The sequence below is a fragment of the Agelaius tricolor genome, unplaced genomic scaffold, assembly GCF_023055355.1.
Source record: "Agelaius tricolor isolate 1412-34295 unplaced genomic scaffold, bAgeTri1.0.p SCAF_48, whole genome shotgun sequence".
In the NCBI taxonomy this organism is placed as follows: Eukaryota; Metazoa; Chordata; class Aves; order Passeriformes; family Icteridae; genus Agelaius; species Agelaius tricolor.
The window spans coordinates 1,826,948-1,898,016 of record NW_027269308.1 but is presented as its reverse complement, the minus strand read 5'-3'; the positions used below and the strand labels follow the sequence as shown (position 1 = coordinate 1,898,016).

Genomic DNA, 71,069 nt, shown 5'->3' with positions numbered 1-71,069 from the left:
CCTGCTGCTCACACCAGCCCTTTCCAAGCAGGAGGAATTTCAGCAGCAGCCTGACAGCTTAGTGGCAGGAGAATAAAATCCTCAGCTGAGCGTTATCAACTCTCTGTCAGAAGCCACATCCTCAGCCCCTCATCTCCTCCAGTTGTCTCAGACGTGGAGGAAGCAGCAGGAAATCTCTGATCCTGGAAGGGAAAGCAGAAGGAGGAGAGGCAGTGGCTGGTCCCTGGGGCCTTGGGAGCAGTGAGAGCCATCCAAAACAGGATCTCTGCTGGGCTGTGGAGATAAGAGTGACCAACCAGCAATGCTCTGTGCGAGACTGGAGCCAGATTACCAGAAGCAGTTACACTGATTATTGACCTCCACAATTAGAAATGCACAACAACCACTTAGGTGACTTCATCTGGCCATGATCTTTAGCTGCAATGCCAAAATCTCATCAAATATGTTGCTATCCTTTAAACAAGGAAGGAGAGCACAAATACCAACAGTTCTCATCAGCCTTCTGGCTTGGAAAGACCATTTAATTTATGCTCCCTTAGCTGTCAGCCTAAACTCTGCTGTGCAAACCTTTGGTCTATGTTGGACCTCATAAACTTCTTGAACATCAACTTAGGTGCAAACCTGCTACAAAACCCTTCAGGCACCACACTGATTTAGAGTGGCAGGACTTCACTGTTCCAGCAGAGAATTTTATTCACTTGCTCCTGCAAGTCATTTCCAGAGTGGAACTGAAAACAGTGCCTTGCTATCTGGATGTGATAGGATTTTCCTCCTGTCCCAACAGACAACGGGAAAAGATTGGTTTCTATTATACCATTACATCTAAATCTTTGGAGAGCAAAAGGAAAATGTTCCTTTAAGAAGTAAGTTCTGCCTGGGCTTTTTGGCATGAGGACAAACTGGGGTGTGCTGGCAGGAGCAGCACTGTCCCTGTGGGTGCAAAACCCCTGAAGGATGAACAGGCTGCTGTCACAGGGGCCACACCTGCAGCATGAAAAGCAACCGTGCCATTAACTCGATGCAAACTAAACACAAGTGACACAGCTCTGCATCCTCAGCAAGGACTTGCCTCTGCAGAGATGTTACTGACAGACTCAGCTCTTGTTTGCAAGTGCTGTTAAATTGTCACACAAATCAACCACCCCTCCCTCTCTTGTCCTTCTTGGCGTCCGGCTGCTGAGCTGCTGCTGAGAAAGAAGAGGCAGAGTCCTTCAGGGCAAACGGGGACTTTGCAATGGGCAGAAACTTCCTCCTTTCTTTTGTTTTCGGTGACAACAGAGGGGTTTGTCTTCAGTCCCTGTGTCAGCAGGGAAATTGTGCCTGCCCGTCACACCTAGGATCTGAACAACCTGGATTTTTATTGGTGGAAAACCCACAGTGACCCGACCTTCTTCAGGAATATGGAGAGAAGAGTCAAAAGGGATTCCTGGAATGTTGCAATAAGCAGATAGTGGTCTTGAACATATATAGATAAAAAGGCATAAAAGCTCATAAAAGCGTATGGAACTGATGTAAACCTTATAAAAAGAAGGATTTTATTGTAATAAAGAGTGAGGGTTGCAGACCACAGTGTGAGAAATAGCTACTCACTTTTCATAGTTTAGGAAGGTTTATTAAACCTTATCAAAAATACAACAGAAGACTGAATAAAGAAAAAAGGTTACAGCACCAGCAGCAAAAGATTTTCCTCGCCATGTGCTCAGCCCCCTCACGCTGGAGGCTTTCCCTTTTGAACCCTTTAAGCCCTCCCAAAGTTCTGTCCATCAACCCCTTCTTCGCTGTCCAGTGGTGGAGATCTCTTCCTCAAATTCTGACTGGGGCTCAGGTGTCGCCATAGTGACAAGCCAGCCCTCCCAGATGTCCCAACCCCAGTTTTCCCTGGATAACCAGGGCATGGGGTGCAGCATAACTATAAATCTATAAAACTTTCCTTAAGTTATATACATGATATTTGTCTATTAATTGTGAGAGTCAATCATCACATTACTCATCTGTCACAACAGGAAAGGAAGTTTCTGGTGGGAGGAACACTGGTTTTCAAGGTAGGACCAGCTGTTGAGGTTTGATTTGTTCCCTCTTTAGATTACAAGGAAGTCATGGTGTTCCAGAGTAGAAGCTGGTGCCAAAAGTTTGAGAACAGGGTGTGATAAGATCACCAGAGTATTTTATCTGTATCTAGGAAGAAGCCCTGCAGAGCTTCTCTTTGGCTTGGACTGAAAGTAGAAGTCCTGTTTTTACCAAGAATTTTGATCTCTTGGTGTTTTGGAGAAAGAAAAGGAAAACCCCAAACCACCTGAAGTCTGCATTGAGGTGAGGTGTATCACAGAGGGCTGAGGGCTCAGCAAGGCAAGAGACCCTCCTGTAATTTAAACTGTTCTTTCAATAATAACAAGAATTTCTCAGGACATGTTGATTTCAGCAGGCACCAGATTCCCTCTTCTTGTTCTGGCCTTTCACATATCACTAAGGAAAGGTGAGGCTGTGTCATTCCCATTTGGATTTTTAATTCTTCAGAAGTCAAAACTGAATTCAAATCAGGTTCATTAACACTGCAATTTACATAGTTCTAAAATCTTGTAGCCTTTTATATTTGCCTGGAGATTTCAGCTTGTTCCTTGACAAGAAGAAAAGACTACATATGGTACTAATCCTTCTTTGATAGGAAACAGTTTTCAACAGAAAACAGGGAAAAATGGCATTGAACACATCATGACTTGGAAGAAAGGTGGCTGCTGCAGCAAATACTTACCAGGACAAAAAGGCTGAGCTGTCATTCTTTATGTTATTGTGTGTGCATGAAATACTGTTACTAAGCCTTTGTTTTCAAGAGTATAAAACACACAGTGCAATGAGAATCTCTATTTAATCTCCTCACCAGTACAATTTGTGCTGGATACTGAGAGCCCTGTTTAATTACTTTAATGCTTTGATCATTCCTGTCAATGTTCAAAAGCCATTAACCATAGCATTCAGTCTCTGGCAGATATTTGGTCTTGAAGGAAAACTTTTTACTAATTCTTTTCCTCTCTCTTTTAAAACTCACTGGGCTCAGTTAATATCAAGAGCTAGAAAGCCAAAGCCTGTGGGAAAGCACTATTTATTGTAGCAAACATCTATGTTGTCAGAAAATGTCCTTTAGATCAAATCAGAATTTCCAAGGGCTTGATCCTCTCCCTCTCTCCCTTTCTCTTTCCTTTTCCTCTTTTTTGACCTTTCCCTTCCCCTTTCTCATTCCCTCTTCACTCCTATTGTCTCTTCTTTTCACAGAGAGAGGTTTTTATGACCCGTCCCCTTCAGAGGGATTTACCAGCCCTTCATTAACTCTGCCAGATGCTGTTTGAAGGTGTTCTCTCCGTTCTCTGAGAGGCATCTCTGCACCATCCTGCCCCTGCAGATGCTCTTGCTTGGTGGCAGAGGCTGCCACAGCAGTGCCAACAGCAACTGTGCAGCCAGAGCTGCAGAATTTGCCACTGCTGGCCTGAAAGTGCCAGCCCTGGATGGAAATATCAGTAGGAGCTCACGCTCTGCCTCCCCGTGCTGACAAATCCCTGGGATCCCTCCTGCTGGGCTCTGTGGCAGCACTGCCAGGGGAGGCAGAGGATGTGACAAATCCTCAGGGACCCCTCGGGCTGGCTCTGGGCAGCAGCACCTTCCCTTGGCCCATGGTCAGTTCTGCAGGCAGGTGCGGCCCCGCTCCTCAAAACACTCCTTGCTTTTTGGGGGAAATCCCTTCAGCTTCAGTCATTCAAGGCTCTGAAAGGGCCCAAAGACTCAACCCTCTTTTTCTGAAAAAGCAGATGATGGGCAGTTCTTCAGCCCATGGAATTAAAAAGAAATTCTTTTGACCCAAGTAGCCTCCAAGCACATATTTTGTGAGGGAATTACTTTGCCACACATGGTGCACTTTCCCTCTTTCACTGCTAACAAGATACCAGTGTTTGATGCAAACAGCCCCAGAGTATTTTCATGAATAGCTCACAAAATTGCTCACAATCAACCTCTGGAGAAAAGCAAAGTGTGTTTTCTAATGTAACCAATTAGTTTGAGTTTTGAATGTTTTGCATTTGCAGCTGAGGCCCTGTAAGCAATTCTAATTGTTGTCAGTGGGTGAGGTACTTCTCAACAAAGAAATAAGGTTTACATGGCATTTCCTAATGGATAATGGTCATAAAAAAGAATGGATGTTTGGAGAGTCTGTTAGTATAATGTGGTATGTTCAAGGTGTCACACACACACACACACTACAACATCTCTTCTTTATACTTCTGTTTTATAAATACATAGGCCTAAGAATTTATAACTTTTTTTTGGCTTAAAAGGTCAAAGACTCAGTAGTAAACACCTGTCTTGCCTCCTGGACCTCCGTTCTGGCCATCCAGGGCCATAGGGTGCCACTTCAAAAGGTATTTTCCAGTCAACAATAGCAGACATAGGCCCCAAGGCACCAACCTGCCCTCTTTGTGTATCATCAGCAATAGAAATTAGTGCCTTCCAGTTCCCAAATGTCAAAATGTATGTATTTTTGCATGGAAACTATGATGACTTTTGCTGATGTTTGTAACATTTCACAGGGCCAAAGATGATTAAGATTTCTGAAGTTTTACAAAAGAGAGATGCAAATGTCACAGCAAGCATAGCAAGGATGAAGGTTTAATCAGCCTGAAAAAACCCTCTCTTGCTGAAGTCTCCATAGAATCACAGCTTGATGCAGAGTGCACGGGTACCACCTCACCCTGTCCATGGGCCATCCTGGAAATGCAGAGATGCCAGCCCCAAGTCTGGTCCTGTGCCCGTTCTTATGCACAATTGTCTCCAAAATCTGCAGCAGCATGTTAGGAAAATTAATCCACAAACACCAGAGGTTTATGTCCAAAAGGGAGACAGAGGAGTCCTTTTACTTGATTTGAATAAAGGGAGAGGCCATGGGGCATTCCCCTGGGATCTCTCGAATTTTTGGAGGACAAAGCCTCCTTTTTATCCCAATTTCCCGGCCCCATTTCCCTTCTCTCTTTCCCCATTGGCTGAGGTACTTGAGAGGGACAGACTCCCCAATATGCCTGATACTGAAGATTTCCCTCTGATGTATAACCCACCCTTTTCATTTTTAATTCTTATGGAATGGAGGGGTTTTTCTTCCCCATTGTTTCTTTCATCTTTCAATGTCCAGTTTCAATTATCAGCAAACCTAAAGTTTATTTGTAAAAGCAAATCTCTTTTTCCATTCACCAATCAGTGGAACCCTTCCCATTGTTAGTTTTATCTCCCAGCAGACCCACAGCTTGTCTGTAAAGACAAATGCACTATTCCTCTCACTAGCTATCCCATAACTTGCCTTTCTGTGCAAACACAGAGGTTTCAGTTGCCCACCTTTCAGAGACTGGAGCCTGCCAGACCAGGATGAGCATTCAGCAATGTCTACTTGAATTATCTGAAGTTTTCAATCCAGAAGCCCAAGCTTATGAAGTGTGATTCCTCATTTAATTTCCTATATTCAAAACTGATTTTCCAGATCTACTCATGAGATTGTTCTCAAGGTCTGCTGAGGATATGGAATGGTTTGGAAAGCAAACTAAGGAACAAGGCACCAAAAAAATGTTACAGAGCCAGGAAGAAAATGCTAAGGGGGGAAAAGGGCAATTGTGTTTTTATTGCACTGTTATTGGCTTGCAATTATATATATATATATATGAATATATAACTTGCAATTGCTGTGGGGTACTCAACAGTTTATTCAGGTTGAGAACCTGAGTCAAAAGTTTATTACTTCATTCCTGAAGCTGCACACTTGAAATTCTTCAAGTTTGTACATCCCCGGTGAATCCTGTATGCAAAATACTTGAAAACACATTCTTTATCTGAAAGGAAAAATAGATTTAGGCATCATTGCAGGCAATTTGAAAATTCATAGATTCTCAAAGTACTAGGTTAATTCCTGAGACTATTTTTATCTTTTGCTCTTGTGCTTTTTGTTGTCTTATTTCTGTTTATATTCTGTTACTACCTGTAACCTACATTAATCCTATCTCACTTCAGTGCAGTAATAAAGCAAATAATTACCCAAGGGATGAAGAATCTATTCCTCACTTTCTTGCATAAGGATGAAAATGGAACATTTCAGGGACATCAACAACTCATTTCTCTTAATAGTACCCAAAAAAACCCGCCCCCCCAAAAAAGCAGCAAGCTTTAAACACTCCACAAATTCTGGCTGAAGTAAGAAGCTCACAAAGGGCACTAAGCCAGGGAGACGTGCACACCATCACCTCATCTGACAAAAATGAACCTGTTTCTCACCACCAGCCAGTTCATAGACCCAAACTCCATCCCCAGCCCCATGTGGAAGCAGTGCCAAGGCACAGGAACCGGGAAGTGTCCCAGGATGCAGAGATAATGCTGCCAGCAGCACTGGCTCAAGCACATTGAAGTTAAGCTGTTGCTGTACAGCAGTTTCTTCAGACTGCTCGGTTCCATGGTCCTGGCTGCATTGTTCACAACAGCCACTTCAGTACAGGACCTGGTGTAGTGAAAAGTTCTGGAGTTCTCTTTCCTGTCTCGTAAATTCCTATTTCTCTTCTTCTTTAAGACACCCATAACTTGAGACACCTCAGGAGGCAACACTTAATTGCAACCAGTTCCCAAAGTGAGCTTGTAAATTATGCTCTATGTTTACATTATCTATTATGGGGATTTCAAAACTCTAAGCTGGTATTTTTTCAGTTAAAAATGCCTGCCAATAAAAAGCTGAAACTTGCCAGTTTTAACTCCAGAGGAGAATACTCTCTGTCCCAGACCACCATCCAAACACACCCTTGCTTGGGTACATACAGCTCTGGTACCTTTTGGGTATCTTGAGTGCAGAATTAAAAGATCCAAGAACAGGGGTACAAATACAAGCACTTGTGTAAACAACTAGAAGCAACTAGGAAATTGTTGGGTTGTTTAAATTTTATAGGAAGAATTAACACAGCAGTAGTAGAAATCACCTTTCTACAGAAGCAGCTCTCACAACTAGCACGCTTAAGACTGCACCACAAGTAGTTACTAGGGGTGAAATCCAGTTGTTACATGCCACCAATAGCATGTGGAACTGCTGTAGGAAAATACCACAGACACATTTTCTTCTCTTTTTCTTTCAGTTCCAAAGAGAGTCATAAAACCTGTCTGGCTCCCTGGGTAGCTGTGTTAACAGTAAAAATACTGACCAGCAGAAATGATTGCAATCACACTCTATTAAATGATCAATCGAAATCCAAATTATCAAAAATGAGAAAACATTTATTTATCTTTTTCTGTGACCAAAATACAGTCCTCAAAACCACCACAGCCAAAGAGACAGCGTCGAGCCCGGGGTGGGCGCTGGGTGAACCTGGATCCCACCTCTATCGCATCGGACCCTGCCCGTTCATTGCTCATGAGAGCCACTTCTTGCAGGGATGCTTTGTACAGTTTATTATGCCCGAGGCAAAGGAGTCCCAGTTTCTTTTGTAACTCTGCATATTCATAGTTGGTTCTTTCCCTGTGCAGAGCTGGACCATCGCCATTTCCTTGTTGATAGCCAGCGCTGATGGATCGGGGAAGTCGGGTATTCACATGGACCTTTCTGGCGACTTTGGCCATCTTGATCGATGTTATCAACAGGGCAATGATCGCTCTGAGGTGTCTTCCCATGACTGGGATAATGGTGATCATTGTGCTGGGTGCTCTATTCATAAGCTAAGTGCTGATTGTTCTCCTGCTGCCTTCAGGAATTTCGGAATCAGAATAGACGTCTGCCTCTGGGCTGCTTGTGGTAAGAGACTTGTTTGGATTTCACAATCTTGATGAAATACATGCTTTTAGAGCATGAATTATTTCCCAGCATATATTACAACACCACCACAATCTTTCACAGAAGAAGGCAATCATACAGATCAGTGTATGGTCAAATTGCCCCCTAATTCTCATAAAGTCCATCTACTCTGGATATCCTTACTTTGTATTTTTGTTTCTCGGTCATCACAGAACTGAGAGCTGCAAGAAAAAGAGAAAGAAATATGAACACTCCTTGGGTAAGGGAAATACTGGACTGTCAAGAAACTAAAAATAGTTGACAGCATCTGTACCAGGCAATTTCTTTTACTCTCTACCAGTGTCCATTTCAGGCATCCTGTTAGCATGACTAAGAATTTTGCAGCTAAATGCAATGGGCTGCAATTTGAGAGGCCTACAAGAAAAAAACCTTATCAGACTTTTTTTCCCCTCAAGTGACAGGTCCAAATGACAAAATGAAAGGGCCTACAGAAATTTTAAACTTTCTAATTTTAGAAAAATATAGTATTAGCATCAGATTCCAAGGGGATAGAGATAGAGGAGCAGCAAGGAAATGCTCCCAGAAATGGTTCCTAGCCTGAAGAGACAAGCTAGCCACGGGAACAGGAGAGAGCCACTTCTTTTAAAATGTGTGAATTACTGAATGCAAGAGCCATTGGCCCTTTCAGCTTCTATTTTTAACAAAAAGTAAGCTAATAACTTGTGTTTATGAAGACTTTATTTGGACTTTAATGTTTTTGAGACAGCTTCTGAGCAAAATACAAAGAAATTACATAACATATTAGTAAGTGCAGCATTTAGAATAGCAACTAAATAGTCCTATCTCATAGTTCAATGTTCAGTTCTTCATAAATTGTGATCAAGTCCATGAAATGCAGTACCTAATCCAGTTAAATGCCACCTACACCTCAGATTTGCTTGTGTAACTAATATTTTCCACTCCACTCCCTATCCCTTCTCTCCCCACAGTCCTCAAGCCCTCAGCCAGGCACAAGCCAACTTCTCACCTCAACTGCTGTTAGCAATTACCAAGCACCTGTTGGTAATTACCTGAGCACCTGCCCCACCCACAGCAGCTGTAGGTCCCTGGCTGCTGGGAGAACAGGTCTGAAGTGCAGACCCGAACACCACCAACCCCCCACCAAAAAAAAAAAAAAAAAAAATTACAACTTTTCTAAATAATTTGAGACTAGTAAAAGATCAGGACATGGAGGGACTTGTTTATCCCCTTTAGGCCAGTCAAGAAAAAGTTTATATCTTTCTCTGGAAAGGGAAGACGGGGGTTTTTCTTGAAGCAGAAGCATGTTCTATCAGCCCCCTTCCTCATTTGTCCCTGCTCCCCAGGAGGCCATTCACTAGGCATATATAGAAATATCTATGTCTGAAAACACATCTACATGAGTGCATGACTTGCCCTGGTGCAATTTAAAGCATAGATTTTATTGCACCAAGATGCAGAAATCTGTTCCAGAAGAGGCACATCTTGTGGAGCTGTAAGGACCCTGCCAGCACATCTGCTACCAAAGCAACAATTCCTGCTCTGCAGTGGCTTAAGCGGGCTGAGATGGAAGTGTTTCTTCATCAATGCACAAACCACAACAAAGTGGTGGTGACAAGCCTTTTTTCCAAGTCTGACTGAAGGTTTGGGAAGCAGGTTTGCCTGCAGAGGGCACACAGAAGCATGACACGTTTGCCTACTGTGCACCTCCAATTTCCACACCATCATATCACTCACTGCTCGGTCACTGAGCAAGCTGACAGTGTATGACAGGTTACCCATCCTGCACCGAAAGTCACAGAAAGAAGAAGAGAGGAAGAAAACACGGAAGATGACAATGCAAAAGAAGTTGAAGAAGTGTGGCAAGGATTGAGCATTAAGGGACAGAAATAAGAAGAGACCATACCCTTGAACTGTAAAATCCTGACAGGAAACTGCAAGTGCTTGCATCTATGAGTTCACCACCCGGACTTGCATGCTTCTCCACATTACCATTCTTTCAAAAATTTTGCTTCCTGGACAAGCTGCCAGGTCTCCAGTACCAGTCCTACCTCCCTTCCAGCAGTCTGCATCTGAGCAGAGAGTTGAAAATAGATCAGGGATTACCTGTTACGCTGTAAGCATTCAAGACAGCCAAAGAACTTTGAGGAAAAAGGCCATACTGAGTGCCCAGGACAAAGAGATCTTAAGAAATTGGAAGAAGGAAGTATTGGTTGAGGGTCACAGTTATGTTGAGGCTTAGCCTTTCAAAGGTTTGTTGCTTTTCTACTGAAAACTGCAGGTGAGAAAGCCTAGGCAGAGAAGGGAAGGAGAAGCTGTGTAAACAAACCCATAGCTGTGTACAAGGACAGAAGCAGATTTCTTCTTCACCAGGCTGAAGAGAGTGGTTTTATTATTTGAAAAACAAAAGCCAAACTCCCCCAAGTCAAATATATATTCTCCCACTACATTTAGACATTACAACAACAAAAAAGCACTATAAAACTACTGCAGTAAATTAGTCAGTTAGGAACAATAAACAGGGCACAGTTTAATAGTATCCATATCTGTCTTTGGAAAGATGAGCAATTACAATCTGCATCCCAGCTCGTGCTCAGTATTTACTACAATCTCAAATAACAATAAAGTCAAACACAACAGATGACTGATGTTCCTACCTTCTGCTTTCCAAACAGAGTTTTAAAAGATAGTTTATTGCAAAATCAGTCTCAAGTATGTTCAAGGCCTTGGGAGCTCTCTAAGCTTATTTAACAACAGAAATAAAAACTATATCTTTATAACAAAGTTATAAAGATCACAATTTTAACATCACACATATAGAATCCATTTTAATATTTGTGTAAAACCAAGATTATAATATTATAATTTGTATATAACAATCGATTAGTAATATTGCTGAAAGAAGGCACACTTTTCTAAATACCTACTGGCTTTGGTAACTGCTCAAGGTAATGTAGATTGGGCTGTACTACTGTTTACTCATCTTTCTGTGGCACAGAAATCTTGGATACTTTAGTGTGTACATCTGTAATTCTGACATTTTCTGAAATGAAAGCGAGAGGAGAAATGGGCTAAATTCAGATACCTGAAGTTACGTATCAACATTTGCAGACGTAAATCAAATACCCAAGGAAAGCTTTTCTATGGGAAGAATGCCAGAGCAAGTTAAAATATGTATTGATAAGAATAATCAACACAGTAGAAATGAAGAGCATCTGCACCATAGGAGAGAGGGTATAAAATCACACTCTGCATCAAGAGAACATCATTCGTATTTCTTCACAGCCTTCTCCCTTTGCATGCCCCTCTGCAAAGTGCAAGGGGCCCCAAGGACTGAAGGAGACACAGGGAGTCAAATGGAGACACTTGCACCGATCTCACTGGGGGCTCCTGGGGAAGCACTTTCCTTGGGAATCAAGCCCCTCTCTTCCAAGGGCACCTCCCCAAATGTGTACATTTCCTGGGGAACACCATCACACCCTTAAGTGCATGGTGCAGAGGTTCATGGACATCACAACATAACCAATATGATCCAGTGAAGCTAAAGTTATTATTCCTAAAAAGACTTTTTATAATAAATCTCTACTGTCCATGTGTCTCTAGCTAATACATGATTGGTTTATCCTAGCTGTTCACACGTCTAAAACAGAATGCTGATTGGATCATCTAATTTTTCACGCATCTTGCTTTGGTTGTCTGGCCCGCCCATGGCTCACTTTCCCAAGCTCGCTGACAAACTTGCTGAGTCCTGATGACTCTTCTTCTTGTATCTTTTTCAAGAATATACCGACCCCATTTCTGAGTATGTCCATAATTCATTCTTTGTGAACGTGTCCATTGTCCATTATTACAAGCAGGCTGGATTGTGCATCGGCTGAATATGGCCCTTGTCTTGCAAAAACTCCTCCATTCTGTCTCTGAGCCAGCATTCGAGCTGGTTAAACAAAATCCTCCATCTCACGCTGTAAAGAATGTGGAATTAGAGTTGGAATGTGACCCTGAAATAGAAGCAGCTCAGAAACTAAGGTAGAAAAAAGTTATTCCAGAAACTATTGTAGAAGGGACTTTTCTCTCAAATGATGGAGAGGCTTTTCCTGTAGTAACTAATGCTGCAAGTAGAGTTTGAGAACCTTTCACTTGGAAGATTTTAGAAAAGTTGAGAGCTGCAATTTCACAATTTGGTTGAAAATCCCAACTTGCACAGTCACTTCTGCAGTATATTTTTACATCTAACACATTAATTCCAGCTGATGTGTATACCCTAATAAGACTTATAATGCCACTCCATCAGCAGGTGATGTTCCATAAAAGCTGGGAGGAAAAGTGTGCTCAGGAAGCACCTAGAGTGCAGGGTGATCCTCTGTATGGTTTAACAGCACAGCAGTTACTTGGCAAGGGGCCCTGGGCTACTGGACTGCCCAGGCTAGGAGCATTGATCAAGTCCTGCAGATGAGCCAACAACTAACATATAATGCTATCCTTGCACTTCCAGATGGGTTACACACCATGTCTTTTACACAAATTCACCAAAGAAGAATGAAGACTTTGATAAATTTTTAGACAAATTGCATGAAGCTATCTCTAATAATTCTGATTTAAATTCAGACACAAAGATACAATTGTATGGACTTTGGAATTATTACTCCATTCCAAATAGCTTTCCCTTCAGTCACAAGAGCCTTCCATCTCTTCCAAAAATTGCCTGCTGAAACTCTTCTGCTCCCTTCCAAATCAGTTCACTGCTCCAGCATAACCCTTGAAGCATGGACAGATGACTCTTCAACTAATTATAGTAGAAAAGAAGGGTATTTATTGCAGTGCTGGATACATGTGAACATGTTTCCAAAGACACGTGCAAGGAGTTGCAGAATCCTGCTCTCTATTTCTACAGAAAAGGTTTTACATTAGGTTTCTAAGGACCCATAATACATAATTATTACCTGCCTGCTTTGTATTTTTATCAGCTGAATATCTATTACAGCTGCGCAATTGTACTCCCTTAACTGGGTTGGTGGGATTTTGAAATGAGGGAGTGGTTGTATGGGAGGAAGAAACCTGTCTTCCTCATGGTGAACTCTTCTCCCATGGCCAGTTGGCAAGACCTTTTGACCTGCTGGTCATGGTCCAAGCCTCTCCTAACTGTTCAATTATTCTCAAGGCAAGGTATTTCTATGGTCTCTGCTCCTTCACAATTGCTTCCTCTATCCCTGTCACTCCTAGCTTTATGTTCCTAATATATTTGGTACTCTTTAACTAAGGGGCGTGATTTCTGCTAGCTGTATTACTAACTTAGCTTCTTACCTCATTTTAAAATCTTAACTAAAATATGCAATTTTCTACTATCCCAATTCTATTCCCAGCTGGCCCCTTGACTCATCTGCACTTTTCAATTACCCTAATTACATTTTCAGCTAAGCCCTTGACTCACCTCAGGCACATCCCTGACTGCCTCTCTCCCAGCAGCTCAGAGCTGCATTGCACAGCGCTTGCTGTGCACCAGAGAGCACAAAGCAGGCTGGCCTGGGGGGCCTGAATATTTCTGCCAAACACTGTGCATCTCAGCCCTTTGCTCTGGCTCAGTGCAGAACTGCAGGATTGCAGGCGCTTCCTGCCAGAGCTGCGTGAGGCGCTGGCTCCTGCAGATGTGCCCTGCCAAGCTGTCCCTGCCTCACGCTGGCCTCGCTTCCCCTGGCACAAGTGCCGGGCCTGAAGGAGGCTGCCCTGTGCTCCAGCCTGCCGAGCAGCCCGGCTCCCTGCCCCGGTGCCCAGAGTGCTGCACACACTGCTGACCTTTGCCAGGAGTTGCAGGGCAGCCGGCAGGAGAGGAGGAATCCTCAGCCAGCCCAGCGGCCCTCGGCTGCCCTTGGCCTTTCCCTGCTCCTGGGCACACTCCGGACGGCCAATGCCTCCAGGCTGGGCTGTGCCCAGCACGGCTGCGCTTCCCCTCGGGAGCAGCCAGCTGCCACCTGGGCTCTGAGAGCGGAGGATTCGCCCGCTCCCAGGAACAGGCACCCAGGGCCCGGCTCTGCCTCTTGCAGCTCCAAGGGCCTCCTTCCAGCCGGCCTCTGCCGGGGCTCAGGCTGCTCCGGCCTCTGCCGGGGCTCTGCTGGGGCTCCACCCCGGGCAAGGCCGGGCCCGCTCTCACCTCACAGGCGCTGACAGCTCCGCACCACAGGAGACCTTCCCGAGCACCCTCTCTGATCTTTCTGCTTTCTCACTTGAGCAAGGCTCTCCTCCCGCCAAAGACATTGCACCTAGGGATACAAATCCAAGTGGCAGTGTTATAAAATTGACTCAAAACGAGTAATTTCCAATCAAAGAATTTATTAATTATTGAAGCAGCTATACTACGTAAGCAAAGGCTCAGCGCTGGGCGACAGGGGAGTCTCCGCTCCACCTACTGCCGCACCAACTAGTTTCTGATTCAGTCCTTTTATCCTCTCCATCCTTCAGGAGTCCATGTTATCTCGGAGTACTCTGCGCCTGTGCTGGTTGTTGCTAGAGGGTCATCCTTCTGTCTCCTGGTGGTCGGTGATAAAAGGCTGCGGAGTCCTCCTCAGCTGCGTCTTCTTCACCCTATGTCTTTATTTGGTGACTTTTCCGTGGAAAATTACCAAAATCTTATGATTAATGCAATATGTGCCCTATCAAGCAAGCAAATGTCCTGCCTTGCAAACTGTTTATCTGCCCCTGCCCCTTCCCCAGCTTTTCCCTGGTCGTTATCTCTGTGAGTTATCTGCTTGTACCATTTGTCAGCGGGAAAGGTTTCCCTGCTGGGTGTTAATCTGCCCCTACCCTTTCCCCAGCCTTTCCCTGGTCGTTATTTCTGTGAGTTATCTGTTTGTACCATTTGCTGGGTGGGACTATGTGTGGGCTCCTGCAACCCCTTCCCTGGTATCCTTGTAGCTCATATCTCATGAAGTAGTACAGAAATAGTCAGCAGACAACTCTTGTAACACATTGGTCTCTTTTTCGTGACGAACAAAATGTAATCCCTCATCTCAGGCAGGAACCCCAATGCTCTCCAGTCACAGCTGAAGGCCTGCATCTGCACAAGATGTTTGGGCTGCCTCATTCTTCCTTTGGTTTTGTCTTCAAATGCCATTGTCCTTTCTGCCTCAACTAGAAGGGTCACACATGAACCAAAATGGGCCAGTGTGCTGGCCAAGGGCAGTGTGCTCTGGAGATGATGAATGAAGAGTCTTCCCAACTTTCAAAGCACACTGCAAAAAACACCAAACACTTGTTTTAAAATTTTAAAAGTTTAATGGCAATAAAATGGTTATTAAGATAGTAATAAAAGTTAGAGTAATAAGAATTCGGACAATCAGAGTTAGAACAGTAAAGGACAATAAAAATAAAGACATACAGACAGTCCTGGTGCCTCCTGGGCAATTATGCCCGGAAAGCACGCAGGCTAACAAAGGATTAGCTCTTAAAAGCAATAGCCTGTTGCATATTCATCTATCTCATCCATGATGCATAAATTCTTTTCAAACAAAGGGTGTTCTCTGGTTATTGTCAAGTTCTCTCCCTTAATCCAGTTGGCTCCTCAAAGTCGGGAAGGAGGTGGAAGAAAGTTGGTCTTTTCCAATAAGGACGCAAGAATTCTTCTCTTGGGGCTTTAGGTGTCCTGTTGCTGTTATCTCTGGGCAAAGAATTTCTTGATTATTCCATCCCTTTCTTGAGCTAGTTAAAAAAGTATCTTACATCGCATAGCTTCTATTTTACATAATGTTATAACCTAAAACTATATTTACCACTGAAATAATTACCAATATTTTTTTATTTGGAGGTACTTAGGAATAAAAAGAGGATGTATCAGCATTGGAAGGAGGGTCAGGTCTCTAAGGAAGTATTCAAGAAGGCTGCTGGAGCATGCAGAAAAGAAAATAGGGAGGCCAAAGCTCATTTTGAACTTAAAATGGCAACTTCTGTAAAGGATAATAAAAACTGTTTTTACAAATACCTTAATGCTAGAAGGAAGGGTAAGACCAGCCTTTGTTCTTTATTGGACAAGGGAGGGAACTTAGCATCTGCAGATGAGGAGAAGGCAGAAGTGCTTAATGCCTACTTTGCCTCAGTTTTTAGTGGGAAGATGACTTGCCCTCAAGACACCGGCCCGCCTGGAATGGTTGATGGTGTCAGGGAGCAGAATGGTCCCCCCATTATCCAAGAAGAGGCAGTCAAAGAACCACTGAAATGCTTGGATGTTCATAAATCTATGGGACCAGACGGGATCCAGCCCAGGGTAATGAGAGAGCTGGCAAATGAGCTTGCCAAGCCAGTCTCCATCATTTACCAACAGTCCTGGCTCACTGGTGAGGTTCTGGATGACTGGAAGCTGCCCAGTGTGACACCCATTCACAACAAGGGTGCAAAGGAGGATCCTGGTAATTATAGACCAGTCAGCCTGACCTCAGTACCTGGCAAGATAATGGAACAGTTTCTATTAAGTGCCATCACACAGAATTTACAGCATGGCCAGGGTATCAGACCCAGTCAGCATGGCTTTAGGAGGGGTAGGTGATGTTTGACCAACCTGGTCACCTTTTATGACCAGGTAACCCGCCTAGTGGATGCAGGGAAGGCAGTGGATGTTGTTTATTTGGATTTCAGCAAGGCCTTTGGCACTGTCTCCCACAGCACACTCCTAGACAAGCTGGCAGCCCGTGGCTTGGACAGGAGCACTCTTTGCTGGGTTAGGAACTGGCTGGATGGCTGAGCCCAGAGAGTGGTGGTGAATGGTGCTGCATCCAGCTGGCAGCCAGTCACCAGTGGTGTCCCTCAGGGCTCTGTGCTGGGGCCAGTTCTGTTTAATATTTTTATTGATGACATGGATGAGGGCTTAGAGTCATTCATTAGCAAATTTGCAGATGACCCTAAGCTGGGAGCATGTGTCGATCTGTCAGAGGGACGGAGGGCTTTGCAGAGGGACTTGGAATGGTTGGATGGATGGGCAGAATCCAATGGGATGAAGTTAATTAGTCCAAGTGCCGAGTCCTGCACTTTGGCCACAATAACCCCCTGCAACGTTATAGGCTGGGGATGGTGTGGCTGGACAGTGCTCAGGAGGAAAGGGACCTGGGCGTGCTGGTTGACAGTCGGCTGAACATGAGCCAGCAGTGTGCCCAGGTGGCCAAGAAGGCCAATGGCATCCTGGCTAGTATCAGGAATAGTGTGGCCAGCAGGAGCAGGGAGGTCATTCTTCCCCTGTACTCAGCACTGGTGAGGCCACACCTTGAGTATTGCGTCCAGTTCTGGGCCCCTCAGTTTAGGAGGGACGTTGAGATGCTTGAGCGTGTCCAAAGAAGAGCAACGAGGCTGCTGAGGGGCTTGGAACACAAGCCGTGTGAAGAACGACTGAGGCAGCTGGGGTTGTTCAGCCTGGAGAAAAGGAGACTCAGAGGTGACCTTATCACTCTCTTCAGCATCCTGAAGGGTGACTGTGGTGAGCTGGGGCTCGGTCTCTTTCTCTGGGCAACAACAGACAGAACAAGAGGACACAGTCTCAAGCTGCGCCAAGGGAGATACAGGCTAGAATTAAGGAGGAAGTTTTTCACAGAAAGAGTGATCAAATACTGGAATCATCTACCCAGGGAGGTGGTGGAGTCACCATCCCTCAATGTGTTTAAAAAAAGACTGGATGTGGACTTGGTGCCATGATCTAGTTGAGGTGTTAGAACATGGGTTGGACTCAATGATTTTGAAGGTCTCTTCCAACCTAGAAATTCTGTGATTCTGTGATTCTGTGAATATAGCTGGACGGGACGTACATGAGCTTGTCTGGCCTTTGCTGCTTGACCAAATAGCAGCAACTGTGGAATTTTACCCCAGAGACACTTTTGGCTGGCTGGATGCTGCAGCTGGGCGCTTGGAGGCAAGTCCAGGCATGCAGGAGTTCAGGTTTACCTTTGGTGGAGAAGCTTTAAGGCGAGGTGAAGGAAAGGAGTTGGTTCTGATGGAGGGTTTCGATCCAGAGCTTTATTCCTGGCCCACAGGCCTCTGAATCCATCAACGGCTCCAGGAGAACTCCCAACCGCATGGTTTGCTTGCCCTTTTAGCCGGGGGAGAGGGCGAGGGAAGGAACACGGGGGACCACCAGCCAGGTACGGGGCGGGGAAGTCTCAAGGGACTGAGGACACCTGGATGGCCCAATGTCCTTCCAGGAGGGGAGGGCATCTTTTGAATTCTGCCAATCACTCGCCGCCCTTCTGGAATGCCAGGATTGACAGACAGCGCTCAGCAGGGGTCAGGGTGTGGAAAGGAGGGATGATTGACACACCTGGCAGGGAATTATCAGGGAGGAACCTGGGGTATCTGAGGCAAACCATGACATCACACCGCAACATACCACACTACTGAAAAAAATACAGTACTACTAACTAAGACAACATAACACATATAGTATATTAATTTATATATATATATATATGTTCATTTTAATATCTGTGAAGAGCCTATCATGTAATATGTACTTTTCATAACACCAAAGAAGCCATTTGCACCTTTAATAGACAGCTGAACACTCAGAAGGAAATGCTCAGCTTGTTCACAGGGTGAGAAAGAAAGGATTCTTCCAGATGAGTTAAAGTTTCAGAAACTTTATTTCTTTACAATCCTACTCTATAATCCTGTGGGGTGGTATTTGCAGAAAAATGGACAGGCACTAAATGAACCAGCCTAACCTCTGGAGCTAACTAAACTAACTAACCTTCTAGAACTAGGTCAGGTTTTTAATAAAGCTGCATTCAACTTTGTGGATAAAAAGGTGAAGCAGAAGAGTTGCTGACAGACAAAGGGGTAGCAACCCAAATAAAATGACCCTTACAGCATCTACCAATTAGATTAAGAAAAAGATGCGTGCTTGCCTCAGGACAAAATAGAGCTACCAGTCAAGAGATGCTGGACAAAGTGCAGCAACCAACCAAACAATGCATGTCTTTAGAAACCTATAGGATAGGAACTAATTATAAACTATGTTTAGAAGCACAATAAACGGCTTGTCCTTGATTCACGTTGAATTGTGCAGAGTCTTTTGTCTTTTCTCCATATACTCCTACTCTAAATCCTACTCTACAGTCCTACTCTAAATCCTACTCTAAGATGGCTATGGAGAAAATGGTCCTGATATGATTATAGCACTGTTTGCTTCTCCATCCTCCTCTTCATTGAGATGATGAGTGGTCTCAGGGTGGATGCAGCCTCAGCTGATGTTACAAATGGATGCTGTTCACAAAAAAACCCCAAAAACCAAAAACAAATACAAAAACAAAAACAAAAAAAAGAAAACAAACAAATTAAAAAACAAAACAAACCAAAACAAACAAACAAACAAAAAAAAACCAACAAAAAGACAAAGAACAGTGAAGAGTGAACCATTACTTTCCAAGCTCAGTGCTTCACAGGCTCAATTGGGATTGCTCTGGGTCCTAAAAAGACCCAGAAAGAGGAGCAATGGCACCATCTGCTACCCAGCAGTCATGTGCAGGACCCTGCCATCACAGGCAAACCTGGCCCAGAATCCCACTCATCCATTTATTCAGGTTTCTTTATCTTGTTGGGATCTTTGCCCTGCCAGTGCTCTAGAAATGGTGCTTTCTGTCCCTGGGTTATCTTCCTTTCAGGAAACTCCAATGACTCACATAGGTCCCTGTCTTTGAAAGACAGGCACTGTGCTAATTCCCACAGGGACAGAAAGCAATGTCTGCCTTTCCATGCCCTGCCCCTCGTGTGCTGGATGGCACCTTCCTTCCCAGCAGGGCCAGCCCAGTGGCACTGGGTCCTGCAGTTCCCTCTCTGCCACACAACCTGGCAGTAACCCTGGCGCAGTTCCCGTCTGCTTGAGCGTGCCAGGCAGCAGATGGGGCTGGGACAAGTCCCTCCCAGCTGTCCCTGTTTGCGTGCCAGAAACCTCCAAGGCTGGGCTGGGGGGCACAAACCAGGGCCCCTCAGAGGCTCACAGTGAGCCCCCACAGCCCCTCCTGCCACAGCCAAATCTCTGACTGCTCAGCTGGGACTGGCTTCCTTGGGTTCCTCCACCACCATTTCATGTCTCTGTACCCTGCATTGCTCTGCTTCAATTCTTTTGCCATTGGATAAAACTGAACACTCCACCAAATTAGAAAAGAGGGCAACAGAAACAGTCAGAGGACAGAGCACCTCTCTGCTCAGGAAATGCGGAGAAGAGGTGGAGTTATTCAGTTTTGTGAAGAATAGGCCCCAGGGAGACTTTATTGCCACTTTCCAAGACTTCAGAGTAGCTTTGAAGAAAGTGGGGGACATTTTTAACAGGGTCGGTTACAATAGGATATGGACAAATATTTTTAAACACAAAGGGCATCTAATCAGAGTAGGTCTAAGGAAGAACTTGTTTACTCGGAGCATGGTGCCACCCTGGCACAGCTTGCCCCAAGAGCTTGTAGGTGCCCCATCCCTGCAACCATTCCAGCTCCGGTGGCAAAGGGCTCTGAGCAACCTGATCTCTTTAAAGATGTCCCTGCTCATTGCAGGACACTTGCACCACAGGACCTTTACAGGGCCCTGCCAGCCCAGCCCAGTCTAGGATTCCTCACTGTTTTCATTTGAAGAGCACCAAGAGTGGAGGTGAGGAGGAAGGGGGCTCATCTGATGCCTTGGACTTGAGTGGAGGAGGAGCCCATCCCTCAGACCCTGTTTCACCTGCAGCCCCTTCACATTTTACCTGCAGGAGCTCCTTGGCAGACCAGCGCCGCGCCTCGTCTCTCTGCAGGCAGCAGCTCAGGAAGTCACGCAGGCAAGATGAGAATAGGTTGGGCTGCTGCAGCTTTTGTCTTCCTCCTGTGGCTATCAGGAGTTGAGGCTGGGGAAAAAGGAGACACCAGGCTATACCTGCTTCTTTCCTATCTGTAACTGCTCTCCTGGGTCCCATTGATTAAGCTCCACTCTGCAGTGGCAGTTTCTGCCCTGGCAGAGACCCAGAGATGACTTTCCTTTACCAACCAAAAACCCAAACTCCGATGCAGCCACAGCTTTTCCAACATCCCACAGATCTTGCCTTGGCAGCTGATTTCATTGACTGACCTAGTTAGTGGGAACTACATCACCACAAGCACATTTCCTTCCCTGAAGATTCATACCAGCTTGAGAGGCTTTTTGGAAGAAGGACTTTGCTATACTAACTCTACTATATCCAAGGGTTAGTACATGGAAAAGTATCTCTGCAGTGCTTCTTGGTCCCTTAAGAGCAGCTGCCATAAAACAAAACTAATCAAGCTTTTTGCTTTGTTCTTGAAAACAATGGGAATTGGAAGGAAAGAAAGGAAATCCACCAGGTGCTCCTCAGGTAAGGAAACAAACATTTGGAATCTCATCTTCAACACAGACACATTAAGATGCATGCACAAATGTACTGGGATGAAAACGCCTGCTTGGACACACAGGAGCCACCTGCAGCTCTGTCTCTCAGCAGCCTGAAAATTTCTGCTTTCCTTACATGGAAAAGAAAAACTTTTCATGGTCAAATCAGAAGGAGAGGTTCCATCCCTACGGTCACCCTCTACTCATTTGGCTACTCAAGTCAATGCATTAATGGTAGGCCCATCCCAGAAAGTGCCAGGAAACAAATGGGAGGTTTTGGCAGGCTCTCCACATCACCAGGCTCTGGCTTGGTGACGTGCAGAATATGGCTTGGGCTAGGAGAGAAACACGATCACTGAGTGTTTCAGCAGCACTGCACAAGAAGCAGAAGAGACTCTGTGGCCTTTACACCCTCATGCCCCAGTTTGAAGCATGTTTCCCAGTGAGAAGAAACTGCACAGTGGGGTAAGTTCCTCTCTAAAAACCGGTGCCTTAGCAACTTTCTTGTGTTTGGGCTTCTTTTCTTCATTTCTGGAAATGTAACACCAGTTCTGAGAGGCTTGCCTTGTGGTTTTAGGGGCATCTTCACAGACAGACAAGTGGGAACAACTTGAAACCCAAAGCAAATGTTGCCTGAGAAGAGCTGGGGAGTGTTTGCCTGTGGTGAGGTTTGAGCTGTCTGGCAATCCCTTTCCATGATGTGCAGAAACATCCAGCTGCTCCCCAGAGCTCAGTCCCTCTGGGCACGCCGGCCTCTGGAAACACCTGACGATCCCAGCCTTTCTCCTGCTCAAGAGCATCTAACCTAAGCTGAGCTCCAGTTTCTTCATCAAGGCCAAGGATGCTCACTTCCATGCAGCTGACAGTGTCCATGGAGCTCAGCAGGTCTTTCTGATACTCCTCAGGCCAAGGAATTACAGTGTAGATTGGCAAGACATTGGCTGATCGTTATCCAGTGTGGTTTGTGTGGAACCAAGCTCTAACATGCTGACAAGTCAGAGGGACAGAGCTCATTCTGCTTTTGCAAGATGGTATTTAGAAACATAGGACACCAACTTGGAACTATCAAGTTCCAAGTTCCAAGTTCCAAACCTCAACTTGCAGAATCCATCTCAAATAGACAAAAATATGAATGGCAAGAGGCCTTGGAGTCTCCATAAAAATGCCCACCACTGTAACGATAACTCTGTGCTTGTGGCACTGAAATAGATGGTGACCAAAGAGACTTTGCTATTATCCTCTTTAACCCAAAGGAGAATTTCAAATCCAGAAATGGCAATGCACTCCCCTTGTGTACAAATAATTTTTGCGGCTTTCTTTCCTTTTCCCACATCACCAGAGGTGACAAAGAGGGTTTTATCCTGACTCTCAGCTGAGCTCAGCCACTGGCCATGGTGGGGAGCTGGAGTCCTCCCTGTCATTAGAACTGTGCAGGCCAGGGATGGCCCTGCTCCTGTGGTAAAGAAACACAGCACCGGTGTCAACTGCCCACGTTGGATCCCAGCCCAGGCACCTGCCTGCAAGCTCATCAACTTGTTAAAGTACCAAGAAACAGCCAAGGGTTTGGCAAACAATTCTAACTGCAGTCGGAGAAAAACACATCCTAAACTTATCCAGGCCACCCACACACATGACTGAACCATGTACAGATGTCTTGAAAGCCTGAAAGTTTCGAAGACCCACAGCATTTGGAAAAGATGCTACAGAATGGAAGAGAAGAGCTGTGTTTCAAAAATGAGAAAGCAAGCAGAACTGCTTGGGCATTGCTTTGGTAGTAGGTTTTTTCTCTTTTTCTTTTTTGTTTACTTTTCTTTTTCCTTTTTTTCTTATGTTTTCTATAAAATTGAAACTGGGAAGGTCTAACCTCCATTTCTCAGGATATTTATCACATGTCTACCCTCTCCACTGAAAAATTCTTGTCCTTCAGAAACAGAGTTCCAACATTGTTCAAAAAACAAGTGAGAAATGTCAGGCATGGCTGGAGGCCAAAATGGCAGGTTTCTGAACTGGTTAGGTTTCTGAACTGCCACTTCCCTTTCTGATACAACCAAAGCTACAGCAGATGCTGATGTGTTGCAGGGGCATTTTTAGAAGGAGACCTTGGTGGAAGTGGTTCCAGCAGATGGCAATGGGATTTTGTCCAATGGCACACAGAACATGGGACAGGTGAGAAAGACAGTGGGATCAGTGAGTATTTGCACCTTACCAAGACAGGAGTTGCATTCCAGTGAGGAACTTCTCGTTCCACCATTTCGATGCCCACGATTCCCAAAGACCATATGTCCACTTTGGGGCCATATGGTTGACCTGTCACCACTTCAGGCGCCAGCCACCCAGGAGTGCCGGCCACGCAGCTCCGTCTGCCCTGCTCAGGGGTGAGCTGAGCAAAGAGGCCAAAGTCAGCTGTGGAGAAAACAACAAACCATGAAAGCCAGCTCCAATTAGGAAACCAAGCAAAAGAATTCCCCACTCTCAGGCTAAGAATGTGCTGTTGAATCTCCTGGAGAACTGTGCACGCTCGATTTCCTTGGGGCTTTAGCCAAGGGAGTATGAAATTGGCCGTTTCCAAAAAAACCCAGGTTTCTTAACGCTGCTCACAGCAGTGGACTTTATGCCCCTGAAGCTTTAGATTGTAGCTCCCTCTGTCTGGAAGGGACACACACAGAGCAACGCCACTCTTGACTGCTTGTGGTTCCTTATACCTCTGTGCACGTTGCAACTGTGCCTTCAGCTCGCAGCAGGGGTCCCTGCACTGCCACCAGCACCATTTCTGGGGAGCTGGCAGTCACTCCAAGCAGCCCCACACCCACATCCCTGGAACGCTGCACCTGACCAAGAATATACTGACCCAGCTTGACAGAGCCGTCGGTTTTGAGAAGGATGTTGCAGCTCTTCACATCTTGGTGGATGACGCGGTTTGAGTGCAGAAAATGCAGTCCTTGCAGGCACTGAGCGAGAAAACAGAAACAGGAGGGCAAAAATGAGTGATGTGATTTCATCACACAAGAAAGGAAACAAAGAATCTAAAAGATTCCCTCTCCAGGGGAATGGGGAGTAATGGCAGAACAGTAATGGCCACTGAGAGGAAGAGCTTGCTGCTCCAACACTTGCAGAGCAGGACCTTTCTAAGGAAAGGCACGTCAGCTTTTGAAAGAGCAACAGCACCTGCTGTTGTAGGCTGTGCCCTGCAAACCAGCCAGGATGACTCCTGCTGCAGTGGACGTGCTTTTTCCATGCAGAGGACAAAGGAGGGGTTTTGAAAGGAAAAGTCCCTCCCCTTTGGTGTGAAGCGGATCACTTTTGGGTGGGAGGCTGCATGACAAAGATTTTCTTGCTGGCCTCAGCACAGGCTTGGAAGTATCCCACCAGTCACTTTCCAGAAGCAAAGAGCATTTTGGCTGCACTACTATCCTTTTCAGCGGAGGACTGTGAGACATGAGTCTTTTTTCTTTGCTGATCATTTCAAATCCTGCCACCAGCACCTTTGCTTTTACAGGCAAGGAATGCAGTGAAGACAGACTCCAGGCAAACATTTAGAGAGGCAAGGTGGAGAACAGCAAATACAAATACAAGAGACAGAGCGAGAATACAACAGCAGGAGATAAGAGTACTGGCACTGAGTACAGGGAGTGCAGGGGCACTGGCAGGCCTTTCACTTGAGATGCTTTTACTTGCCCATAGAATAGCAGCAACACAGAAACAAAGCTTGGCACAGGAAATCACTCCAGCTCTGAGCCCCTGTTTCCCAGACAATCCTGCCCAAGCCCTTGGAAACACGGATGGGATTGCTGACCTCCCGACTGATGGCTGCCATCTCATCTTCAGACAGGTAGGTCTTGCTGATGACATTGCTCAGAGTGCCTCCATCCATGTACTCCATAACCAGCCAGAGCTCCTCACCCACAAGGTAGCTGAAAGAAGGAAACAAGGGCGTGGAGATGAATGTACATGGCTAGGTTGCTGTGTGGAAAAGACGGGTTGATTCTTCTTTTCAGGTCCCTTTGAGACAAAGACAAAATAAAGGAATAGACATTCCCTCTTGGCTGAGCATTGTTTGCCATCTGTGCAGTCTCAAGGAGAAAGGCACAGCTGTGAAAAAGGAGATGTCTTAGATGGGCAGCAAGCAAAATGTGCAGTTTAGTAACAGCCCAGATAAAAAACCTGTCGCGCATGGTGTTTCTGGAAAAAAGCACCTAGTCTTCCTGGCATGCATAGCAATGGAAAACAGTGGCAACAATCCAAGGGAAATCCTTGTTAGTTTACCTGGACGTAAGAAGACACTTGAAAAAAATCAAGCTCCAAAACAAAGTGGTGGCTGTGAATATAGAGATCATTGATTTAGTAAGACACGACTCATCCGGGTTTTTGAACAATTTTCAAATACCATGTGCCAGCGAAGAGTCATGCAGACAAAATGCAATCTCTTCCCATCCACTGGAGATGAAAAGAGCAGTTATAATTAGCCAATAATTACAGCTCTATTTTCTGCCAGTGACCAAAGTGGGATTTTACCTTGCATGTTTGCAATATGTGAACAAACATTCATGGGACAAAAGCACAACTCACCTGTCTAAACAATTGACCAGGTTGGGATTCCTATTCACCTTCATGACCATGAGTTCATTGACTTTTAGTTCCTTCTTCCTCAGTCCTTGAAGATGTATTTTCTTTATGGCCACCTAAAATGACATTGAAAATCAGTAACTTGAGAGGTTGGTGGCACGAGACCACAAGGCACATGGAGCGAGTGATTTTGCAATGACACAGCTGAGCTGTGCCAAACTGCCTTGTGATTAGGCACTGCAGTAATTAGGAACTGACGTTCCAACAGCCCATTTCTCTGCTCCCTTGGGAGCCACTTACAGGACACGTGGGGCCACTGACATTTTGCCTTGACCACTTGGTAACAGCAGTGTCTCAGTTATCACCCACAAAGCTCTGACCACACTCTCTGCTGCTTTGTTTGCGACTCAGAAGAAGCAATCCATGCCTTAAAACTCTGTGGATACATCTTGGGCTATGGGCAGGGCTTAGGGCTTTCAGGGACGCCTTGCAGATCTCTCCCTGTGTGCAGTTCCCAAGTGCAGCAGGTGGCTAAGGAACCACCAGTAACTTTCAGATGTATTTGCTGGCAGCCAGAAATGAGAATTCAGGACTCTGAAGCTGTAGCCCCAAAGAGCAGTGAGGTGCTCGAAGGCACCACCTTTGTTTCAGCAATGGAGAGCGAGTGAGCGCGTCCTTCTCTGAAAGGAACCGCTGCCCTCCGTGCCTTCCTTCCGGCAGCTGAGGAGGACAAAGTCCCAAATGCATTTTGCGGGCTGGCACCAGTCTGTGCTTCTTGTGCCTTTTCAGCACAGCTCTGCCCAAAGCTCCAGCCACAGCTCACACCAGAAGGGAAAGCCCTTGAGTGCAGCAGAGTCTGCAGGTGCTGTTGACATTTACCTCTCCTCCTGTGGCAGTGTCGAGTGCTTTACAAACATCTCCAAAAGTCCTAGAAACAAAAGAGAAGCAGAGAAAGGAGAAGCCATTTAGATCTTGCAGTGAAAGCCAGCCCACGCAGGAGATCTGTGCTGTAAATGCCTAAGACCTGCAGGACACTGGAAGCATGGAGATGTCTTTGACAATGCCTTCTGAGCACACTTAGAAATTCTGATCAGCACTGACAATCTAAGCCCAGTGCCTGAACACATTTGCAGCTTGTCTGACTTCACACTTGATACCTATTCCACCAGCAAAACACCTGATGCATAGTTTGGTAAAATTAACATTGCTTGGACTCACCCACTGCCAATATTTTCCAGTTCAATGTATTTTATAATAGGATTTTCCATCTTCGCCATTCTCCCTGAGGGAAACAAAATGCAAGATGTTCACTTTAAAGCAGAGATCCCAGCTTCTAGGAGATACAAAAGGCAGCCCCAGTGTCTGGGGCTCTGAGCCCTCCCTTTGTGGACAGCTGGCTAACAACAACAGGAACAGGAACTGGAACAACAAGAAAAGAACAGCAGGTCCACAGCACAAGTGGCTGGCACAGAGACTGATTTCTAGCATCCTTTGAAGTGAGAGACCTCTTGACAGCAGACACACAGGGAAGCACAGGGAGATACATTCAGAGACTGAGACCAGAAGAGAACACCTACCAAGGCAAGTAAGTTTGTCATCTAGAAACATTAAGGAGAGCTGGAACTAACAGTGCCTTTGTTTTCTTGGGAATAAACACTGTGAGATTTAGAAAAGGTTTCCTACTTGCTAAGATTAAATGCACCTGGACATCTAGAATCAATTCCTCTGAACAGATGTCAAGTTCAGAACAGGAGGAATTATTGCCAAGTGTTCCCATCTTTTCCAGCTTGCAGCAGTTTGCCAGAAGAATGCCTCTGCGTTTGTAAACCAGAGCAGCTCATGCTAGAAGCAATCCCGACGGGGCTTTCAGCATCAGGGCCCTCACGCTTTATGAGCAGGCTGAGCTCAAAGACGCCCTTGCCCGTGCCCTGCGTGAAGAACCACGCCGCTTCTCTCCACCCCGACAGCGCGGATCAGTCGCTCCCATTGCACTCGCCCTCTCGGCACCGCACACGTCCCCATCTTCCCAACTCGGCACGGCGGGCATGGGCACAGAGGACAGCAGTGCTCCTCAGGCGCCCTGTGACACAGAGAGCTGCCCAGAGGAGATGCTGACCCTCTTGTGAGTCCGGGCCGTGCGACGCAGCAGCCGGCCCAGAGAAGGGGCTGCTGCCTCAGGCAGCTCCGCGCTGCAGCAGCCGGGCAGCAGCGGGACCCTCCCAGCTAAGGAAGGCTCCAGCCTCTGCACTCCCACCAGCCCTCAGGGGCAGGGCAGCGACCACAACAAGGCTGGCAAAGCCCAAGCATGAGCACTGACAGGCACTGACTGGAAGAAGCCAGAGGGAGCCTGAGCCCTGTACAAGCTGTTGCCCCCATTCAGGACACAACACGATGGGCTTTGAGATCAGCCACACCGAGGCGCAGATCAGTGCCCTTTTTGTCCCAACAGGTGATGGTAGACACAGAATCCACTGGGCTCTCTTCTCAACCCTACCAGATCTTCTCTGAGAGCACAGCACTGGCAGCTGTTAAGGGCAAGAAGCAGATTCATTGGGTTGTGCTGCAGAATCACAAAGGGCTTGATGTGTTCTCCTAGAGACTGATCTCAGCAGAGCTTCTGCCAGTGGCTAGGACTCAAGCAGTCACAGCCTTCTGCTGATCCAGGAACAATCCCTGCTTCTGCTTTTGGCAGAGAGGGAAGCCCAGGCAAACTCCAGCCAGTCTAAGCTGCCCTCAGAGGCAGCAGGAACACCCAGAGCTCTCTCTTGCTGCCTCGGAGCAACGCCAGCACTTCTGTGACACTAAACCGAGGAGAACCCTTTGGTACAGCTATGCTGACACGTGCACACAATACACTGTCCCTCAGATAAGAAAGATACCAGACGCACTCAGTTGCTCCAGGGAGTCACCCGCCATCTCCTGTTGCTGAGCAGCAGCTGGGTCAGCATGGGAGGTGAACCAAGTGCTCAGGCTCCACTTCTTCAGCTGGAGAGCAAAGGCTCCTTGGGACAGCACTGCTGCTTCTGCAGCAGCTTCAGTGTCAGAGTCGGTGTAGGTCTGAGACAAGAAATGAGTTTATGTCAGGAAGGTGTGGCAGAGATTGCCCTGAAATGCAAGAGAGATTGCCATTTGAAATGCAAGCCCTTAGGAAGCTGCTGTCAGCCACATGCAGAGCTCTTCAACTGGATTGCTTTGGATGTCCACTTGTGAAACCAAATGGTCAAAACCAAAGGCTGGTTTTACTCGAGGTCATAGCCAGTTTCTTGTTCTAAAGGATGACTGCAGCAACGACCCCTCCACTTCCTCCCAAAGACTCCTTTCCCCCTCCTAGGTCTGCAGATACATTTGCAGCTCCTCATTCTAATGTTCTACCTCCTGCCATGAAATTCTCTTTTTCTGCACCTTCCTCGGGACGTGCTCATCCTGCAGCATCTCTGGAGGGTTCAGTTCCTGGGCCTCATGCCAGCCTCGGGGCTCTTGGTTGCCCATCATTTGCTGGAACTCTCTGCAGGCTGCCAGGTAGGATGGCAACACTTCCACCTCAAGTCAAACAGAACAAAGCAGTCAGAGACTACAGCTTGTCCCCGTCAGCCAGGAGTCATCGACTGGGAAGAAAGTAAAGAAAAGGACAGGAGCAGATTCACAAGGGATACAGACAGCTTGTAGCTCGTATTCCAGATCTACGTGAGTGACCATGTTCACCTGCAAAAACACCTCAAGAAACAAGGTCACCTGGAAGAAGCCAGCAGGAGCTCATTCGGATGAGTGCTGGCTAAATGGCCAAGGGAGTAATGCCACTGTCTAGAGCATCAGCTGAGATTCAGCAGACCAGGAAGTGCCCTTCAGAGCAGCTCTGACAGAGGCCTCATCAGGATGGCCTCAGAGGCATCACCCACCCCCTGCTGCTCTGCACTGGAAAGGCAAGGAGGGCAGAAACCACCCCTTGGGTGACTGCAGTGGCTATTGCTGTTTCACTCACTTGCTTTTCTAGAGCCTTTTGTTCCTGAAGGAGGCGATTAATTTTCTCTTTGATGATTTTAATTTTTTCGTCTAGCCTCTTCTTCCTTGCCTTGATCCTAGCCTCAGTTTCCTGCAGCTGTGCCTGCACCTGTTCATCAATTTTCTGTAAACAACAACGGAAAGGACTCTCTTTCATGCGTGGAGTGGCTGCCATTCCTTCATTCACCTGTTTTTGTTGATTGCCCCTCTGCATAGGGAGATTCTTCTCCTCTTGGATGTCTTCATTCCTCCTCTTTGCTGCCATGATGTCACTCTGAGCTTCAGGCAGCTCTGCTTGTGGCTCTGCCTTGATGTTCTGTACACACAAAAGCAGAGCAAGTGACTGAGAGCTGCCATCAAGATCAGCTTTTCCCTCTTTTAGCCTCAAAATCACATTTATTCAGCCCCTTCTTTCTGCTTCCCTCCCCAGCTCTGCTTCCACTGTAACCATCCTGTCCCGGTGCTGGTCTCTGCAGATTCCAAGGCTCTGTCCTTTCAGTGCCTGTGGGACTTCCTGGCCTCCTCAGTCCCAGGAGCTCTGGTTTATGCCCCTCTTCCTGCCCTTCCCTCTGTCCCCTGGCCAGTCAGGCTTACCTGGCCATTCTCCTGTGGCTCTTCCACCTGCTGCCTGAGCTGCTCTTCCTGCTCTCGGGCAGGGAACAGCTCTCCCTGAATCTGGCATGGCATCTCAGATAAGGCAGTCTGCTCCTGCTCTTTCTCTAGAAGCACCTGCACAGAAAGCAAGACAAGATGGGTTTCACCTTCCCGTACGACCTTTGTGGGCCAAGACTCAAAGACTGCTGGGCTCACACGCTCCCAAAGCACTGTGCTGCTGCTCTGCTGGGTCCTTCTCTGCCCGTGGGGAGGCACAGATTCCAAAGTGACCCTGGCCCTACAATCAGGGGCCATCTGGGGCTGAAGCTCCAACAGCCTCTCAGGCAGCTGACAGGGAAGGTGTGGCATTTCTCAAGGGTCTGGTGAGGGCCTCCCTCTGCTTCTGCCATGTCCTCTTTGTCTTTCAGTGGTGACTGACACCCCGCCCTGTCCCACAGCTCCATCCTGGCCCTGCAGGTGGCTTCCTGGGTGAGCTCACTCCTTGTGAGAGACACTTCTGGAGTTCACATTCCCTTCAGGCCTGCACCAGCATTCCTCCTTCCTGACATCTACACTCTTGTTAGAAAATGGGGTCATTCAGGAGATAAGCATGCATGCAAAGATCTCTGATGGAAGTCAGAGAACCTCTATGGCCATCTGAGTAAATGGAGGAGGACCAAGGTGTTTCTTCTCCCTCTTTTGTCAACTGAGAATTCTGACCAGCAGTAACAGAGTTTCTCATAAGGCCCCATTAACAAATGCACTTACACAGCCCTGGGGATGCCAGCAAAGGAAACCATGTGTCATGTAATGCATGTATGGGCAAAGTCACCAGACCCCAACTACAGCATGGGATAGTTCCACTCCCTTAGGACATGCAAAAATTTAAAGGATAAAAAGAAGGCTTCAGGTCAGAAAAGGCTGGAGTAGGAAAACATGAGGGGAAAAAACAACCATCTCTGGAGGGGGAAACATCTCTGCCTGCTCAGGATCAGTCAATGGAACTTGTCTCTACTCCTCTCCTGAAGGGATGCCTTTAGGTGAGCTTTGCATCTTCCACTGCTTTGGAGCAGAGCCAGGAAGATTCAAATAGATAGATAGACAGACAGATCTCACTTTTATAATCTCTCTTTACTGTACTGTGGTATTTACATTCTTTGAACACAGAGAGATATAATTCTCTCTCCTAGGTTTTTTTTAAGGGGAGGTAGTGAGAAACTTAGAGAAGAAGAGAAAACAATTATTATCTCTACTTGCTGTTCTTGTTGTTTAGTACATGTAGAATGTGTTCTAGTGATTGTTTACTGAAAGTGATTTGTTAATTGGATTTTAGTGATAGCTGTTTAGCTTGATTAGCCAATTAGATAAAAGCTGTGTCATGACTGTCTGGAGACAGTCACAAGTTTTTCTTTAGTAGCTTTTTAGTATAGTATCTCTTTAGTATAGTTTTAATATAGTACTAGTGTGATATAACGTAGCTTAAGAAAGCATTTGTTTAACCTTCTAAATCATAGAGTCAAAGCACATTATTCACCACGTGGGGGTCACCCTGAATCAATACTGTCCTTTCTGTCGCTACACACATCAACACTCGGTAGCAGTGCCCCGATCTGCAGCCATCCTGAACTTGCTCTCCTGTTGCTTCAGTAACCCACACTCTTGGGGAATCTGGAGCGTGTGGGTCCTTATGGAATGCAATCAGACCCAGAGCGTTGCACTGGGAACTGCACTCTTTGTGCATCTGTGCTCGGGCAAGTTCTTCTCTTGGACTCGAGCACACTGATGGTGCTAAAGTGGCTGGAATCAGAAATGCAGCCCAGCCCCTCCCAGCTCCTCTAATCTCTGAGCACCAGCTGGAATGCAAGGGCATTGATTTCCTGCTCAATTCCCAAATACAACACACACTGATTCCCTGGGCTGCCAAAAGACACGGGAGCCGTTAACCTGAAAGTGATGTGTTTCTGACAGTGCTGGAAAAGGGCAGGAAAGATTGAGCAAAAGCTCCCTTGCTCCCTGGAGAAGGAGAAATTACACAAGGCTTCTCCTTCTAGCAAACAAACAAACAAATAAACAAACAAAATATGAAAGTGTTACCTACTCCAGTGTCTAAAGCACTTGGATGCAGTGAAGGGATGTTTGGCAGGGAAACAGCCCTTGTGCTGAGCATTGGATCTATGGATCTAAGGCAGGGATCTATGGAAGTCTGCCTGAAGGTCCCTCATGAGCCCCCATTGTCCAGGCTAAAGCCCTCTCAGCACCGCCTCGCTGGCCTTGTGCTGCACCCCCTTGCCCAGCTCCCCTGTCCTTCTGTGCACGCGCTGCAGCCCCTCAAGGACTTTCTGCTTCCCAGGGCCCACAGCTGCACCCAGCACTGCAGCGGTGGCCGCAGCGCTGCCCAGCACAGGCCACGCTCGCTGCCCTGCTCCTGCTGCCCCCCTGCTGCTGACACGGCCACCGTGCCCTGGCCCTTCTTGGCCCCCTGGCCACACGCTGCCTCATCTTCAGCGGCTCAAGGCCGCCAGCCCTGCGTCCTTTTGGCCCACGCAGCTCCCCAGCCACAAAGGTGCCCATTTCACTTCAGATACAGCAGGCATCATTGCAAGGTGTACATCCTGGTTTTAGCATTACAAGACAGCAGTCAAGGACTTGCAGCTTTGCTCCCACTCTAGGCTCCAATGCAGTTTTCAAAGCAAACTACACAATAGACGGTATCAACAGACACATGCAGCGTCTGGGTTTTGCCTCAGAAGAAGGGTTCAGAACTACTCACTTTGTTTCTTTTGCCACACTAGACAAGAATGCCCCCCCCAGCTTCATGGACAACACAGTCATCTCCTTGCAGCTTATCAAAGACCAAGAAACAGGCAGACTCAGAGCACCTATCTGCTCTGCTACTGGCTGCTCTGCCTGAAGAGGCAGAAGAGCAACCTGACAACAAAGGCACCAAAATCCCTGACTTCAAGCAGCAGCTCTACATCCCCAGCGTGTCTCTGAAATAGTCCCAAGTAAGCACACCCAAGAAGTTTGTGGGGACAAAGCACCACAAAGAGCTTGTGTGGTCAGATCAGCATTTTTTTGTGCCTGCAGCTACTTGGCCAGTCTGTGCAGGGGGACAGGTCCCTCCACGCCACAGTGTCCCCTGTGTATCTGACAAGGCTGAGCACAGTGTCTTTGACATGCTCCCTGCTCTGGGATCAGGCAGCATTCATGCTCCAGGCTGGCCCCTGTCCAAATGCCAGGAAGCTGCTGCCTAAGCATGACAGATCAAAGCCCATTGTCCAGCTGTCACAGGCTGGGGGCAATCACCAGGTCCTGGCAGGACTCCAGCACTCAGCATCCTCAGCCAGCCACAGCAAGTGCCGGCTGGTCAGAAACTTGCAGCTCTGCCTTGCACCAAAGACAGCAGCACACACAACTGGCACTTACTGGCTCAGAATGGTCAGGCTGTGGTGTGACCACAGCTGGAGGCTGGCGCTCATCCACCTCATTTGCCTCCTCTTTGGCCTCCTTTCCATGAGCAGAGGGAGCCAGAGGAGAGACTGCTGTTGGTTCTGTGATCTGTGGACAAACAGCAGTGTGAAGGACAGAAAGTTACCTATAATTTATAACCTTATTTCTATTCAGCACTTTATTCTATTCAGCTCTATTTCTACAACCAGCTGTACTAAGGACAAATCAGAAACTTTGAGAACAATGGGATTCTAAGTCACTGTGACTGAATTTAAATGGGCTAATTCAACAGAATTGCTAATAGTTCTGAATTAGACATTATGCCCTGGCTACTATCAAGAAGCAACATTCTCTCTGCAAAATGAGCTTTTCATTCCTTGAAAGTTCTGAAATGGAAAATCAGGAAAAAGCCAGCAATGCCTTTGTTATTGCTGCTGCAGACATGGAAATGGATTTTCTTTCAGCCTACCCAGCTGGCCCTCTACACTCTGCGGCCACAGGCCAAGCTCACAGCTTGCTCTACAATTCTTAAGCACCAGGAACATGAAATGTTCCTTTCTCACTCACCTCAGGATCAGCACCTCTGAATACACGGATCATGTGATCTGGAGTGGGCAAGGGAAAATGAACAAGGGCTGTGAGAAAACTGCCTGGGCTGCTGAATCCCACAGAAGAGAAGAAGTCAACCCAAACAGAGAGTATTTTTCTTTATCAACATCCCTCCACGTGACATACTTCTTTCACACAGCCAGCAAGAGATCAGGACAATAATCTTGGTTGTGCCTACACTTCGGCCTGTTTAGCCAGTAAATGAATACAAACGTGATCAAGAAAACGCAAATTGTTCTTCAACACTCCATGCTTCTGTTCTGTTCAACAGATAAAGCAGCTCTTGTTCTCTTGTCTTTCAGGTACTTTTTTAAAAAACAGAAGTTGCATGCACTAATTCCCATTAAGTTGCTGAAAACAGTCACCCAGAAAAGCTTCCCCAAAATCCCCCTGAGCTGTGGCAGTTCTACTGTGAAACAGCACAGCAGCAGCTCCAGGGCTCAGGAGCAGACACTCATGGCTTTAGAGTTTGCACTTCACTGCAAAGGGAATCACTATTTTAGCACTCAGTCAAGGGTCAAAATAGACAGTCAAATCCTTTCATTACAAAATTTAGAATAAAAGAAGCTTTCCCTCAGTTCTGGGGAGAACTACAAAGTCTTTAGAAGGCCTTCTGAGAAGGCCTCCCAGTCTGCATTTTGGAAGTTGTCCTGCTTGATCCAGCAAACTGAGGAAATGACAGACTCTGCTGCCACAGACTCTCCCTGGAGGGAACGGAAGCCCTGCAGGTTCCCTTGCAAATGCTGCCCCTGTGGCTACAGGCACCCCCTTTTTAGCTGAACGCCCTGACAGGAGCTTTACCAAACCACTGGCATCCTAATGCTCTTTCTCTTTCAAAATCAACCCAGTCACTAAGAAAGAGCAGGAAGACATGCAAAAGCCAGGTTAGCTTACACCCTAACCTAAATAGAGTTGAAACCTCTACTTACTTGCCAGGCTAGTCATGAAATAGGTGGAATAAACAGTGCCATACATGGTGCAAACTGCAGCAGCGAGTTGCTCAATCATTGTAGCACTGTTGTTCAAGTTTACCCCAACACTACAAAAGCCAAGACTCCTGTCAGTGTGCAGCTACACACTGACAAAGGCCACAATCAGGAGGATGCTCCTGATCTCAGCAAGCCCTAGGGCTGCTCTGGCACTGAGGCCTTCCGTGCAACAAGGCAACCTTCTGATGTCACCACGACGATGTGGCAACCATGCCCTGATATCACAAAGCAAAGTATGACAAAGCAAAGCATCACAAAGCATGTTAGTCTGTGAATTTATGCAAAGCAGTAACCAACCTCCCCTACAGCAAACACAAAATGGCCTCGGAAGTTCTCCTCTGACACAAAGCAGCACAAACTCCCCCCATGGGCCAAACCCTGTTGTTGAAGGGATCCAAGAGGAACTCCAAGAGTGCCCCAAGCACCTACAGCCTGTACCCCAAGTGAGCATTCAGATGGGACCCAAGCAAAGGAAACCAGACCAAGAAAATGGCCCAAAGCATTGTACAGAACCAGGAGAGAAAGCACTATTGGCGTAGCAGCTGAAGTAATTCCTAACCAATCACCCCATATATCTGCATGTTTATTGGATGTTCCCAGGGCTGCTGTGTATGTACATCTCTTCCCCTGCTCTGCCTTTCTTCCCCTTTGGCAGCAGTGGAACTGGCAGCATCTGCCCGCCAGCAGCAGCTGCTCCAAGCTGGGAACGCGGCTGGCGGTGCTGATTTCCAGAGGCTCCTGTGTCCCAGGGAAGCCAAGGCAGGAGCAGCTGAACGGCGCTGGCGCTGCTGCTGCTCTGTGCCAGAGAGCCCCGGCTGGGCAGGGCACGGTGCCCACTGCGCTGCGGGCTCCTTCTCCTGCCAGAGCTGGGCACACCTGGGAGCAAGGCATGGCAACCTTTGGGCAAACCAAGGGGTTTCTGGGGCTGCACTGCTCTGCACACACCCAGCTCACCTGCAGCACAGAACCTTGGTCCCCCAAAAGGTAAACAAGATGGAAACAGCTGGAAAAGATCTCATTTCAACCATTCTTTATGCTTCAATAGAAATGACCAAAATGAAAGTTACCGAGCAGGGCCTGATCCACACTGCCAGCTCAGTGTGAGAAAAGAGGCATTACTTTATTTCAGTGCTGGGTGCGTGGGGAATCACTTCCCTGAAACATGCACACCCACGTGTGTGTATCCATGGAACTAAGACATTCCTTTCATTACTTTTATTCATTACTTTGCTCAAACTCACAGGCTAAACATTCTCACAAAGTATTTGACATGTTTAAAACACTTCCCCAAAATTACTGACATTTAGAGTAGGGGTCTCTTGAGGGTCTCTGCTGGTCATGTGGTGAACATCCCATTCCTCAAATTCTCCTTCCATGGTTAAGAGCCTTCTTCTCCTTGAATGCATTGCAGCTACCTCCTCAGTAGGCCCACTGTCTTTATTCTCAAGGCTAAGATATCCACTTGCACACATTAACCACTGGTGTGAGGGAAGGTATGACTCAGCACCGCCTGTTAAAGCTTAACAAATTCACCATTTGTTGCAGGTAAACACTTCCCCAACGTCTCTCCTTCCTTCTCTGGGAATCAAACACAAGCATTTTGTGAGCACTGAGCCCAAGGCCGCCTCCAACCCTCCTGTCACCCACCAGCCCTTCTCTCTTCACAAACAGCAGGTCCAGCAGTGCCTTCCCTCACTGGCTCAGTCACCAGCTGTGTCACAAGTTCTCTGTCACACACACTCCAGGAACATCCTGGGCTGTTTGCTCTCTGCTGCACTCTGTTGCCAGCAGACATCCCCACCCTGTTCCATAGCCCTTGCAGAACCCTGCACCTGCTATCCCCGGGCACCTGGGAAGGGGAGGCAGTCACGGAAGAGATGCACCAGCTGCACCGGGCAGGAACCAAAACCCTCTCGCGGCACAGCTGCTGGCCTGTGTCTGGCACAGCTCCGGCTGCCCCACTCCTCATGGGCTTTTGGCTGGAAATGCAATTGCACTTTCTGCCTCATGTAGAAATACCAGGGCTGCACAAACAACGGCCAGCAGGCCACATCCCAAAGGCACTGCAGCATGGAGTTGAGAAGGAAGAAGACCCTTCCCCAATTCCTAACCATACCAAAAAATACCACCATAATTGGGACTTTTAATCTTCTGAATGCAGAGTTGATTCACAGGGTGACAAGGGAATCTTCCAATGGAGTTGAAGTTTGGTAGAGTTTTTATTCTGAGTCCTACTCAGACTGTTGATTTGAAAATTTATTTTAAAATATGCTTTAAAAGGCTGTGCAGTCATATGGTTTTGTTCTAATACCAAAATGGCTAGATGAAATGTACTGGCATTTTAATTACATCCAAACTGATTAGTCTGTAAAAGCTTTCCTGCAGAATAGCCACTAAACAAGAAATGAAAATCTGTGGACTGTTGACTTTGCAAAATTCTACTAAATTTATCACACAATGAGGCATTTTTAGTTAGATCATAGAGCAAATTAATTCCTATGGATAACTTGATTTGGATAAACCTGTTGATTTCAAATTAAAATTGCCAGCATGTACTAAGTGGAAATCTGAATACTCACTTCTATGAGGTCTGAATTATTAGATAGTCATTGTTCACCATAATAACAAAAATTAACATTCTGGCTATTTTTTTTTACTTATCGTCAGCTCTTCAACACTCTTTGTAACATCAGAAAGAGAGTTTGTAGCAAGGTGAACCATGGGTTGGTGGAGCATTGCAGAAGGCTCCTGTGTCAGCACTAAATGTTCACATTTACCATGGCATCACTTCTTGCCTTTAATTCCAAGCTACAGCTCAGTTCCTGCAGTATAGATTCACACTTGTAGTCTGTACTTGCAGCTGGTTCTTACTTCCCTGTCCAGAAAAAAATCATGCTTGGATCTCAAATCAAAATGAAACAAGGAGAGAGTCAGGTTCTGGATAGGTATAGCAAGAACTAAGAGATTCTTTTTGCAAATATGTTGAAAAGTTGTTTGTAGATACTGCAAAAATGGCAGATTAAAGACTTGCACTCTAACTTGCAAGCTGAGGTTTGCCTGTTATTTCTGGACTGATTTCTTGAGGCCAGACACTGAACCTAATCAGTAAGAAAATCAAAACCACAGGAGTAGTTTGGAGAATATTGTAAATTATTCTGTCATGATGCTTTTTGCCTAAAAGTTCTGGCCATCATCCGATTGGAGTAATTAGAGGAGATCGAAGCCATCATTCTGTGCCTGTGCACACAGTTCCTTCCCAGGAGCAATCCATGAAGCAACGCTGACGAATCCACACCAGCAGCTGTTGCCACACAGTCATGAAGCAGAGAATATGTATTTCTGCTACACTTGGACAGCTGAAGATGCCTCTGCTGAGCTAATTTTAGTGACTGCTCACCGCAGATGAGACCTTGTGGTCAGTCTCCAACAAGTCAGGGCAGTTAATATTCTGCCTAAATGAAGTAAGTCTAGCAATACATAGGCCATGGAGCCTGAGGAAAGCCAGCAGCTGTTTGAGATTTAATTTGTTTTATCTTTCTTTTTACTAATTTATTGCAGTCAATTATTTAAAGAATGGAAACTTTTGGCATACCATTGGCTGGAAGGTTGGTCAATCTTCCATTCATGACTCCTCTGAAAGCATCACCCCAGTGTTTTTATCAGTAACTCTTCCATTATTATGGCTCACACAGCATTTCCTGCAGCTCTTCCTGGAGTCAGGGAAAGGCACCAGGAGAAGGGGGAGAAAGCTGTGTGCAGAGACTGTGTCAGATAAAGAGACATTTGTTTCCTCTTATTGGACTGAATGGCTGCAGGAACCTCGCTAGCACTGCTAGCACTGCTGGCAAGGTGGCCTTTTGCAGGGCTGGGCAGAGTTTGGGGCCCAGGGTCCCTCCTCTCCGTGGGACACCAGGGTAAGCAGCCCCTGTGCCAGCCAGGAGCAGAGGTTCTGTGACTCTGCCCTGGGCACAGGGACCTGCCACTGTCCTGAGCTCCTGCCGCGGGTCCTCTGGGGCAGGTCCTGCTCTGCAGGGATGATGGGCGCAGCTGGGGGGTGGCTGCAATGGGGGGTGGCTTCCAGTGTGCTCTGTTGGTCTGCCACACTGCAGCCAACAGAGCTTCTGGAAGGAGCCTCCTCTTGTGAGCTGCTGGAGCTGGAGCTGGCGCTGGCCACAGAGCCGCTGCTCTCATCCCTGACAGGACCAGAGCACAGCAGCCTCTGGGCCTCCTTGCTGCACAATGACAGTGAGGAGGCCATGGACCAGAGGGTCAGTATGAATGACTCAGTTTCCTGATAAACTGTGCTAAGAAAACCCTGCATCCCTCCTGCCAGATCTAAGACACTCCAAGAAATCTGTTGGCACATTGTTTGCATTTTGAACAATTGTCTTATGAGTGCTTTTGATTGTTTTTGTCATTTTGTGTTGATTCAGTTGATCCTTCAGAGAAGCTTTCCTAATAATATAAAACACGGGGAATTGTGGAGACCCTGGGGGGCCATTCCCTGGTCTAGGGAGACACGAGAAGCTTCCCTCAAAAAGCTGTTAGAGCCCATTGGCTCCTTCCCCTGTTCCTGTGTCTGCTCCTGTGTTCCTGAGCCACACCTTCCCTATTCCCTGAGTGCCCCCCTTATCTTTGTACTGCCCCGAGATCAGGGTCAGCCCCCAGGCCCCTGTGGAGACAAAGTGAGACCCTCTGTGCGTGGGTGCTGGGACCTGAACATCTCCCTGCACAGCTGAATAAAACATCTGTGGAGATGATGCAAAGGTCCTTTTTGCTTCTTTACCCTGGACTATGCTAGCAGCAATTCAGATTGCTACAGAGGACAAGCTGCAGTACTGGCACCAAGATTTTGGCAACTTGACCATAGGCACAGAGGGCATGCAGGATGCTGCTCTATGAATTCTTTAACCAGCCATCTCTGGTGCTGGCATATTCCCTCCAGCTTCTGGTGCAGCCAGGGCCACCTTTGGTCCAGTAGATGACATTGTTATTTGAAAAATTCGGCCCACACCTTGGGCAGGAGGCCATCCACAGGCTCTGGTCCTGCAGGCCCCTGCTCAGCTGGGGACAGTGTTCCCCGTGGGGAAGATGGAGCAGCCATCTCAGGGTCTTGGGGGCTGTTTTCAGCAAGGTGGCCAGGCTCTCTCCCTGCTGGACTCTAGCAATTGTTTGGGGGAGCTGATGGCAAATTGTATGTAGTCCTGTTCATCCTACTCAGAAAACCTGACAGCTTCTATCATTCTTCTGCAGAGTGGGCACGCTGGATTTCTCTTTGCCCACTGCAGGATGCAGCCCAGGCAGAACTGGTGGTGACAGGGCAGAGAAAAATTCACAGTCTTCTTAGTGACCTGGCAGATGGGGCAGCTCCATTCTGTCCCCATGGCCATGTCTGTCTGTCACAGCAGGAGGGAGGAGCTGAGGACCATGAGCTGCTCTCATTTGCAATCTTGCTTGGCGAGAGCCCAAGCTCAGCCAGAGGGCTCCAGGCTCTGTCAGTGCCCAAACATAAGCAGAAAGGGATGTTGTATCACAATCCATTCCTTGGTGAAGGAGGTCCATAGCAGCCTCAAGAGGCACCTCAGACACTCAACAGTCAAGGCAGTGACATATGGACAGGACACAGATGGCAGTTCATGGCTGGGAGAGCATTCGTAGACATATCCAAGGACAAATTTCCCAGGAACGCTCCACAGCTCTGGGATCTGCCCATCGGCTCTGTCAGAGGCTTCAGCAGAACAACCAAAGTCCTAAAAAGCAGCTTCCAGACACTTTTCCTACCATCCTGCCTGAGTAGCCGGGTTGCTTGCTGCAAAACACTCTTTTTCTCCTCTTCCCCAATGCCTGTAGACACTTGCAGCCAAAATAAAAAGCTCCTGGCCCTCTGTGTGATGTGATAATACAGTTTTTATATTTCCATGCTGGGATGAAAGAAAGCTGTGCTGTGGGTCAGGAGAGGCCAGGACCCACTTGGCCTTCCTGCAGGCTGAGGCGGTCCCAGCAGACATCCTGCTGCTTTTTTGGGGAATGTGTGAGGTGGAGTGGAGGGGGTGACAGAGAGGCTGAGATTGTGGAGTGGAAACTCAGCTCCAGAGTGGCAGTGCAGACTCTCCCTGCTGAATGCCTGCTGGGGCTGACAAAGAAGGAAAATGCCCCAATAACAGCCCGGTGGCACTGTGTCTCAGGGACAGGTACAGGGAGGTGACAAGAAACAGCAGCATGGCCCGGTCTCACAGCTTCTAGGAAGCAGTGACAGAGGGGCCTCATGGGCCAGAGATTTCAGAAAGGCTGTCTTCTTAAATGGCCACTCTGAAACCCCTCTCTTTGCCTCTTGGGTTTGTGAATGCTTTTGACAGCCACAGCATCCTGGGGCAACGCGTTCCACGATTTCATTAAATACTCCTTGAAAAGCTCCTCTCATTGTTCAACTGAGCTGCCAGCCTGGTCATTTCAGAGGCTGCTGCCTTGGTGGAGAGAAAAATCAATCTTCTGCCTTTCAGGGAGCTGAAGGAGAAGGGACTCTTCAGCATCCAACACCTGGCTGGGTCCCATTCAGAGGTCCTGCTTTGTAGACTTCGTGAGGTTTGCTTGGCACTTACCAGCGAGGTGAGAACATTGCTCTGAATTGTCCCCCATACTTCATACACAGTGTGTAGAGTAGGGATATGCTTGTTCATCTCCATGTGTGCTCAGGGTCTGCCTTCATTTCTGGTTTTAGACCTGAGATTTCCAATGTCTCTCAGCTATCTGCAGGATCTGTGGGCACATGCAGCTGTATTTACTGGCAGGTCGGGTATCTGACACTCATCTTTGAGTGTGGTGCCTTTATAATGCAATGTGCAAATGCAGAAACTGAGACACTAATGCTGTTATTTGCCAGAGTCCCAATCTCTGCCCAAGTTGTAATTCAACACTGCGAATGAGTCTGTAGAGCTGAGCCTGTGTTTTCTGTTTCCTGGCTGAGTGCTTCAACTGCTGGTGTTGCTTTTTTGAACAGGAGCACCTGACTCTTTTATCTTTATCACTTGTGCCTTTATGATTTGAAAGCAGCTCTTGCTTTGATTTTCTAGTAAAAGGGCCTAAAATCAAAGCTGTGGACATTTTAGAAGGGTCAAGTAGAACACTTAATGAAATTTTTATTTTAGGCCTGCAGTGAGCAGGTCTGAGGCCAGAAATTGGTGCCAGAGTAAGTGCCTTTCTGTGCTTGTGCTCTCCTGCTCTCCCTGTACTTGTATGTTCCTCTGGACACAGTGGGATGTGTTGTCATTTCCTGGGACTTCTGTTGAAGGCAACTGGTTTTCTTTCCAAGGTGATTCTTCTGTTTCCCCTCATGATTTCCCCAGGTGACCAACCTCCGTTCCAAGGTGTCCTACTCTGCCATTGTCACTCTGGGAGAGCTCTTTGTGACCTTGAAGAAGGACATGGACTCTGAGGTGGATGAGGTTGCTCGGGTCCTTCTCCAGATGGTGTCCAACTCCCCAGAATTTGTTCGGAAAGCAGCCAGTCAGACCCTGGGGATCATGGTGGAGAATGTGACTCCTGCACGAGCAATGACTGCTCTCATGGACATGGGAGTCAAGTAGGTTCTCCTTCTTTTAGTGATGTTCTTCACCTTCGTATGCGTGGGAGGGAGAAGGGATGAGACAGAGAATGGGAATGGTGGGAGGGAAGGGTCCTGTATCCTGCATCTTCTGTGGACTCAGTGACTTGATTCTCTGACCAACCTCACTTCTTTCCTCTTGTCACCTATTTCTGCCCTCCTGCAGCCTATCAGTTCTCAGAATCACAGAACTGTAGAATATGGGGAGTTGGAAGAGGCCCATCAGGACCATCGAGTCCAGCTCCTGGCCTTGCCCAGAACAGCCCAAGGGTCACACCAAGTGCCTGAGATTGTTGTCCAAATGCTTCTTCACCCCTGTCAGGCTTGGTGCTGTGACCACTGCCCTGGGGAGCCTGTTCCAGTGCCCAACCATCCTCTGGGTGAAAAACCCTTTTTCCTGATACCCAAAGTAAAGCTCCTCTGACCCAGCTTCCTGCTGCTTCCTGGAGTTCTCCCAGCCTGTCAGATTTTCCTAGATGTGGTGATCAGTGGGGAAGTGAAAGTGCCTGCAAAGGCCAAGGATAGAGCCTTGGGCTTTTGTGGGAAGAGGGACAATTGCAATTGCAGCTGTGAGCAGTGTTTGGTATTTCACAGCACTAACCACAGAGGCCCTGGGAAAACTATGGCTCCTCATGATGCCATTAACTTGAGAAATGAGGAGGGTCCTTGCTGGGGCGTGGAGCACATGGGGGACAATCTGCTGGGTGTGGCCCAGCCTGCACAGCAGGTGCAGCTCCTGCCAAAGAAGCCTTGTATGACTGTCCTGGCCTTAGAGCTCTACTTTCTATTCAAACTGATGTTTCATGTTAGCCTTGAGATGATGAATCACTTTACAGGCACCTTCACAGGCTGACTGCCATGGGACAGTTGAAGCAAATGCTGCCTTAAATGTTGGTGCTGGGCCTGATAGCTCCCAAGAGAAACTCCCTAGAACAGGACAACCTGGCTAAACTGCCTGCCACCCTTTCCTCAGCTTTGGAATAGGGTAAAACATTCAGATGGATCCGTTGCCAAGCCCCACAGAAGAAACAGGCTGCATTGCTGGATATTCTGCAACTTCACGGCCCACAATGTGTTTTCCCTGCATTTGTTGTTTTCCAAAGGTCTGCAGATTTGGGGATAAATGGGTGGAAAGAGCCTCAATCCTGCTGCAGCTCTGTGTACTGGGTGCCCTCTGATGGTCAGCATCAATTGTCCTTAATCTCTAAATTATTCATATGTCATCTATTTCTTGAATCTTTCTCCGAGTAAATACTGTGAAAGAAATTGAGTATCAGACAGTGCAGGGAGACTGAATTCCTCCCTCTTCCATGCAGGCAGGCCTTGTGTACAATGCTAACTTTGTGTTTACCTGAGGACAGAACCTTCTGCAGGTGTCTGAAGGTGCAGGGAGAGCCCAGGCTCCTTCCCCCAGCACGGGCAGGGAGCAGGCTCTGGCCAAGGCCTGTGCTGCTGCTGCTCCTGGTCCCTGTGGCCCAGGGTTTGCTCTCTCCTCCCCAGCAGCCGCCCCGCCCCGGTGCGGCAGTGTGCGGCCCAACTCCTCCTGTCTCTGATGCAGACAATTGGAGTCACCAAGCTCGCAGGCACAGCCTGGGCTGAGAGGCTGGCACACGTGGCAGGGAAGCTTGCTCAGGACTATCACAAGGACACAAGGTAATGATCTTCATTTCACCTCCTAAAACAGGAAAACCCTTTTGTGTCTGGCTATAAAGGTGAAACCACACAAGAGTGGAAACTAAAGGGAATATGAAGTTACCTCATGGTGTGAATAAAGGTCGTAGAATCATGGAATATGCTGAGTTGGAAGGGACCCATCAGGGTCATGGAGTCCATCCCCTGGCCATGTGCAGTGACCCCAAGAGTCACTCCATGTGCTTGAGAGCATTGTCCAAACACTTCCTGAGCTCCGTCAGCCTTGGTGCTGTGACCACTGCTCTGGGCTGCCTGGGCAAATGGCTGTACTGGGAAACCTGAGGTTGGCCAGCAAAAAGGAGCATTGCCAACTTTTTCCTGTGGCTTGAAGGATTCTTTACTGAGATCAAAAGAGCTCAGATCAGCCAGTCCAACAGTCTTGTTTGGCCTTAGGTGCACAACACAAAGCCAAAGTGTTGGCTAATGTTCATCACTGAAGGATCCCAAACATCCATTTCTCATTAACTTCAGACTTTCCTAGAAATATTTCAGGGGTCTTTAGCCAACATATTCAGTCTTTCTAAACCTGTTCTGCAGATTTCTAGAATGCTGTTATCTGTGCCTCAGTGAGCTCCACATTTCTTCTTGAAGAAAACTGTGGTTTCCTAGTGGCAAAATCAACCCAAACCACCTAAATCTCCTTCCTTTGGGGATTAAATTCCCATGAATAGCTGCCAAGAACACCAGAGCAACTAGCTGCCCCTGTGCATACACATAGTATAGAATAATCAAGAGGATGCATGAGGTGTTTTGTCCTGGCTTCCCTGCCAGTTAAAGAAAGGCAAATTATTGTGCAATGGCAGCAAGACACTGCTAAGAGGCTCTTACAACAAAGCAGATGTGTTTTGCTTGTTCCCTGGGATCCTTTGATGCCACAGAAGCACACCCCCAGTTTCAGAGTGAAATGGTATTTTTCTGTTGCTCCACATTCTCCTCCAGCCTCTTGTGTTCAGCTGACAGCACTGTGCAGTGTCAAGTGAGGTAAATCTCCCTCTTTGCTGAGTAGATAATGTCTTCTCATGCAGGGATTGCACCTGATGAGTTTAAGGTATCAGCCTCTTCTGTTAACACTCTTCCTGTGTTTGTTCCCTTTTTTTTCATTTCCTTCCTGCCTTCCTTCCTTAGGCATTATGGACAGGAGATGGTGAAGATGTTGCTCACTCATCAACAATTTAAAATGCTTCTGGAACAATCTCTTTCCCCCCGTGACCTGGAAGATATTCTGACAAGAATTAAGAAGGAAGTAAGTGCTTGGCAGGAGAAATGTCTCCTTTGTGCAAGTATTGCCACTGCTAATATGAGATCAAACATACCCAATCTGTCTTTAGCTCATTCATCTTCTGCTGAATCATTTTGCTCCCGGGAATGAGTTGTTGATCCTCAGCCTGTTCATCAGCAGGCCACAAAGGAACTGATATTATTAGGGACAAAGTGGGGTTTTGAATATTTTCAATATTGGTCACAAAGAGGGAAGGGAAAGAGGAGAAAATGGGTTTACATTTAAGAGTAACCCCCACCATGCTCTCCCTACTCTGCCCCCTGTAAAGCAATTAAGTGAGAATTGGGCTTCTGAAGATAACAGAGTCTTTGCAAAGGACACTGGAAGTAGTAGCGCCAAGAAAATTTCCAAATTTACAAAAGATGTCCAAGTCAATCCTAGTTACTACAATGACTGTCTGTCTTTTGGGAATGCTGCCCTGCTGTCAAGCCCTGTGGAGCTGGAAGGAGCTTGGTGAATTCAGCAGCATCCAGTGGAAAATCCTTTGTTTGTTTGATGGGGGGGATTTTATTTTTTTTATTGACATTTCAGAAGGGAGCCTGCCTTTGTGCAGGCACAGGGAGAGTGAGTGTTGAACCAAATCAACTTCCAACACAATGGGCCAACCCCCAAAGAGTCCAGTTTGTTCGGCTGCTTCCTTCACAAACACTCATTGCCTGCCACTTTGCATTATTCCCATTTATGCTCAAGACAAAGGAATTTGGGATTTTAGACTGCTGCTCAGTCTGGTAGCACCCATAACCTGCCTTGGGCTATTGAAAACAAAGAGTTGGCATCACTCAATCTCTGCTCTGTTTCCATCTGTAAGTTAGGAAATGTTTCCCTAAGCCTTGGTAGCAGTGATCCTGGTTCTAACTTGTGTTTTCAAGAGGGAATTTCCTGTTTTATATTCTAAAGATGGATGGGGTTTCTCTATGTCTTTGTAGGGCATGGCAAACCAGAAGGCTGAAGGCCCATCTGTCAAGGAGCCGGTGAAGGAGAGGAACGGTGGCTCAAAGAAGCCCCAGGCCACATTGTCTTCTAGCAAACGGTACTGAGCACTTTTGTCAGATGAGACAAAGCACATGACAAGCTTTACATGTCTCTTCCTCAGGAAAATCTTCCTGGAAGACATGACCAGTGCCACAGATTGTTTCCTTTCCCTACAAATGCTCTAGGATAAAAAATGTCGACTTCTGCATTGTGCTGAACACAACTTCTCTGGAGGGGTTTCCACAAAAATGGAGAGACAAAAAGACACCCATTGGTTGCAGCTCAGACAATGCAGTGCAGTGGCAAGGGCAGTGTTGTGGAGGCTGGGAGAGGGCCAAGTTTCTGCTGCCTGACTTGGGACAAGTAAATTCAACCAGGGCTTTTTTTCCATCTGAGTGGAGTCTTTTTCAGATGGGTGTTTTGATGAGAAATCTCAGTCTGGATGCAAGATGCCATTCCACAAAGATGCAGTTCTCATCCATGAGGTTTGGCCTGGCTGAATCATGGTTTTCTTCCCCTCAAACAGTACCAAGTTTGAGTAGTAAGGAGCAAGGCAATTTCTGAACAACTTCAGTCAACAGGTGTCTGAATGTGGACTTTTTGTCTTGATATTCCTGTCCTTCATGTAACGTGCTTGATGGACAGCATGTTTGGTTTATTTCCCCCTGTGCTGCAATCAGCATTTAAGACAGGAATTTGCTCCTTGCTGTCTCTTCATGCCACTGGCAGAGCTACTTGTACCTGTTCTCCTCTGATAGCAGAGGGGATTTCTTTAGCTCTGTCCTGCTCAGCAGAGGCAGGAAAGTGACCACATGCCTCAGTAGCACAGCTAGCATCTTCCTGTGCTCATGGAAGAGACAGGTTGATCAGGAGAATTGTTCCCAGTGGGAACAAGTTAAGCTGTGCATCTAGTCTCTAGGGAAGCAAATGAAATGTGAGTGTAGTTCTGGCATGTCAGGCTTCTCTTTTTATCTCTGTTACTGATTTTCTGAATCCTTCAAATATGGCCCTGTTTATCTGTTCAGATGCATCTGAGCTGCTTTTCCAGATTGTCATGCCTGGTTGTAGAGACACTTCTCCAGAGTGATGAGTTTCCTTATTGTAAGACACACACGTCCCATATGAGGAGGCATATAAACTTGGAAGTAGTGTCTCTCTTTCTCCACAAAGCAATGTGACCTGTGTGCCCTGGCAGCCATCTGAAGATAGATCAGATGCATCTCATCCTTGGTTTTCCTGAGTGAGCAGTGCTGAGAATGTCACTTGCAGATTGTCTGCCATAATGATTGTCATGAGGTCCATGTTGTTCTTCAGAGCCTGATGATTTTCCAGCTTGAAATCACATAATTGGGAAAGCTGCTCAAGATGTTTTGCTCACAATTAACTGAAGGTATTGTCTGTGGCTGCAGCTCTCTCCACAGAGAGCAGCAGGCACAACTTTCCCAGGCATTGTCCTGGGGAAGGCTGTGAGAAGATCAGAGAAAAGAATGAGAAACAATTCTTATCTGCACTTGCTGCACCTCTTGTTGTGAACATGTGGAATGTGTTATGGAGATTTGTTTACCAAAGGGTAGTTTCTTAATTGGCCACTTAATTAGTCAATTGGATTCAATTGACTAATCTGGTCTGTCTGTATCTGACTGTCTGTAAGGGTGATGAGTTTCAGTACAGTATAGTATAGTATAGTATAGTATAGTATAGTATAGTATAGTATAGTATAGTATAGTATAGTATAGTATAGTATAGTACAGTATAATAAAGTGATTGATCAGCCTCAGCCTTCTGGAATCATGGAGGCAATGCTAATTATTTCCTCGACAGGGATGCCATGCTATGATAATGATCACCACCAGGTCCTCATTTGGTTTTATTTTCCAGGGTGAAATCTCCCTCTGATGGGCACCTCCTACACCGTGCAAAAGCCCAGGTCACGTCACCTCCAGCTGTGGAAGAAACGGAGCTGCTCCAGAAGCTTTACCATCTCCTGGAAGCCAAGGGGTTTCAGACAAGGATGGAAGGAGTGGAACTCCTCCAAGACCTGTGCAGAACAAACCCCCAGCTCATCTCCACTAACATTGTCCAAGTATGTAGGGTATCTTCACTGCTCCTTTCCTTTAGCTCCTTTCCTAAGCCTGTAGCAGCAAAGTTAATTCAGTGTGTCTTGGCACTCTGTCCTGGCTGTTTGGGACATGCTGGTCCCTCTTACCCAGACAAATGTAATTCAGGTCCAGGCTTCAGGACAAGTTATTTCAGTCCAGCTGTATTTGTCTGGCAGGTGCCTATTGATGCTGTTCATCAGATGATGGCAGAATTTTCTGCTGGTGTAACTGCTGCTCTCTCCTGCTCCCAGTTGGGTGAAGTGAAGGGAATCCAGCCCCTGAAAGCATGGCAATTGTTCTCTAGACCAAAAATGGTTTTGCATAGGGAAGAGAGGTATCAGGCTTGGTTGATTTAAACCCAGTTGTTTTTTTTTAAAGAATACTTCTGTAAACTCCATCTTGTCTTACACAGGCACAGCTCTGGCTACTCATTTCCACCCTTGTTCCTATTCCTCTTGGTAAAGAAAGTACTCACCCTTCTTGGGGGTCTTTTTTACTCTTTGGAAAAGGAGGAAAACAGCAAAGGACTCATCTCTGCCTTCTCCTCCCAGTAGCTGCTTTTTCCCTTTTTCCAGGAAAAGGTGCCTGACAATGAGGCTGTCAAGGGACTGAGCCTGCTCTAATGAGAGCTGTACAGCACATGACATTTCAGAAGTCCACCTGTTACTTAGAGAAATGGTCTGGATGCTGGAAGAGTTGATCAGAGCCCTGCTCTTCTCCAGACACAGGCTCTGAGACAAACAAAAGAAAACACAGATCTCCTCCAGCCATAGTTTTGGCAAAATCATAACTGCCCTCAGTACTTGAGGCAACTGTATAGAAAACCGGGCATTGTAAACATCTGCTTCCATTCAAAGCAAAGGTACTGTTTAGCATTAATAAATGGAATTGATTTAATGGTTTAGAGATGGAGAGAAATGCCATAGGAACTATTCTGTCCCCAGCCAAACCTCCTAAAAACAGAAGAAAATCTTTCAACCAGCATGAGGTTGGGCCACCATTCCAGTGAGTGGCCCACAGGAAAACAGTGCCATTGTGCAAGCGAGTGCTGGCCTGAGAGAAAGGATCACTTTCATCTTTGACATTGCTGACTGCGACAGCCACTCTTCAAACAAGGACATTTGAATCCAGCTTTCACGTTGCTTGTTCTCTTCACAGATTTTTGATTATTTTGTCCTGAGAATATCTGACAGCCACAAGAAAGTGAAGCAGAGGGTGCTGGACGTGCTGGCTGAAATCACAGGAGCCCTGAAAGATGCCCTGAACCCGGTGATCATTGGTTTGGTGGAAGGAATAACAAAGAACCTGAATTCAAAGGATGCCAGGGTTCGTGGGGCAGCTGTGAAAGCACTGGAAGAATCCATTGCTCATTTGGGTAAGGCTGAGCCCTGGCAGGGACTCTCCTCAACTTCGTCTCTGTCTCTCCTGCACAAGAGAGTGCTGAGTGCCTTGACAGCTGCTCTTGTCTGTGGAACACTGCAGCTGACACCCACCAGAAGCTGTGCAGCTGCAGTCCTTATGCACCATCCCCAACAGGCTGGAATGTGATCAGCATTTCCCAACAGTCCCAGGAGCCCTTGGCTCTGTGCTGCTTGTCTGAAGAGCAGGTCCTGGGCTACAGCTTTGCTGCAGTTCAGAGGCAAAGGGGGTTTGGAGTTTGCTTAGGCCCTGTCTGATTTCCCAAATGAACAGCTTTGCTGTTGGCATGAAGGGACACTGACCCATCAGAGCTTCTGCAGAGCAGCCACCTGCAAGGCTCTACATTAGAGGCATCAGCTGCCTATTTTCCACTTTTCTTCTTTGTCTTCTATTTTCAAAGGGGAACTGATGATTCACCAAGTTCATTTCTTTAGAACAAACGGGTATAAACCCAGATGTCAATGATGCCTTGTTCCACATGTTGTTTTGCATGGAGCAAGATGGCCACAGCAATTAACTACATAGGCAAGGGCTGCTCTAAATTCCTCTGCCACACAGATTTATGTCAGCTCTGAGAATGCTGCACTGGGGAAATATGCCTGGAAAAAGGAGTGTTGAAGAGGCAGGTCTTCAAGGGGAGTTTCCACTTTCTCCTCCTCAGTTGCTCTGTGAACTCAGGAACTGCCTGACTCAGTGCCTTTCTGTGACCCAAGTATGGGCTTCTTCCTTTTTGCTCTGGGATGCAAAACCTTTTCACTGCTTCCATGTCACTGAACTCTTGAGGTCCCTGATGTGAAATGTTTTAACACAGTTCCTGCTACAGCAGACAAGTTTGCATTTACAAATGTGAAAGGAGAGCTTTTCTTTTGGAATTTAAAACCCTTCCAAGGAGGCTGGAAGGAATGAAGAAAAGGATTCAAAACCCAGCAGAAATGTACTTGATTTTATAAAATGGGGTTGGCCCTGCCCTTTGCCTCCCCACTGTCCTTTCTCCTATGACCTGAGAAAAGTGAGCAGAACCATGTGTTTCCCTTGTAGATCAAGTGTCACTGCTGAAAGAGTTCAGCTACCAATGGAATCACCTGAGTGGCCAAGCTCTGCTGGATGTCACCGAGCGTATCACAGGTATGGCCTCCCCTGCTAAGCCAAGAGCTCTGCCCAGGGAGTATTGACAGGGAATGCCTGTGAACAGACAGCAGAGCAGCTCCTCCACATCAGGAGGTGCTGAGCTTGTCCCTGCTGCCCAATAGCCCAGGCAGGTGGATTTGGCAGGTTTGCCCTGGCTGCTGCAGAGCTGGGCAGCATCTGAGATGGGGGCAGCGCTCGGCCTCGGGGCTGAGCTCTCACTGGGGCATCTCAGAACCACCTCCAGCAAAGGGAGGGGCTACAAATACCCCAGCTGGCTCCTCTCTGGGAAGCTCAGGGGCATCTGTGATCTTTGAGGGGAAATGGTGGCAAATGCTCTTTCAGGGCATCAGTTTGTTTTGTCCTCACGGAATTCTTGTTTTTCTCTTGGAAAGTTTTGAGGCTGAACCGTGCAGAGCCTGGGGGTCACAGCTTAGGTCAAAACTCAACAGAGGCATCAGAGGCACGGGTTTAGTGCAAGGCAGCCTCTGGGGCACAGGGACAGAAGCAGAGGGCTGAGGCTCCCTGCCTGTGCTGTCCAAGTGGCCTTGGACTGAGCCTTTCAGGGTGTGCAAACAGTGTCTGCCTGTGCCAGCGCTGTCCAAAATGCTACAAATGCAGCTGATAATTGATTCCTCAGAGGAGCTTGCTATGTCAGCAACAGCCAAGGAATGGAAAAAGGATAATCTCAATATATAGAAGAGAAGATGATTGATAGCCTTGCTTTACCTGGGTCTAAATCCACTGCTAATGATGCCAGCATCTTTGAATGCAAGGTTTAATACACTTTGTGTCTTCATTAGGAATCTCAAAAGGGCATGTTCAGCAATTGGGAACGTCAAAAGCCCTTTAAAGAGCATTTGAATAAAGTAGATCTCCAGCAATAGGGAATTTAGTTTAGCAGTTCTTTTGATCTCTTTTTCAAATAAAGGAATTAACCATCAATTAGGAGTACTTTAGAAAGAGCAGATGTTCTCTCTGAGATTTAGTAGGAACAGACAGCTGTTCCTCATGTTCAGTAGTCACCAATGTCTTTAATTGCATTTAAACTCAAATGTATTCCCATTTTAAAATGGGTACCATAACCCTTTCCTGCTTAGCAGAATTGGTTTTGGGTACTTGCAGGAGCTCTATCAATGTTGATGACTGCTGGTGGATTAACAGCATTGAGAAAATGAAGTCTCTTCCACCACAGAATATTAAATGGCTGCCAGATAACATTTTGTCTGATTAGAAAATAAGAATGGTCTCCAGAGCATTTCAGGTTTTGATCTCTCAGCCAAATCTGCCATGGAAGAAGCCTGTTGGTGGTAACTTTTTGTCTGTGTTTGATACAGTTCAGTTCAGAAAATGGGCAGAGAGATTTCAGAGACAATATGAGAAAACACTCGTGTTTTGGCTACATTTCAGTCCCCTGTGTAGCATTTTTCTCTCTCTATGCCCCTATTCCAGTGGACATTATAAGAAAAAATGCCATTAACATTGGGAGGGGAAGTGGCATTAAAATGTGGAGATGCCCAAATGCCACAGCAATGGGGTCTGGGTAATTCTCTAAGACACCCTGAGGTTTGAAACAGCTCTTTGTAGGAAGCCCCAAAAGCATTCAGCCAAAGACACCAGCTGGTCCCTGATGTTTCTCATCCAGCTGTCAGGCAGCAGCCATCTCTGGTGGGCTGGAGTTTTGAGGTGTGTTCTAATCCTGCCCTTTGCTGTGTGCCACTGAGCCAAGGGAAGAGCCAGATTAGGCATTTGGCACTTGGCATCAAAGGTGCAAAAATGGAATCATCCCTTTTATTAGAAATCTCTCCATTTCCTCTCTGTGGTGCAGTTCCAAATCTTCAGGGTGGGGTTAGAAAAGTTCTTAATGGAAATAAAAGGCAGTTGGACATTTCATTCATTGTTCATGCAGAAAGAGATTGTGAAATAATTTAGTAAAGGTGCAAAGTCTGCCACAGGGACAAGGCTCTGGTTGGAGCAATTAGTCCTGAGGGGTTGGTGGTTCTGTTTCCAGGATGATCAGCTGCTTTGCCCGTTTCTGGATCAAGGGGCTCTGTGTGCTGTTTTGCTGACCTTGGCCAGAGAGGCTTGCCAGAAGCAAAAGCAGAGGTAGATGCTTGTTTGCATTGAGGTTGTGGCTAAGGAGCTGTGTCTCTGTCCCGGCAGTGCTTGTGCAGTGGGTCCATGCCAGGAGCCCTGCAGTCGTCCAGCGCGACGCCCTGCCCGTGCTCTGGTCCTTCCTGGAGAACAAGGCGCTGCCCGTGCGGAGCGCCAATGTCCGCACCGTGGCCACCAAGCTCGCCTCTGACCTCTACAAGGTGATGGGCACCCAGCTGAAGAAATGTGCTGCCAGCAAGCCTGCACACGTGCGGGAAAACCTCTCCAAAATGCTGGGCTGGTGAGGGCGAGATGTTCTCCAGAAAGCTGAGGAAGCGCTGAGTTGGACACCTCTGGATTTGCCTTTTTAGCTGTGCCAAAAATGACCAAATCCAAAGGAAGGGTTTGCATCTGCCCCCGCTCTCTCCATTGCCCTTCCTGGTCATGGCATGGGGGGCCTGGAGCAGCTCCAGATGGAGGACAAGGTGAAGGGAACCATGGCTCAGCCTCACACAGAGGTGAGGGGGAGCTGGGCCAGTCTCTGTTGGGAGGAAGGGTCTTGTGGCAGCGCAGAGAGGCTGTGCACATTGCCAGGGAACAGCTGTGCCCTGCATGTGCCCCTGCAAGGAGCTGTGCTGCTGCCAGTGCCCCTGGAGCTGCAGGGCTGCTGAGCTGTGGGGCAGGCAGAGGAGCAGGAGGGTGCATGTGCAGCTGAGCCATTCCTGGAGAGCACAGGGCTCTGGGCTCCCTGCTGTCCCAGGGCAGCCCAGAGGCCAGGCTGTGCCTGTGCTAGCTCTGGGCAAGTGGCTCAGGGTTTTGCCCTGGCCTGCCTCAAGTGTCTGCCAGCAGGAGCATGTTTCCCTGTGCAGCTGTTTAGAAGTTTCCAGGAAATGTGTCCCATGAAATATGGAGCTTCAGCTGCTTTAGGTTTGCATGGTGGCCTCTGTTAAACTTTGTGTCTCCATTTTGCAGATCTGGCTGGTTACAGTCTTACCGAGAAGTTTTCTCGGGACACTTCCAATGTTCCCTCACCCACAAAGTCCTCGCCTCCCGTCCAGAAGAGCTCTCTTTCCTCCAAGCTCAGGAAGAAGCTGCCACCTGTATGAAGAGTGTTTGAAGAACAGGATTGATGCCTTAGGCTTCGTAGTTAAAGCTGTACATATGTTCTGATCTTTAGATGTAGTTTTGAATTAATGTGGTTTGATTCTGTCTTTAAAATTTGATGACATATTTTTAATTGTATATATTTTATTTTGATGATAAAAAAGTAAATAAATAAATAAATTACATTTAAATAAATTAAAAGGAGTATGTGAGACCAGGACCTGCTAGCCTAGAGATTATGGGAGTGCAGCTCACTCAATGTGCCAGTGTCTCACCACATCCTTTCCTCTTTGGGCCTCTCCTCTTCCTCTTTGGCCATGTTTTCTTTGTGTCATTTGTGCTGCTCTTTGTTACTTGGCATTACAACAGGGTCTCCTGTTGACCTGTTTGGGGGACAATGGATCCAAAAGATCCTGTCTAGTCAAAGGTTTTCTACCTAGGTGTGTTCTGGGCTCACCAAAGGCCTGAGCAAAGAAACCAAGAGAAGTGTGCCCAAATGCCAAAGCTCTGCTCCTTTGCAATCTCCCACAGATCTGGCTCACAGGTGTCTTCAATCACAATTCCACAGGTAAGAAGAGGTCATGTCTTTCCCTGGGAAATGATGCATGGCTTTGGCAGAGTCACCTGTATGTATATTTACCCAGGACAGCAGTCCAGCTGTGTTGTTTGCACCTTGTTTGCAGAAGGATGAGTGCCCTGGGAGGCCAATAACAAGTGCCAAGGGTTCCTCCAATCTGTACTGCAGCCTGGGTGCCATTCAGCCCAGAGCCTGGGGATCATTTGTTCCCATGGACCAGTGCTTGCCAGTGTAATGAATTCCTGCACAGCTGGAAGAAGCAATTCTGGATTCAGCTCCAGCTCTTGGTGGGCTGCATGGTCATTGACAATGCTGCCCTCCCAGAAATTATTCTGCAGTTTCCTTTCATAATCATTTGAAGCTTTTAAACTTCACATTTCAATGTGCTTTGCCTTAGGGAAAAACACTTCTGGGCCCAGTGCAAACTGTAACCTTTTGACAGCAAAGTCCTCATGGTTGCCAGCTTCTGATGTCACACAATGTCACCTGGCTGCATTTGTTTGCTGAGCTCTGGGTCTACTCCTGGCCTAGTAAAGCCCAGGCAGGGTGGCATGTTGCAGGGAAAACGGGTCCATGAGCTTATGGGGTTGCCATCAGCAGCAGAGTGAATGTGCCCTTTGGGGATTTCTCTGGAGACAAAATTAGGGACCTACTCCATGCCACAATATTCTCTTAGATCTTTCTAAAATATCCTAGAAAAGGCTGTGAAACTTCACATCTCCTTGCACACCCACTGTTTGAAGAGGGGCATTTTTGTCCCTCCTCAAAGCCATTGCTCTTGCACACCAGAAACATGAACATCCACCAGCAGGAATGATGCATGGTCCTGCTGCTGCTGCTGCTTCAGAGCACTGGGCAGTGCAGACCTGGGTATTACCAATATGAGCACTTAATTAGCATTTCATGCTCCTTCGAGCTGTCCAGATCTCAGGGCTTTTTGTTTCAAAGCAGCCACTGCACCATCTCTAGGGAAGAACAGGAAATGGGAACCAGCGACTGCCAGCCTTGCAGGGATGTAGGGGAGAACCTGAAGTGTCTGCATCCAAAGATGAATGGGAAGAGTGTAATTGCCAAAGCAAATGCTTCATTAGCATAGCAGGACCAGTTCTTGACTGCATGCTTGCATGAAGATCATTTGGGATCTCCTTTTTGTATCTCATGCAGAAAAGGAGCTCTTAATAATACCACGCTACTTAAACCAGATTGGGATGTGGCTCTGTAGTGGTTCACAATGAAGCAGACTGCCTGCTTTGTCACTGCCAGCCCTGGTGAGCCTGCGAGGGACTGTAGTGTATCCCATGCCTGTTTTGCCTCCAAGAAAAGCTTGGTTTTCCTCATTAGTGTGGAGTAAATACAAGAGTAATAAAATGGACAATTAAACTGGCCACTTTGGAGGATATGCTCATGCTTTTGCATGTCAGTCCTGTACCTCATGCTCCCAAGGCTTGTTACTCCTCATGAAATATTTTAACAAAATATTTCATCTCTCTTGTTACATTTGAATAAAATTGCATCAGATCATCAAGAATTCTGCTGTCAGGAACAAGACAAGAGCCTTGCGACACTCACTTGCAGCTGTCCTGGATTTCTGCAGCCCTTTGTGAAAAGCTGCTGCAGACAGAGTGTTTGGAGTTGGTTTGGGCCTTTCTGGGAGATCTGTGGAGCAGTGTGCAGGGCTCTCCTGGCAGAAAACTGTTTGTCCAAGCCCAGGGACATGGTGCCGGCAGAAGCGGAGCGGCCCCGCTCCCAGCCCGAGAGTCTGTGAGCTGAGCCACGCCGGGGAGAAAAGACAGCGAGGGGCTCCAGCCCAGCTGCTTCCCCTGCCCTGACCGTTCCATGGAGCTCTGCCATGGGAGAAAGTGACGCCGCACGAGCCACCGAGCTTCCATCAGCTGCTGGAACTGCTCCGTGACAGCTCCTGTTCTTCCCGAGAGAGAACCCGGCGCCTTCTTGGAACGCGTGTCATGGGGGGATTCTGTTTGTTAATAAACTGCTGGGGTTTTTCCACTTTCATCTATTAGTAACAATTTCCTATTGCTGGAAAGGGATTGCGGGAACACTTTAGAGGAGATGACTTATTGCACAATATCCTGTTTTAAGTTGTCTCAAACTGTGTGAGACAGATGGCTTCACATAGGAGCATCCCCAAGGCTGCTGAGGGGAAGGCACAGAGGAAGACAAACCCAGTATTTCTGAGGGAAACTCCTTGACACCAAACCAACCTGAGTTGTCAAACAGCAGACCTGACGTTTCGAGTCATGGCCCAAAGGGGAAACCTTTCAGTGTGTTTGGTCCAGGCTGGGTTGTGCTCGAGGCAAAGGTGTGTCAGTGTGTTGGATAATACTCTTTTCTTGACCTAGAGATGGGGACACTGAGAGGTGTTTTAAAAACTTGTATTCCGTTTTCAGTCTCATGAGAAGGGTGAGACAATACAGATGTTATAATTCAATCAGAAGCTGACTATTTCCTAATTACAGTACATTATAAGTGTTTCTTTGTCTATCAGCTTTTTGCCACACCATGTTGTAGATGCCTTAAAGCCAATTATTTCAAACTACCCCTTGTGGGTCCCTCTACAATGCATCTTTCATAGCTCTATTTTTCCAAAGTCTTATTTGCAAGGCCATCTTTTGAAACTTTTTTCCAGCTCCATTCCTCTCTCAACAATATCTGTCCTAGTCCATGGCATTTTTAAGTTAGCATTTCTTGTCTCAAGGTTTATAAACAGATTCATACTGTGTGGGCCTTCTATTAGGCCCTGAAAACTTTCTACAAACCCATTTCCCACATCAGTGCACTTGGCTCCTTCTCTGCTCATTGTGCCTGGCAAGCACAGGAGCCCAGAGCTCCTGCAGAACCCATCACAGCACTCAGTGGGAGCAAACTTGTGTCCAGTCCTCACCTGGAGCTGTGGTGCCCAGCATTCCACCTCACTGGAATGAGGAACTGTTCCTGCTCTTTCAGAAGGAGCTAAGGAGGTTTGGCCTTCAGATCAGCTCCTTCCCAGCTCTTGATTTGCTGCCCTGGGGGAGCTGCTGCTTGTGGCAGCACTTGTTTCACAGCTGACAGCCCTGCTCTGCTGGCCTGCAGCCATTGCAGGAGCTTTTGCTGGTGACATTGAGCGTTTCAGATCTTCTTAAGGAAAACTCAGGGCAGAACTTGTCAAAAGAGCATTGCCTGGGTGATGTTTTTAACATTAGATCTTTCCTCCACCCAGTGCTCATGTCCATGGGCCTGTGACCCCGAGTGGGTGCTGCCTCCTGAAATCCCAAACGGGGCAGGATGTCTCCCAGCTCCAACCTGCCTGCTCCAGGGGCAGTGTGCTCCGCTGGTAACGGGCACTGGCAGGGGCTGTCCCTGCAGGTCTGTGCAGCAGCAGGGCACCCCCCAGCTCGCCATCCCCACCTGGGGCAGGGGCACGGCTCTGGACAACCCGGGGACATTCTGCTGAGGAGGTGTCCCTGCAGGGGATGGGGTCCCAGGAGCTGGGTGATGTTGTCCTTCTCCCCTGTTTATGCACAACTGCAATGGGGTCCATGATGGGGAGGGGATTCCTGACCAATGGGGGGTCCTGGTGTGGGTACACCCATCAACATGGGGGGAAGGGGGGAGATGAGTGCAATGGAGGGCACAGAAAAGGGAGGAGGAGAGGTGGGGAGGTGGCCACTTTGGGGTGTAAGGGCAGGAAAACTTGGAAATGGAGGCAACAAAATGGTGGGGCTGGATACGTTGCTGGCACTGTTTTGTGGGGAATCAGCAGGAGGGGGAAGTGGGTAAAGGGGCACAGGAGGGAGGATGAGGGGAAGGTCCAGGGCAGCAGACGCTTTGCTGTCCAGGCAAAGGGAGAGAGGGGATCGGGAGGCGTCAGGGGATCGATAGCAACCCTGGGCCAAGTGACAACGACTGCCAGCCCATTGCCCCTCAGGTGAGGAAGGGTTTTGGGTACATGGGGACAGGAAGAAGGGGAAGTGGTTTTGAACTGGGGACCAAAAACTTTTCCTGAATTTTCCCCCAAATTTTTAACTGAATCATAAATAGAATGAAAATAAGGATAAATGGAAAAGAGGATAAAACTTCCCCACTTTAAAATTTCCCTCCATTTGTAAAACAAATAACTTGATCCCAACCACATCCAAAACTCAAGCAATAAAACCAATTCCCTTGAAACATTCACCAAGTATTTGGAAAGAAAATGAACAAAAGCTTTCCAATTTCCCTTAGAAAAACAAATTCTCCAATCAACAAGGGCACCCACAACCTTGGAATAGTCATGTCTTTGAGGAGGACTCAGCTTAGGGTGACTAAGTTTGTTGCCCATCCTCAGACTTTGTTCCCACACCCAGCAGAAAAAGGAAAATGAAAAAACAGAAGACCCTCATATATATATATATATATATATATATATATATATATATATAACTTACAGTTGCTCTTTGGGCCATTGCCCATCGGGTCAATGAAAATCTGCTGGGCAGGTGCTCAGCTCCTCAATTGGCCTCCGCTACTCCGGGAGCTCTTTGGCCTCTTCAGTCTTCGGAGGGTCCCGGTCGCCCTTCGGGCAGCCCCCACTAAAACGTGAGGGCTTCTCCTGGGGAAAGCGGCTGCGCCAACAGCGACTTTTGTCCTGCAGTGGGAGGCTGCAGGAGACACTTCTTCAGGGATCTCTTTGCAGAGGCCGCACGCTGGGCGCCACAGGTTGTGGCAGGTGGTGCTCAGAGCGCTGCAACCTTCCCGAAGAAACTTCTTGAAGAAGACACCTCGGGGCACAGGCAATGTCTGTGCTCATGCCGAGGGATTTCAGCTCTTCTGTGATCCCGGCGACGCAGGAGGAGAGACGGGGTCTTGGTGTGGGGTTCCAAGGAGAACCTTTCCTGAGCTTCATCCTCAAAAGGGTCCAGGGACAAAAAGCCACTCAGGCAGGGAAAGCAGGGGTTTATATTGGGGTCTCGAAGGGCAGGACAGAACACTAGAGTGAATGGGATCAGGGCACGGGGGCAGAGCAAAGGGGAAGGACCAATGGGTTGCAAGGGATCAACATAAAGCAACAAAGGATTTTGGGGGTGAACTTTTTGCTCTCCCTAACCAGAGGTTATGGCTTAGGGGTTGGTCCTCCAGGGGAGTACAGCAGGCTTTTCCTTGGCCAGTTCTCCAGCCTCCACACAAAGTACCTTAAAAATCTTGAGTATCTCAAAGTATTAATGAGCCCCACTGAGTGTCAGTACAAAGCCCTCAAGGGACTCCTTAAAGCAGATAATTGGGGCCATGCTTGCACAAACCTCTCCCAGAGTCTGTATCAAAAGGGAAACACCAGGTACCTTAAAATAACTGAAATAGTACCCTGAGGCATGAATGAGCCCCACTGAGTGTTGTTACTGACAAAGCCTCTCCAGGGACTAATTACAGCAAATAATTGGAGGCCATGATTGCACAGACCTCTCAGAGACTCCAAGGCAAAAGCAAACCCCAAAGTCCTTTGAAAAACCTGCAGTCCCTGGGAGCATTCAGGAGCCCCCAGGGCCATTCCTGAGCAAGGCTCCCCTGGGACTCCTTGCAGCAGATCCTTGAGGCCACTGGGATGTGGGCTAGGGGGGGATGCTGAGGGCAGGACAAGGGGCTGGCAGTGCCCAGCCTGGCTGGGGCTGTGCCAGGAGGCCCCAGGGCCTCAGGACAAGGTGTCTCCTCCCAGCCCTTGGTGGCACAGACCCTGCTGTGCCCCAGGGCACCAAGACTTGGCTTCTCTTTGTCCCCACCTGTCATCACTGCCTCCATGTCCCTGCTCTGCCTGGGGCCTGGGGACACTTTCTCAGTCCTGTCCCTCACAGGGACCCATTAAAACTTCAAGAAACTTTGGAGTTGGATTCTGACTCAGAGTTCTGGAGAGGTTTCTTCAGCTCCCCCTCAGGGACTGATGTTCAGGGCCTCAGCACAAAGCCTCAGGGGCTCATTCAAGTCCTGGTGCTGTGTCTGTGCTGCTGAGCTGGGCCGGGCTCCTGGCCCAGAGGCAGCTCCTGGCAAGGGCAGCAGAGCTGCAGAGAGACAGCTCTGGCCAGGAGCAGCTCCTGTGCACAGCCCAGCAGGGCTGGGGCACTGCCTGCAGCCAGCCCGGGCACAGCACAGAGGCACAGAGAGCTTCAAGCACTCAGGGCTGGGAAGGGGCTGAGAAGTGCCTGGGGCACAATCACTGCCAGCCCTTGGCACAGCAACCTCTGGCTGCAGGACAATGCAGCTGCAGCTCCTGCAGTGATTTCCTGAAGCTGCAACATCCCAATGCCTGCAGACTCTGGGAGTACCACTCTGGGTATTTCTGGTGCAGGGGAGGTGAAATGCTCATGAAGCTCTGATGTACTGAGGGGTTCTGATCAGTCACAGAATATTCCCAAGACAAGGATTTTTATAAAAATGAGGAAATTTCCCAAGACTTTGTATTCAGTTTCCTACTATTGGAGAATGGCAGGGAGGAGGGATAACTATTAAAGGATGATTATGGATTTTGACAAGTGCCTGAGACATCTGAACTGTTACTTATAATGATCAATAGGTTCACAGGAGATCCCTAATGTGCTTTCAGCCACTCCTCTGCCCATGACCGGACCAGCATCACCTTTGTTGGACCCATGAGATTCAGTCTGAGCTGTCCTTTCTCCAAGCTGCAAACAGAACCTGCCCCCAGCCCATGCCCTGCAAACAGGCTGTAGGGGCACAGGGAGTGCACAGAGATTTGGGGTCTGTGAGTGCTGGTGTGGAGAGATCGGGCACAGGGAAACACCTGCAGGAGGAAAGTCTCCAGGAAACAGAGAGAAGATCAGGGAAGGAGAGAAAACAAAACCCAGCAATGCTGTGGCAGGCTAAGATTAGAGATGTGCACAGGATCCCCTGCAGTGCAGCCCCTCCCTCTGAACAAGCCCCCTCCCTCCTGTGCCCCAGCCAAGCCTCTGCCCTCAGGGCCGGGGCTCCAAGGCGCGCAGCCCCTCCTGTGCAGGCAGAGCTGCAGCAGAGCCGTGGGGCAGCTCTGCAGCCCCGGGCCCAGTTCCCTCTGCAGAGCACAGGGCTGGGAGCAGCTGCCCGGCCCTGGGGGCTCTGGAGGGGGCACAGCTGGCTCAGGGTGACGCTGTCCCCAGTGCCCGGCTCTGGGCAATGCTGTCAGGGCAGCCAGGGAAGGAGCTGCATCTCCCACAATCCAATGCCATCAGAAGGACACTTGGGAGTCTCCCTGAGATTTCAGTCCAAGCTGGGAGCTCCAATCCAGGGTGCAAACCTGTCCTAGAGCATCTCGGAGTCATGAGATTGATGGGGAAAGGCAGAGGTGTTCTGACTCTGAAAATGCTGCTGGGTTGGTGAAATGAGCAATGCGAGTCCTTGGCTACAAATGTGCAGCTGGGCTGGGGTGGATCCATCTGCTCTCAGCAGTACCTGGTGACATTTTAGGGGAAGCATGGGAAGGTGATCACCCTCCACCTGAGACAGGTTAAAGCCCAGAGAAACTCTGAACAGGTCACAATGACAGACCATCTCTCCTCAGTCTCCACTCATCACTCTGCCTCACAGAACTTGCTCTGTTCTCCCTGAGTGCAGCAGAAATGCTGAGGGCTTCTGATAGCCAAAAACACCAGAAGAGATATGAGGAAACTTATAAAAAAACCCCAGAACTCTTGAACACAAAAGGATGTGTCTGTGTGTGTTTTGGGGAGAGTGTATGGGAAATGGCTTTGGTTTTGGTTACAGGGATCTCCTCTAACTCTTCACTGTCCTTTCTCCATGAACAGGTCCCCATGGCCAGCCCCAGCAAATGCCCAACAGCAGCTCCATCAGGCACTTCCTCCTGCTGGCATTGGCAGACACGCGGCAGCTGCAGCTCCTGCACTTCTGCCTCTTGCTGGGCATCTCCCTGGCTGCCCTCCTGGCCAACGGCCTCATCATCAGCGCCGTAGCCTGCGGCCACCACCTGCACACGCCCATGTTCTTCTTCCTGCTCAGCCTGGCCCTCAGCGACCTGGGCTCCATCTGCACCACTGTCCCCAAAGCCATGCACAATTCCCTCTGGGACACCAGCACCATCTCCTACTCAGCTTGTGCTGCTCAGCTCTTTTTCTTTCTGTTCTTTATCACAGCAGGGTATTCACTGCTGACCATCATGTGCTACTACCGCTACGTGTCCATCTGCAAACCCCTGCACTACGGGACCCTCCTGGGCAGCAGAGCTTGTGCCCACATGGCAGCAGCTGCCTGGGCCTGTGCCTTTCTCCATGCTCTCATGCACACAGCCAATACATTTTCCCTGCCCCTGTGCCATGGCAATGCCCTGGGCCAGTTCTTCTGTGAGGTGCCCCAGATCCTCAGGCTCTCCTGTTCACACTCCAACACTCTCAGGGAAGTTGGACTCATCACAGTTAGTGTCTCTTTGGTATTTGGTTGTTTTGTGTTCATTGTTTTCTCCTATGTGCAGATCTTCAGGGCTGTGCTGAGGATCCCATCTCAGCAGGGACAGCACAAAGCCTTTTCCACCTGCCTCCCTCACCTGGCCGTGCTCTCCCTGTTTGTCAGCACTGGCATATTTGCTCAGTTGAAGCCCCCCTCCATGTCCTCCCCATCCCTGGATCTGGCCCTGTCAGATCAGTTCTGTACTCAGTGGTGCCTCCAGCCCTGAACCCCCTCATCTACAGCCTGAGGAACCAGGAGCTCAAGGCTGCAGTGTGGAGACTGATGACTGGATGCTTTCAGGAACATTCATCTGCTTGCCAATTTCTGAAAATCACTTGTAATAAAAGTCATCTTTAATACTTCTTGTTGGTTTCAGTTTGGCACTTCTTTTTCTTTGTTTTAGTTTTTTTTCATATTGTCCACAAAGAAATGTCATTGTTTGTGCCGTTTCTCATTTTGTTTCTCTCTGTCTTCCCTGTGGCCACAGACTGTGTCAATGAGCTCTTGGTGCCTTTAAAGGAACTAAAGGATCTCCCAGCAGAGTTTTCTGCAGAGATGCCCTTTTGTTGCCTTCTCTGGAGCTGCAGCAGCAATGTCTGTGTGCAGAGCTGGGGCAGATCAGGGCTGGCCCAGCAGCTGTGCCCAGCAGCAGCAGCAGCAGCACTTGGTGTTGCCAGTGCTGCTGCCGTGGCCCTGCCCCGCTGCCCTGGTGGCCCTGGTGTTGCTGCAGGGCCTGAGTGCTCTCGGGGCCGGGCACAGCCCTGGGGGTGGCAGTGCCGGGGCTGCAGCAGGGACAGGCCATGGGCACTGCTGGGGCAGCGCTGACGCCTCAGCCCAGGCCCTGGGGGCTCCAGGCTCCTTGCCCAGGCTCTCTCAAGAACACGGCCAGGCCAATGCTCAGCACAGAAACCCCCGTGAGCAGCCCCAGGCTGGCCGTGGGCAGGCTGGGGGCAAACAGCACGGCTGGGGCTCTGCAAGGGCCCTGGGGCAGACGGGAAGGAGCAGCAGAGCAGGGGCTGATCCATCCCCAGTGCGCTGCACAGCCCAGGGCAGCGTCCCAGAGCGTCCTCATGCAGCTGCCAACAACATCCCCCCTCTGCAGCCCTGGCCTCTCCCCCAGCTCACACAGGTGCCCCATCCTTGCAGGCACAGACACGGCAGCACTGGCTCAGCAGCCCCTGTTTGCATTGCCCACAGCAGGGGCAGCACCCCCATGCTGTTGCTGTGGGGACATGAACCTGAGGGAGCACAAATGCCATCAGCCCTGGGGCCAGCAAGGGCTGGGGGACACCAGGGAAACCACTCAGCTTTGTCCTGGCCTCTGCAGTCAGCCAGAAAGTTTGTTCCCATCAGCTGGGAGTTTCCTGTGCCACTGCAGACGCTGTTGCTCAGAGCCAGGGCTGCCTGGCAGCCACCCCCAAACTGCCCTGAGCATTTCCTTGGCTTCACCTTTGCTTTCTTTCCTCTTCCTGATACAAATGTCTTCCCATTGCCCACCCCCGTTCCCTCCCCTGCAAACAGCCCATCCCTGGTTGCCCTTTCCTCTCTGGCCCCACTGCCCATTGCAGTTCCTGACTTGGCCCCATGGGAACGTCCCTTGGGCAGCAGGATCATCCTACAAGTGCTGCAGGAATTGTCTGCAGGCTCCTGCAGTGCCTGCTGCTGCTCCCTTGCCAGAGGCAGCCCAGGCCAGGGGGGCACATCTGGGCTGCTGTGTCTGCCTCTGGGGCTCCCTGTTCTGGGCAGTGAGGAGGAGCTGCACACGCTCTGCACGACTGACAGGATGGGCTCTGGGGCTGCCAGGAGAAGCTGAGGGCCCTGGGCTGCTGGAGCTCCTCAAGAGGAGCCCAGGGCTCATCCTGCAGCTGCTCCAAGGGTTCTTTCAGAGAATCCCAGAATCAGCAAGGCTGGAACAGGCCATGGAGATCATCAAGTCCAAGCTGTGCCCTGACACGGCCTTGTCTCCCCTGGGCCTCCTCTTCTCCAGGATAAACAAGCCCAGCTCCCTCAGCTGCTCCTCAAAGCTCTTGTGTTCCAGACCCCTCCCCAGCCTTGTTGCCCTTCTCTGGACACGCTCCAGCCCCTCCATGTCCTTCCTAAATTGGGGGCCCAGAACTGCAAACAGCACTCGAGGTGCTGCCCAAGCAGTGCTGAGCACAGGGGAACAATCCCTGCCCTGCTCCTGCTGGCCACACCATTCCTGAGCCAGGCCAGGAGCCATTGGCCTTCTTGGCCACCTGGGCACACGGCTGGCTCATGTCCAGCCTGCTGTCCATCTGTCCCTGCAGGTCCCTTTCTGCCTGGCTGCTCTCCAGCCCCACTGGCACCTTGTGGAGGGAGGGAGGCAGGGAGGGAACGGGTCCAGATCCAATCCTTCCTGAAATGTGGTGTTTGCTGGCACTACCAGTTCCCAGATCTTGATATTTCCATATTCTGGCACAGCCCAAGTGCAGCAATTTTCTGGCAAACAAAGCCAAAAGCCAGCAGCTTCGCAGGGCTGCCACCAACACCACCTAGATCTGGTGTTTGCAGCCACTATCTGTGCTCAGATCTGGATATTTCCCTGTTCTGGCAGAGCCAAGTCCAGCAGTTTTCTGGCACAGAAAGCCAAATCCTGGTAAATTCCTGCTACCGTCATTGGCAATGCCAAGATCCGGTGTTTGCTGGCACCACCAGTGCCCAGATGCAGGAATTTCCCAGCTGGCACAACCCCAGTCCAGTAATTTTCTGGCACAGAAAGCCAAAACCTTGCAAATACCTGGTTCTGGCCCCACCCAGATCTGGTGTTTGCTGGCACTGCCAGTGCCCAGATCCAGCAATTTCCCGGTGCCAGCACAGCCCAAGTCCAGCAATTTTCTGGCAAAGAAAGCCAAAACCAAGCAAATACCTGGTACCTACAGCAACCCAATCTTGTGTTTGCTGACACCACAAGTGCCCAGATCCAGAATTTTTCAGATGCCTGCACAGCATAATTCCAGCAATATGCTGGCACAGAAAGTTCACATTTGGCAATTTCCCGGTGCTGGCACATTCCCCACCCAGATCTGGTGTGCGCTGGCACTGCCAGTGCCCACATCTGGCAATTTCCCTCTTCTGGCACCGCCCATGTCCAGAATTTGCTGGTAAAGAAAGCTAAAACCTGGCAATTTCCCCTTGCCAGTACCGCCCAATCTGGGGTTTGCTGGCAGCAGGACCCCAGGAAAGAAGGAAGGAAAGAAGGAAGGCAAAGAAGAAGGCATCCAGATCCAGTCCTTCCTGGAGCCTGGAGCCTGAAATGGGCTGTTTGCTGGCACTGCCAGTGCCCAGATCTGGAAATTTCCCCATTCTGGCACAGCCCAAATGCAGCAATTTGCTGGCACAGAAATCCAAAAGCCATGGCAGCTTCCTGCTACTGGGTCTGGCACCACCCACATCTTGTGTCTCCTGCACTAGAACCCAGATTTGGAAATCTCCCGGTGCCAGCAGAGCCCAAATCCGGAAGATTTCTGTCGCTGGCAACAACACCACCCAGATCTGGTGTTTGCTGGCAGTGCCAATGCCCAGATCTGAAAACTTCCTGATGCTGGCACAGCCCAAGTCCAGTGATTTGCTGGCACAGAAAGCCAAAATTTGGAAAGTTGCAGGTTCTGGCTCCAGCACCACCCAGATCTGGTGTTTGCTGGGACTGACAGTGCCCAGATTTGGAAATATCCTGGTGCCTTCACAGCCCAGGTCTAGCAATTTGGTTTTAGCTAGCTGGGGCAGAGAAGTTCCTTTGGACTGTGACTTTCCTTTTTCTTGGAACTGTCTAAACCTGCTCTGGACTGAAAACCCAGAAAAACACCAGCAGCTCACACCTGTGGCCCACCGAGCTCTGGGACGCTGCATTCCAGCACCAAAGAGACTTAGAAGAGACCGAGTGAGCCAACTACAAGCCACAAAAAGGACTTTCTGAATTTGCCATCTCTTCAGCACTGTCAGAGGTTTCATTTAATATTATTCATTTTTCATCCTTGTAAATACTTTACTTGTTAAAAAAACTGGGTTTTTTTCACTTTTCTCGAGGGAAGTCTTTTCCTGAACTAGTAGGGGGAGGGGCCGCTTGAACTTGCTTTCTAGATGGACCCTTTTGGAGGTTTCCTCCCAAAATTTGCCCTAAACCAGCACAAACAGTCATAATGAAAACTTCACCAGTGGCATAATTTCCTGGTGGCAAATCTTGTGACAGAAGCTTGACCTTGCTCTCCACGAGAGATTCTTGGGAAGAGCAGACAGGAGAAGATTCCTGGAAAACTGAAACAGCTTTCCAGAAGTGAAATGAAAATGAAAGAAACAATCCAAGATGTTTTCCTCTATTTATTTCTATGCTCCCCTTTTCCATGTAATTCCAGATGCACCTCACCTCTAAGATCGGTGACTTAGTGATTTTTAGACACTCTAAAATACCATGAGCCACACACAGTTTTCCTTCCCCTGTTTTTACGGGAAAGCAACACTGGAGGCGTAAGTGCAGTGCTGGGGTCAGGTAGGAATCCTAGCCCAAGGGAAGGTGGCCCGACAGTGTTTGCCCCTCAGCCAGGCCAATGCAGAGCAGCAAGCGAGGGGATTGCTGTGCCAGTGTGCAGGAGTCAGGGCTCTGCATCTGGGCTCACCGCTGCAAAGTTCCCGTGTTTGGACAGACTCAGGGGCTGCCCCCGGGGCGCGCGGGGCTCGAACGTGGGGCTCGTGGGGCGAGCGGGGAACGGACACGGGGACGAACGGCCCCGGTGCTTCAGTTGCAGCGGCGGCAGCAGCAGCGGCGGCAGCAGCAGCAGCGGCAGCAGCAGCGGCAGCGGAAGCAAAAGCAAAAGCAGATAGACTAGAAAAATCTTTCTCTTTCTCTCTTTCTCTTTCTTTCTCTTTCTCTCCCTTTCCCACTGTCGGGCACCCTTCTCTCGGGGTCCCTTGCCCGGCGTCCCTCTCCTCTCCCCGCCTCCCTCTCCCCTGCCGGGCCGGGCCATGCCCCCGGCCCGCCCCCGGCCCCGGGCGGGGCTGCCCCGTGCCCGGCCCCGGCCGTCCCGCCGCGCTCTCGCCTCCGCCCGGCTCTGGCCGTACTGGCGGTGGCGCTGCTGGGCGGGCATCAGTTCCTGGTGCGGGGGCGGCATCGCCGCCCTTCGGCTGCGCCTGGCCCGAGCCCGGCCCCGGACCCGAGGCAGGGTCCAGTCCCGACCCCGACCCCGGCCCCGGCCCCGGCCCCGGCCCCGGCCCCGGCCCCGGCTCCTCCCGGGGCCCACGGAGGACACAGGCGGCGCGGCCGCTCCCGCCGCCTCCGCTGCGGCTTCCCCGGCCCGAGCTCCGCCGCTCGGCAGCGCGGCCGCCGGCCCCGAGCCTCCCGTGCCTCGTTCCAAAGAGCGAACGCCTGGGCATGGCCGGCCCGGGGCAGCTGAGGGGCGCTCGGGGGCCGTTGCTGGCCCCGGGCCGAGCGCTGACAGCCGCGTCCCGCCCGCAGGGAAGGCGCACCAGGCCCTGCAGGAGCGGCACCGGCGGGGTTCGCTGCTGGGGCGCGGGCCAGGCACAGCCATGGAGCACAGAGCCTCGAGAGTGCCCAAGCTGGCCTGCGTGGAGGAGGAGGAGGAAGAAGGCCCTGGAGCTACCCCAGCACAGGAGACGGAAGAGGTGGTGCCATTCCATCCACCGCAGGAGGGTGAGTGGCAGAGCTGGGCTGCAGGGCTGGAGCCTCCAGCCAACTTGGCCCCATGCCGTCCCATGCCATGCCATGCCGTGCCATGCCATGCCATGCCATGCCATGCCATGCCATGCCATGCCATGCCATGCCATGCCATGCCATGCCCTGGGGAAATGCCCACGGACAGGACAGAAGAGGGGCTGGGTAGACACCCCGCAGTTGCCGTGCTCCATCCCCCTGGAGCATCCCGGGGCTCTCCCTGCCTGGGAGCGCAGGGCTGGGCTGTGTTCTCCGGCCTCTCCCACAGCCCCTCAGCTCTGGCTGCGCTCGCTCTTTGCCAGATGCAGCCCTGGAGCGCACACAAGAGCAGGAACGCACCCGTGGCCGCTTCCGAAGAACAGCGCAGGTACCTGCAGCCACCCCCAGCTGGGCTGGGCCTGCTGTCCCTGCTCAGCCCAGCACCGTGTGTGGAGCACTCATTGCAACATCCCTGGCTTCTTGCCCTTCTGCTACAGATGGTGTGCAAATTCATGAAGAGGATTCGAGAGGAAGAGACCAGCGTCACGGGCACTGTGGTCAGAGCGTACCCTCCCATCTTCAAAACCAAGAGCAGCGCTGCCCTGCTGGATATGCTTGTGGAGGAGGGACCTTCCAGTCCAAAGCAAGTAAGCAGCCTGTGGCCTGCCTTCCATCCTCCCAGCAATTGCTTGGCCTCCCAAGCCACGCCTGCTGCTCACTGTAAGCCTTGAGGCCAAGGCAGTGTGGTGGCAAGGGAAGTACGTTTCTGGGGCAGCTGGGCACATGACTCCCTCTGGCAGCTTTCCAAGTCTCCCCTGCCTTCTCCAGGTGCCCGCCATGGTGAGGTACATCCACCAGTGGCTCGAGGCCAATGAGTTTCCTGAGTACAACCTGTACAGGCCCCTTCTGGATCTGACAGAGGCACTGCCCGCTGATGTGGTGATGGCTCTCCTGCGTGTGGCCCCATCATGTGACAGGTACGGGGCCCACGTGCCCACAAGGCTCAGGGCTCAGCAGCCCATCACCCTGTACAGCCTGTCCCAGTGGTCTGACAGACAGAGAATTCCAGGGCCCTCTGGCTCCTCCCTTTGCCAGTCCCCAGCGTGCTGCCATGCTCCCTCCCTGCTCCTCAGGGGCCAGTCTCCACGGGGCTGGGCTGCCTGTGTGCTGAGGGCAAGTGGGCAAAGGCAGGGCTGGCAGCCAGCTCAGCTCCCCACTGCGGCCCAGGCCACAGCGCTGTGTCCCAAACCCCCCTGAGACAGAGCTCTGACCCCACAGAGCTGCTACCACCATGTGGAAGACCATCATGTGCTCGTGCAGGACTGCAGAGACGGCCATGCTCGTACTCCTTGACGTGCTGGCCAACTGGCCAGAGCACAGCACGTGCACCTCCGATGGGGACCACACGCCTGTCCTTGCCCTGGCTGTGAGTTTCTGCAACTGGCCTTTGCTCAGCCCAAGCTCACCTCTCCATCAGCTCTCCATCCTCCCTCCACCACGGTGTCTCGCTGCCTCTCCCTGCTGGGCTGAAACCTGGCCCAGGGGCAGCTTCAGAGCCACCAGGCCCTGTGCTCCCCCTGCATCTCTGCTGGCCTCTCCCTGCCACGCTTGGGCCCTGCCACACGGACACCTCGGCACTGAGCTCAGGCTGCTCTGTCCTTTGCAGGCAACTGTGGTGA

At 48.9% G+C, this 71,069-nt stretch overlaps 1 protein-coding gene and 1 pseudogene across 1 annotated transcript in view; one reads left to right on the top strand and one right to left on the bottom strand.

The window, feature by feature from the left end:
* Nucleotides 1-18,424: 18,424 nt before the first annotated feature.
* Nucleotides 18,425-35,611, bottom strand: LOC139604248 (serine/threonine-protein kinase PAK 3-like; annotated as a pseudogene).
* Nucleotides 35,612-69,266: 33,655 nt separating this feature from the next.
* The window catches only part of LOC139604247 (maestro heat-like repeat-containing protein family member 7), a 5,120-nt gene continuing 3,317 nt past the window's right edge, over nucleotides 69,267-71,069 (top strand). The window contains exons 1-5 of the mRNA XM_071455346.1: nucleotides 69,267-69,362; nucleotides 69,888-70,037; nucleotides 70,219-70,367; nucleotides 70,669-70,816; nucleotides 71,057-71,069. The exon at nucleotides 71,057-71,069 is cut by the window's right edge and continues 175 nt beyond it. Coding sequence (XP_071311447.1) covers nucleotides 69,267-69,362; nucleotides 69,888-70,037; nucleotides 70,219-70,367; nucleotides 70,669-70,816; nucleotides 71,057-71,069 — 556 coding nt within the window. The remainder of the gene's footprint in view (nucleotides 69,363-69,887; nucleotides 70,038-70,218; nucleotides 70,368-70,668; nucleotides 70,817-71,056) is intronic.